Source organism: Akebia trifoliata, chromosome 15, assembly GCF_017979445.1.
Source record: "Akebia trifoliata isolate Shusen 1 chromosome 15, ASM1797944v1, whole genome shotgun sequence".
NCBI classification, from domain to species: domain Eukaryota; kingdom Viridiplantae; phylum Streptophyta; class Magnoliopsida; order Ranunculales; family Lardizabalaceae; genus Akebia; species Akebia trifoliata.
Genome location: NC_141389.1, coordinates 16,912,245 through 16,984,333, shown reverse-complemented (window position 1 = coordinate 16,984,333; position 72,089 = coordinate 16,912,245). Strand labels below are relative to the sequence as shown.

The window sequence follows — 72,089 nt, the reverse complement described above, 5'->3', positions numbered from 1 at the left end:
GATGACTCAAAAAAGACAATTATGAATATATCAACATATAGCCTTGCCATTTCTCAAGTAAACCTTTTCCAAGTATTCATGGTCTCTAAAGAGTATAACATTTGTTGTTAAAGACCTTGAAAAACTTGATACTAGAAGGAAAACTGTTCCATAGTTCATTGGTTGTTAATCAGCCCTGCTCTAAGATATACAAATGGATAAGGTATCAAGCAGTGTTTGTAACCTTGGCTCCCAAATTTTACTATGAAGCATAGCAAGCCATTTCCTGCAGAACAGAGTTGATCCTCTCAACAACTTCATAATGCTAAAGGATCTTTAGAGCTGAAAATTTATGTTGCATCTTGCAATTATCACATAATATAGTAAGTTAAGTATTCTCAAACTCTTTACCATGATCACTTCAGATCTGTCCAATAATGGACTCTAATTTTTGTTTGAAATTACTTAATGATGTTCTTGAAACCATCAAATGTATCAATTTTTTTTCAAGAATGCAACCTAACAAAATTTGGAATGGTCATCTACCACTAGAAAAAATTGTCTTCCACCTCTTAGAATTTGAACTATTGTAGGATCTATAAGATCCATGTGAAATAATGCTAGAGGATTTGAGGCAGCTAGAACATTTATCTTTTTGTGGGTACTACAAACTTGTTTATCAATATGACACTTCCCTCACAAATTTTTCTAATTTTATTGCCTAGCATAGGAAACCTCTAACTAATATTTTTGAAACATGTCGAGACAGGTTCTTGTAGTGAACATGGTCAATATGGTGGTTTTTTCGATATCTTTGATAACATAACAGTCATCGAATGTGCAAAGACCTATCATAATTAATTTCCTATCAATATGTGAGATCTCATACACCTAACGGTTGACACTCACCAATTGTTCTCTGTCGTACATTTGAGATATGCTGAGGAGGTTATATTTCAACACATCCACAAAGAGGACAATTTCAACCTTGGGCATCCCTGATCCACTAACTATGTCACACCCAATAATCCTAGTGATACAACTATCAAAGATGATAGAGCCTCAATTAAACTCTACCAAGTAATTGAACTGGGTTTGGGCACTGGTATTGTGTTTGGAGTGACCGCTATCCAATTTCCATTGTGTGAAATTTCTTACCTTAAGAAAGGTGTAAATCACGAGATACTAGTTATCCCTAGATTTAATTTTTCAGTTCAAAATTGATTTTCAGGATAAGATATTATTTTTAGGAGGAGAAGGGATTTAACTATAAAGCTCAGAATTCTCTTTCCTTAGTGAGTTTTAAGTAGGGGACCTACTTTCCTTTGGTGACCATGATCTTGAATAAGTCCCTCACAAAATTGTCCACTTTAGGAGGTAAAGAATTCCTCACTTCCTTGGACTTGGATGGCTCTTCTTACTCCACAGATGATTCAACTTTCTGTAAAGGAGTTATCCTAACCCATGCAACTTTTACTCTACCACTGAAGATATACCAATAGAAATTAGGGTGTTTCTAGAGTAAATGGTCTTGAGTTCAAATTTAATGTGACCGATTTTTTCACAAAAGTTGCAGGTGATTTCTTTCTTGTAGTGTTTCTTTAAGAAGAACAATCTTATATTCAAGATCAAAAATCGAAATCTGAATTATATATATCCAAGATTAAAATCAAAATCAAAATCTAAATTTCATATTTAATATTGAAAATTGAAAATATGAATTACATATATTCAAAATCAAAATCTGAATTTCATATATTCAAGATCAAAATTGAAATCTAAATTACATATCCAATATTGAAAATTGAAAATCTGAATTACATATATTCAAGATCAAAATCGAAATTTGAATTTCATATGTTTATGATCAAAACCGAAATCCAAATTACATATCCAATATTGAAAACCAAAAATCTGAATTAAATATTCAAAATTGGAAAATCAAAAATCTAAATCATTGTTCAAGATTGAAAAATTGAAAATCAGAAATATATATACATGGTTGAAAATCGAAAATCAGAAATATATATTCATGATTGAAAAATCAAAAATCAGAAATATATATTCATAATTGAAAATTGAAAATCAAAAATATATATTCAATATTGAAATCAAAAATCTGAATTGTTGTTCAAAATTGAAAATTTGAATTACATATTTAGTATTGAAAATCGAAAATCTTAATTGTATATTCAATACAATCAAAAGAGAAAAATGAAAAAAATAATAATAATTATGACAACTATCATGCATGAATAGTTTTTTAATCCATGATATAAAGAATCAAGAAACCTAATGCTCTGATACCACATGTTAGATTGTTAACATAAAAAATCTTCAACATAACCATTAATCTATTATTCTCAGTAGGATCTAGAATCATGCATATATCTTAAGAACTTATTCATATTGCTAAGAATCAAAGTTAGAGTACTTACCTTGCGCTATAATCAAAATCGTTAATCCAAGATTTGTTGGTGATGTGTATAGACACCCCATTTTTGCACTCGCCTGATTAATCAACTCGTCAACCCGATCACAATGATTCTCAATAATGGATGTGTAATCCATTGCTTTATTTTGTTACCAGATGTGTTTCAGAAATTCGGATGAGGTATCTCGAACTGATAAAACTGTAGAAACCACGCTACGCTAGGAAAATACGACTCCAGAAACATATAAATCATCATCTTGCAGACCCAAAAAGAAGTTTCATGATAAAAATTACTAAAAAATGACAAAATTACCAAAAGACCCCTAACATCAAAACAACCCTAGAACCTATGTTACGCTTAGGAAAACTCGTTCGAACACATAAAATAACAAATCGGAACTAAATAAATTATTTCACCAATTTTCACAAAATTTGACAAAATTACGAAAATGCCCCTCATAAAGTTCACGATCATTTCACACAAAAAATTTCATAAATGACATAAACCAATAGTTCAATTGAATTTCTTACGAAAAATCGATTCTAAAATATCCTAGAACATTAAAAACTGACTTAAAACGTGAAAAGTCCTCTCTAGGGGCAAAACGGTAATTTTTCAATTTTCATAATTAAAAATTTTAAAATTAATAAATAAAATATTAAATAATTAAAGTGAAACATTAATGAAATTAATTTAAAATTTTAAATTAAAAAAATCGATTAATCGGACTTTCAAGTAAAATTGTTGAGGGTTCGTGAGATATTTCTTTAAGGACCCCTCCATTTGGGGGTCCAAAGAATTAAAGATATAATAGAGGGGGGTTCTCCAAAAATTTAAAGTCAATCAAGCAAGACTAAAGTTAAGGTATTAAAGTCAATCAAGTGAGACTAAAATCAAAATTAAAGTCAATTAAGCAAGACTGAAGTCAGGATATTAAAAGTCAATCAATTAAGACTAAAGTCAAAATATTAAAAGTCAATCAAAAAAGACCAAAAGTCAAAAATTATAATAGAATTCTAATTAAATAATAATTCTATTTAATAGAGTTCTAACTAAAACACAACTCCACCTAAAATAATTCTAATTAAAACACAATTCTACCTAAAACAAGTCTAACTAAAACACAACTAATTAAGAGAACTCTAATTAAACACTAACTCTATCCAAATCAACCCTTAAAAAATTCTATAAATAGAGGTGCTCACACCCTATTTTCAGATAAAATCATAAATCCTAAGAGAAGTAGGTCCAAAAGCCCCCATAGCCTCCCATAAACCTTAGTTTTGGAGTCCCAACTCCTTACATAACGTCCCTTCTTCGATTTTAGCCTAAAAAATACCTAAATGCCCTCCAAAAACGCTTCAAAATCCATTAACAAACTCGAAGAATTCAGATCCAAGAAAGAAGAGATACCTTGCCTCGGAGATCGAAAATCAAATCCGGAGACAGAACGGAGCAAGAAGTACGGTACAAGGAGCAATTTTTGTCGGATCTGAGGGAACAAAGTCTTTGCTATCGGAAAGGTATAACTTTTTATTTATATTTATTTATTTTATTATCTAGTTTTTTTTAGCAATGTAACTTATTTGGGAAAATTAGTAGAGATCGATTTTGGCCGGGCGGGGTTGGTGCCTAACACCTTCCAACCCCGTAACATGATCCCCGAATTCAGTTTTTTCTGTTCTAGATTAGTCCTTTATCTGTTTAGAGTCATTGATTGGTTCCTAGACCGTAATAACTAGGTGGCGACTCCCAAACCACAAGGGTCAAAAGTGGATCCGTGCACCAAACGGATCTAGGGCGCTTTCAGTGGCGACTCCACTGGGGACATTAAGGATCAGACTTGAAAAACCTCAAGTGTGGGAACATTGCCAATAACTTAATTTTTATTTTATTTGATTCTATTTAATTTTTAGTTAGTTTTTATTTATTGTTCGTTTATGTGTTTTTTTATATATTTGTGAGTCCAATCATTAATTTCGGTTCACTGTTGAGTACGTTAATCTGGCATATATTATTTTTTTATAATTCAATCGAGAGTCACTTAGGGTGACTTTAAATAATAATACCAAATTTCAACGGATAAGTTTGTTGAGGATGGAATGATGATCATTGAGGATGGAATAATGAAACGAAAGGGATTTTGTTTTTGGTTATTCTTCTTTTTGGGGTATGTCGATCCATTTTTGGCTAACGAAAGATTTTTTTTAAAGAAACATGGTGGATACGTTGTTTGATAACATTTTTTAAAGAGAGAAATTTTTTCGTCTTTATCAGTTGTTTTTTTTTTACTTACTACTTAGGTTTTTTTTTAGTAGACAAGACATGCTGTTCATTGACATCATATAGAATTTCAAAAAAAAAAAAAAAAATTTTGAACTTCTGCCGGCAGGAGCTTTTGGTGGTGTGTCCCCAGTACAATCAACTAATGATTTCGATGGGGTGCTGTTAGTAGAAAAGCCTTTTTTACTTAATTCTTTTTCACCCCTTTTAAGATAGTTTTTTTAAAAAGGAATCCATCATCTTCTTACCCAGTTGGTTCTATCGGCTGCAACAGAGAAATCGACTCCTCAAGGGTTTCAAACCCGTATTTTTTGGTTTGCGAAACTCGAACGATCTAAAGCTTGGACGTTTGAGCTTGCTTTCGATCTCATGCCATATTCTAAACGATTTTCAGCTACATTCGTTGTGTTTTCAACAGATACCAATTTGACTCGCTTGAGTCTTTGGCCTGTTCTCTCGATTCTGTGGAACCTTCCACTCTAATTGGTTTTAAGGCTTTAATGTTTGGAGAAATTTTTTCTGATCTCATCCAATTTATAGACGCGAGATTTCGAATGATCGAACCTAACCAATCTTGAAGGTTTCCTGGTGAAATCGATGTTTTTTTTGGCTGTTTTAGAAATGCAGAGTTTTGCCGATTCGATCGGTAAGGAGTCTTAAGGAATGGCCGGATCTTGCAAGTTCAAAACATAAAAAGAACCTGCCACTACTTTAAACTAGTGGATACGTTGTTCTCATCGATACCTTCTTTGTGAGGAAACTCACCACAAGAGACCTTGTAAACGTCCCAAGTCTCTCCTTCTTCTCCCAACATTCCCATAAACACACCCACATACCCTCCATACTTCTTCTTCACGTACTCTGAATCTTCTGCGCAGAGTAGAACGCCAAATCTCTTCGCACTCATTGACAAATTCTTCTCTCTTCCTCTCTCTCTCTCTCCCTCTCTCTCTCTCTCTTGAGATTGAGATTTTGTGAGAGAGACCGCTCTGCTCTACCCTACTCTAGTGCTTAATGCTTCTGTCTATTCCTTCTCTATCTTCATTTCAAGGGGAACAATTGGACATTTTTGGATAAATTACACTTTCACCCCTATGGTTTACTGCAATTCCATATCATTCCCCTGACGATTTGACAATCGCACTTACCTCCCCCTGTAATGATTTAATGACTCCACTTACCCCTCCTTCCATCTATTTGCTATTAGCCAAATAATTAAGAAATTAATTTTACTTTACTTTTTAATACAAATTTCCTTGACTTTTTAAGACCAATATGACTTCTTAAGACTAGTTGTCATAATCGGACTCCCCCCATGTAGTATACTCAAAATTCTCTTTTGATGTGGCATGGACTACGATCATACATTTATTTACCTCGGGATAGACATCTACAAATCCCCTTAGATACGTGTAGTTGTGTATCTCTAAGGGGAAAATATCTATGATCTAGCACATGCCAGATCTTGACATGGCAAATATTGGTGGTTTTGTTTAATTTTTTTTTTTTTTTTTATATATAGTTTTTTTTTAAGAGAAAAATGTGTTCTTTTAATTTTTTTTAAATGATTTTTATTGCTTGATGAAAGTTGATTTGTTTTCTAAAAATGTTTCATTGTTTTTTTTTTTTTTCTCTTTCAATTTGTTTAAAGATCATCGTAACCTCTCATCCCAACGATTCTCACTTCATTCTTAATTCAATATCCTCAGAAATATCAATTTGGCTAGGGTCACCCCAAAATAACCCTTGATTGGAATGTATAAAAAAAATGTATATCAGGATTAGATTGCATGTTTGATTTAAAAATCGAACCTGATTTCATGATTGCTTATCTAGCGTGCCATAATATTGATTGATAGATATGTTTGACATGACTGTTTTAATCTTAATTGCGATATAATGTGTTTTGTATACCTTGATTAATATTCATGTGGTATTAATTTTATGATGGTTTGTTTCGGTCCATGGGCCCATTTTGTTTGAAAAAAGCCCCGGGCACACCCCACCCTGTTTTGCACATACCACATGCACGTTTACTGTTTTACCCACTTACACGTCTCATATAGCCAACGTGGCACTAGTGCGTGGCACGGTCTCTTCGGAGATGCGACGTCATTCATGAAAACCACAACTCCAGTCACGTACCTTAGGGTATATCAAACTGGGGTATTGATACCGTCTGATCAGGTGATTCTGAAAAGTATATTGATGCACCCAGGCTAGAACGACCTGAGCCTTTAACCTATTATAAGCCACACAGTCACATGTTCTGATTGCTAACGTAGTATTAGTACGTGGTCGGTCCCCTCGTGGGATGCCAAACCATTTATGAAAACTACAACTCTTAACTCGTACCCATAGGTATAAAAGATAATTTAAGTATATCAATTGCACTTCTTGGTCAAAACCAGTGCCTAAACAAGATCTTGCCCCACTGTACCCTACTGTATGAGGGGGATAGACTACGTCTATTCTAGACGAGAGGTATTTAAGTGGGCCCTTGTTCAGCATTGTGCGCCACCTCTCAACTGGAGATCAAACTGGCTGTTTTTGGCTTTAGAGAAGTGAATTGAGGTTTTAGATTATCGCCTATACGGTATATCAAACCAAGTCACCACGTATCGAAAGGTATATAGATGTGCTTGGACAAGGGTGGCCAGATAAAAATGCATTGCATGTAGTAAGCTTAGAGTCTAGAAACCTTCCCTGTAGGTCACGACTCGAACTTATCGTAGGTGTTCCCGGGTTGCTCTATTTAATCCAACCAAAAGGTAAGTGGGTGGACCGGTCCACACCACTCCAATCAAACCCGTAATATCGGTCCAACCTAATAAACTTAATTGGTGAGACATGCTGGTCAATATCAAGTTAAACCAATTAGGTCAATTGGTAAATGGATCTTATGGATCAGTATATGGATCGATTGAACTAATTGGCTTAAAATATTGGATGGAGTGATGCAAGTAAAATATTCAGATCCATTGGGTCGAACCGGCTCAAACTTAAATGGGTACATAGTCTCAATCACCTTGCATCGGCTAGTTTGATTCAATAAACTGAATATTACATACTTAACAAGATCAGTAAATCATATTTCTTGATCGAAATATTTCATTGATTAGAGATTTTGAATCTAGGGGTTAACTTAACCCATGCTATCAAGAAAAACCTCTATTTATTAAAAGTCTAGGGTCCGTAACTAGTAATCCATCTTTGAGGGGGTTTTCAGGATTATCATTGCACCCAAACTCAAGCGTCCACCTCTTAGTTGGAGTCGTAAGTCCAGTCGGTTAGAACGAACGTTGGTACCAAGTCAACAGGCAGAAATGGCTTCAGAATCTGAGCTCACAGAAATCCGTAAGATTTTGGTAGCCTTTGCCAATGATATCAACAGTATAAAGGGCAAAGTTGAAGTCTTATAACAGACCTCGGAATCAACAGGCAATCCCCTAGATGACCCAAAAGGAAAGAAAGTAGAAGAGAAACGTCCATATGAAGTCTTCGAACCCGATGGAGACGAAAAGTATGTTGATGAGAATTCAGTGTTAGCCAACAGAATGTCTCAACTGAAGTTAGCTCTGAAGAATATAAAGGGTATCGATGAAATCGCAGTAGGCATTGAAGTCCTAAACAGCATCCCTAGAATTTATTTGTCAGAGAAGTTTGTAATACCCGAAATGGACAAGTTCAGTGGGGTAGGTTGTGCAAAAATGCATCTTAAGGTGTATGTTACTAACATGCGCATTATGGGACTTAGTGATGAACAGATGACATTGCTATTTCAGATAACTCTATCCGGGTCAGCTTTGCGATGGTTGATGTCTCAAGACCCAACTATAGTAGGTACATGGGAGAACATGTCAAAAGCTTTCTGGCATCAGTATAAATACAATACCGAGATTGAGACTTCAAGAAGGGATTTGGAGGCAACTAAACAGAAGAATGGGGAAACATTTACTGACTTCATCGGTCGTTGGAGGGCCAAGGCTGCACAAATATGGGATAGACCTTCAGAGAAAGAACAAGTGGCTATTATTTTAAAAAACCTCTCGCAAGGGTATGCCCGACATCTAGTCTCCCAATACCTTCCTACATTCGAGTCTCTATTGCAAGCTAGTAGCCAATTGGAAGATGCTTTCGCTTCCAGAATCCTTTCTAATGCTTCTGAGAATAAGTTTAAAAAGCCTTTCACCAATTCCAAGCCTAGTGCTGATCACACCTATGTAGCCAATACGTCTACTCCACCCGTCCAATCTACTATCCTGCCTAATAACCAACTTAATCCTAATCAACCTTGACTACGTAGAAAATTCACCAATCTTGGTATGCCTTTGAGCATTGTCTTTCAAAAATTATTAACTAAAGGGCTCATTGCACCTCTCCAACCCCGACCTTTACCAAATCCACTCCCCACTTATCACAATCCCTACCTATTTTGTGAGTTTCACCAAAATTCCAGTCATCTTACTGATCGTTGTGTCGCTCTTCGTCATATAGTTCAAGACCTCATTGATGCCAAAAAAGTTATTGTCCCTGCCCCTGAGCAGCCAAATGTTACTACCAACCCTCTACCCATTTACCAACCTCCTTAGACTTTGAACATGGTATCCAATACTCAATTCTCATTTGACCCAATCATTCTCATCTGATCAGTCAATCATAAACATCCTAGCCCTCCTCTTACCAAAGTAAAGGTCCCTAATGAGGTTTTCACCACCAAATGCAGTCTTGGCCAAGAGAGAAGAAGTAAGTCTGAATAATGCAAAGAATCTGAAGAAAAAGACTCAGTCTGACCGCTTGGAAATAGTTTCTCGAGTTCTCAATCTGTAATCAAGCCTGTTTGGGTAATTGTCTTTAGTTGTTTATGAGTCTTGAGTTCGGTTCTTTCTATCAATCCAATAGTCAAGTTTGTCTTTTTATTTCTTATTTTGTTCTAGTCAAGTTAGTTTGTCGAGTCTGCAATGGTGTCAGTCACCCTATCTAAATTTAATTGAATAAAGAAAATTTTTGAATACCTTGAGCGCATTAACGAATAAACTATTAATCTGGCTTCAAGGATAGCTTTCTTTCTTGAACAAGAAGATAAGGTTTAGGCTCAACTTTTAATCAAGAAAACAAAGGTCTTTGACCTCGGAACAGAAACTAATTCCTAAAGACATTTGAGTAGAAACCATCCTATCTCTAGAGGAACACGAAGAGATAATGAATTTACTCAGAAATTTCAAAAGACTTGTTTACGTGGTCTGATGAGGATATGTTAGGTGCAAGCTTGGGTGTTGTTCGACATGTAATAGATACTTGCTCGATGAACTGAAAACACCAACCAGATCAAAGAAGATGTTACAAAACGTTTCAATATTGTCCTCATGCAGCTATCATAAGTCAATACAGGGTACCTTTGGGATTGATATCTGATAACAGGCCACACTTCAAAGTCAAGGATTACTTTGTCTTCAAAGTTCAAGATCCGACATCATCTCCCCACCGTCCTCAGATTAATGGAGTGGTCGAAGCAAATAGCTAATAAGAGTCTCAAAATAATCATCGTGAAAATGTGTTGATCGCACCGGGAATGGTCAGAGAAGCTGTCATTCACACTGGGGGCATATTGTACTTCAATACAGTCTTCCACTGGAGTCATTCCCTATTCTCTAGTGTATGATATGGAAGTAGTCTCACCAGTTGAAATGGAGATCCGGTATATCAAGGACTTGATGAAAAGAAAATTGTTAGAAACAAACTGAGTCCGACATCAGTACAAAGAACTGAACCTGACTAAAGAGAATAACCTAAAAGCTTTGTACCACGTGTAGGCTTATCAAAGAAGGGTTGCCCGCGCGTTTGACAAAAAGATCAAGGCCCGTCACTTATAAGTCGGAGATTTGGTACTCAAAGAGAATCAGACACTTATTTTTGACCTCAGAGGAAAGTTCAAACCTAATTGGGGAGATCTGTTTATCATAAAAATTATTACCTGGAAAAGCTGTCAGACTTCAAGACCATAATGAAATAGAACTATCAGAGTCAACCAACTTTGACCAGATCAAACGGTACTACATTTAAGGAGGCCATCTTTGGTCGAATCAATTTTTTTTACTACCTAGTTCAATATCTCATTTCTCAGTCTTTTGCAACCTTTTCAAAAAAAAAAATATATATATATATATATATACCTTTTTTCTTTCTCAGCCCAATCACCTAACCCAGGGGAGGGAAAAATTCGAACTACGTTTTAGTCTGATCTCAAAATTCTGGGGTACGTAGGCAACCTGAGAAATTACTTCAGGCCCGACCACATCAAAATAATAAAAAAAAATAGATTCCTTGACAAAAAAAATCTAAAAAGAAAAAGAAATATTGTCAGAGTGGGGAAGACCATTCAAGAAAAAATAAAATAATTTAAAAGGAAAATGCCACACAAGGGGCATTTGGGTTTTTGAGCCTCAAGATTCCCTTCTTTTTATACCTAGTCCTAAGCCTACCCATAAAAGTCCTCCTAAGTACTGTGCAAAAAAGTTAAGGAAGGTAGTAAATCTGATCAGATAGTAACTCCAGAAGTTTAGAATATAAAAAAAGTAGTAAGCCTGCTAAGTTGAAAACCCGAAAAGGACGACTTAGGCAAAAATTAAGGCAAGCTCGCGAGGTTAAAAATTTGAAAGGATGACCTTGACAAAAATCAAAGCAAGGAAAAAAGAAAAAATTGTAAGCTCGCTAGATCGAAAACCTAAAAAGGCGATCTAGGCAAAAGTTAGAGCATGCTCGCTAGATTGAAAACCTGAATAGGCAATCTGGGCAAAACTTAGAGCTATCAAAAAATAAAAGAAAATCTCCGTTGAGTTGAGAAGTTGAAAATGTAGCCCGAACCGAAATATTAGAAGTCTGAATGATCAAGTTTCAATACCCAGTTTGAACCAAATATAGACTCAGTGGATACAAGTATCTTGTCTATAATTGATCTGAAGAGTTTCATGTCCTTAAGTGAACCTACGGGGAGAAAGAACAAATTCTATGATGAATTTCAGAAAGAAATATTTTGTTCCAATTTCTTTGAGCCTGACTCAAAATCTTCAATATAAAAAGTCAAAATTAAAAGTTAAACATTTATTGCGCTTGCGGTAATCAAGGATTTCAAACTTTCATAACAAGGGCACTTCCTTTTTCTAAAGAGTACAGTTTCCCCCCTTACACTAAGGGCATGTATTTTCAAATTATGTTCAATTATCCCCAGTGCAATGTTCTTTGTCAAACTAGGGGCATTTTTGTTCTGATGCCTGGTCAATTCCAACCCCAAAGCATAAGGTTAACTTTGAATTAAAGGTTACCCTCATGATAGCAATTTTGAAAACTCCTCAGATTCAAAGAGAGTTAAAATGTTTACTGGACCTTCATAAAATTCAACTTTTTATTAAAAAAAAATCAAATGCGAGGTTAATCTCCCATTTGTTCCCTCAAAGCTTAGTTCATTATTCTTGCACCCTGGACAGGTAGAATAAAATTTCCAAAAAAAAAATTAGTTCATTACTCTTTCATCCTGGGTAGGTAGAGTAGAACTTCCCAAAAAAAATTAGTTCATTACTCTTTCACTCCGAGTAGGTAGAGTAGAACTTTTTTAAAAAAAAATAGTTTATTACTCTTTCACCCTAGGCAGGTAGAGTAGGACTCCCAAAACAATTAGTTCATTACTCTTTCACTCCGAGTAGGTAGAGTAGAACTTCCCAAAATAATTAGTTCATTACTCTTTCACCCTGGGCAGGTAGAGTAGGACTCTCAAAAAGCTTAGTTCATTACTCTTTCACTCCGAGTAGGTATAGTAGAACTTCCAAAAAAAAATTAGTTCATTACTCTTTCACTCCGAGTAGGTAGAGTAGAACTTCCAAAAAAAAATTAGTTTATTACTCTTTCACCCTGGGCAGGTAGAATAGGACTCCCAAAACAATTAGTTCATTACTCTTTCACTCCGAGTAGGTAGAATAGAACTTCCCAAAATAATTAGTTCATTACTCTTTCACCCTGGGCAGGTAGAGTAGGACTCTCAAAAAGCTTAGTTCATTACTCTTTCACTCCGAGTAAGTAGAGTAGAACTTCCCAAAATAATTAGTTCATTGCTCTTTCACCCTGGGCAGGTAGAGTAGGACTCTCAAAAAGCTTAGTTCATTACTTTTTCACTCCAAGTAGGTAGAGTAGAACTTTCCAAAAAAAAAAATTAGTTCATTACTCTTTCACCTTGGGCAGGTAGAGTAGGACTCCCAAAAAAATTAGTTCATTACTCTTTCACTCCGAGTAGGTAGAATAGAACTTCTCAAAAAAAATTAGTTCATTACTCTTTTACCCTGGGTAGGTAGAGTAGGACTTTCAAAAAATTAGTTTATTACTCGTTCACTTAGGGTAGGTAGAGGAAGACATTCAAAATTTGCTTAGATTATGCTCACTTTGCTCAAATTATGCTCAGTTTATGCTCAGATTATGCTTAGTTTTTTTTCTCAATTTTTACTCAGTTTCACACAGTGCACACACTTGTACATTTGCACTTATCAGTCAAGGAGAATTTTTGAAAATTCAAGGATTTGACACTATCAGTGAGAGCTCACGCTCAAGGACCTGACAACCTTTTAATTCGGGGAGAGCTTTACCCTCAAAGATCCGAACACCCCGACGAATTGCTAAATCAGGTTGCAAAATGAACTATCACTAGCTTTGGCATTCAGATATTGCACTATCTACCAAAATAGATTTGCTATCTAGTTTGCTTCAACCCTCTGCCAAAGAGGGGCATCTGTAGATACCCCTTTTTGCACTTGTCTGATTAATCAACTCGTCAATCCGATCACAATGATTCCCAATGATGGATGTGTATTCCATTACTTTATTTTGTTACCAGATGTGTTTCAGAAATCCAGATGAGGTATCTCGAACTGATAAAACTGTAGAAACCACGCTACGCTAGAAAAATACGACTCCAGAAACATAGAAATCATCATCTTGCAGACTCAAAAAGAAGCTTCACGATAAAAATCACTAAAAATGATCAAATTATCAAAATACCCCTAACATCAAAACAACCCTAGAGCCTACGCTACGCTTAGGAAAACTCTTTCGAACACATAAATAACAAATCGGAACTAAATAAATCATTTCACCAATTTTCACAAATTGTGACAAAATTACGAAAATGCCCCTCATAAAGTTCACTATCATTTCACACAAAAAAATTCATAAATGACACAAACCAATAGTTCCATTGAATTCCTTACGAAAAAATCGATTCTAAAACATCCTAGAACATTAAAAATCGACTTAAAACGTGAAAAGTCCTCTCCGGGGGCAAAACAGTAATTTCACAATTTTAATAATTAAAAATTTCAAAATTAATAAATAAAATATTAAATAATTAAAGTAAACATTAATGAAATTAATTTAAAATTTTGAATTAAAAAAATCGATCAATCAGACTTTCAAGTAAAATTGTTGAGGGTTCGTGAGATATTTTTTTAAAGACCCCTCCATTTGGGGGTCCAAAGAATTAAAGATATAATAGAGGGGGGGTTCTCCAAAAATTTAAAGTCAATCAAGCAAGACTAAATTCAAGGTATTAAAGTCAATCAAGTGAGACTAAAGTCAAAATTAAAGTCAATTAAGCAAGACTGAAGTCAAGATATTAAAAGTCAATTAATTAAGACTAAAGTCAAAATATTAAAAGTCAATCAAAAAAGACCAAAAGTCAAAAATCATAATAGAATTCTAATTAAATAATAACTCTATTTAATAGAGTTCTAACTAAAACACAACTCCTCCTAAAATAATTCTAATTAAAACACAATTCTACCTAAAACAAGTCTAACTAAAACATAACTCTAATTAAACACTAACTCTATCCAAATCAACCCTTAAAAAATTCTATAAATAGAGGTGCTCACACCGTATTTTCAGATAAAATCATAAATCCTAAGAAAAGTAGGTTCAAAAGCCCCCTAACCTCCCATAAACCTTAGTTTTGGAGTCCCAACTCCTTACTTAACATCCCTTCTTCGATTTTAGCCTAAAAAACACCTAAGTACCCTCCAAAAACGCTTCAAAATCTATTAACAAACTCGAAGAATTCAGATCCAAGAAAGAAGAAATACCTTGCCTCGGAGATCGAACATCAAATCCGGAGACAGAACGGAGCAAGAAGTACGGTACAATGAGCAATTTTTGTCTGATCTGAGGGAACAAAGTCTTTGCTATTGGAAAAGTATAACTTTTTATTTATTTTTATTTATTTTATTATCTAGGTTTTTTTTAGCAATGTAACTTATTTGAAAAAATTAGTAAAGACCGGTTTTGGTCGGGCGGGGTTGGTGCCTAACACCTTCCAACCCCGTAACATGATCCCCGAATTCAGATTTTTCTGTTCTAGATTAGTCATTTATCTGTTTAGAGTCATTGATCAATTCCTAGACCGTAATAACTAGGTGGCGACTCCCCAACCTCAAGGGTCAAAAGCGGATTTGCTCACCCCACGGATCGAGGGCACTTTCAATGTGTCTTTCGCAATCCGCGTATTTGACAAACGAAGTACGCAAACCCCAATTCGTAAGTCCTTGAATTCTAGACTCACCTTCTCTCGCCTCTTTAGTAGGATCAGCTAGGGTTCTAGTGATTTATGGAGGTCATTATCTTTAAAACTTTATATGTTTGTGCGCCTCTCACTATCATTCTATTATGAGGTGCCAATTCTCTTTTATAGATGGAGACAAAGGGCCTAGAGTTCCTCTCTTAGTAAGATTCCTATTCATCAAGGTTTCTTACTAAACTTATAAGAGTAGTTTCTAATTCCAATGATATTGGAAATCCATTTCAATATTGATATCTTTAATTATAGAATCCTTGTGCAAGTAAACTACTAAAATCGCGAGGTCAATGAACCACATGATATTGAGTTCTAATACCCAAAACCTCACATTTTAAAGCCTTCCAGGACCTTATTCAGCACAAGTTTTAGCAGACCTCGATCATAGAAATTCAAGTTCAGCTACCCCCACAGCGCACTTACCCTCGACTTTGTACTCAACCCAATCACAACTTTGGATTTTTCTGAAGGGACCTCGTTAATTGGATTGGGTCTTAAAGGTTAGTCAAATATTTTTATTATTTTCAAATTTTTTTCGTCTAGTCAATTCGACACATAATTTTTTTTTCAATTCAGATAATCAACTCACTTTTTCAAAACATCTTATTTCAAAGTTTTTAAAGAATATTTTTTTATGGGTTAACTCAATTTTTACCTAATTTTAATACCTATCGAGTTAACTCATTGATTTTGGTATTTTTTTTCGAGTTATATCATACATTTTTTTGAACTATGTTCAGTTAGATCCCAAACGAAACTAATGTATGTATACAACCTAAGAAGTCACTTTAGGCCTGACCACAAAACAGAAAAAAAAAAAAAATTCTTCTCATTCCTTAGTTTGTAATTTTTTTTTGTTATTACAAGTTGTCTCGGTGACTTTTTGTATAATTTGACTTTTAACTTTACCTTGACCTTTGACCATAATCTTATAGTTAATTTTAGGTCTAATTTTGACCCCTAGTTTAACTTTAATCTTCACTTGTTGACCGTAGGATAGTTTTTTATCGTAGAAAAGATCGATCATCTCAATCGAGTTCAGTACCTAACACTTTCAAAACCTGTAATTTGACAATTTACCTATTGTCTTTATCGTAGACTGACTCAAATTCCATTTGGAGTCATTTTATGGTTCCTAAACCTAAACTAGGTGGTGACTCCCAAAAATCATATCCACAATCTCACGGATATGAGGGCGTTTTTAGACAAATTCTTCCCTTTTATAGTTTTTAATTTCAAAACCTAGAGATTCTTATCTTTTTTTATTTCTCTTTTCTTTCTATTTATCTTTTCTTTTTAATTAGCCGAACTAGGGGTAGGGTGTATTGAAGTTTCCATTTTTATGAAAGATCACGTGTTTATGAGGGGGCAATCCTACGCTTCTCACATTATGTGTAATCTCCTTAGAACTTTGATTGGTTCAATTTAGTCATTTCTCATCCATTGATCTTAAGGCTCGATGGTTTTAACTTGATTGGTTATTTAATTGGTTGATTCAATTGGTTAAAGTTTCTATGATTGGTTTAGTTACGATTGGCTTGATTGGTTAGAAATTTTGATTGATTGGGGATTGGATAGGAATTTAAAGATGAATTTTGTTCAACTTGATTAGAATTGATGGGGTTGGTTGGTTGATGATTTTTAAGTTTGATTGAACGTTAACTTTAATTCATTAAATGATTTTTAAGTCGACTATAATTGATTGATTAGTTTGATTGGAGGATTCAATTTGTTCATGATTCGATTAGTTCATAATGGATTTGAGTGGTTTGATGATTTGACGAATAATTGGATGAAAATTCTTACGATGGATTGATTTTTAAATTGATTAAAAGGTAATTGATTTTTAATTTGTGATTGGATTGATTGGCTTGAACTTTGCATCAATTTGTTCGATTGATATAATATTTTTAAGTTTTAATTAAGATTTGATTTTTTCGAATTTGAGGTTTTGATTTTGTGATTTTATGTGAACATATTTGTTATTTTATGTGAAGATGAGTTTCATTTCAAATAGATGAAAATCATTATTTTATGTGACAGAAAATGTCATTCAAAGTAAATGGTCGTCATTTTCTATACTAAATTTTGTCATTTTATTTTTATCATTTTATGTGATTAAAAGTGTCATTCCATGTAAATAAAAATTGTCATTTTATGTAAAGTTTCATCGCTTTAAGCGTAAGGTTTTCTAGATTTTACTTAGTTTTGTTACAAAATTTTATTTTTCTATCGAAGTGAAGTTTTTAAGCATAGGTTGAATGTCAGGGGAATTTTCGTAATTCTGTAATTTATTTAAATTTCAACATGAAATTTTTTTGGTCCCAATGTTATTATTTTTAAGTCCCAAGGTCCCATTTTCCTTACATTAGATCTAAGTTATTGAAAGGCGTGGCAATCATAATCATAAGATCTTGCTAAATCGAGTGTAGGGTATGATGATCTTAAGCATGCGTAATTTCTATGTTGAGCCTGCCAAGAAAGAGAGATATGAAATCACGAAAACTGGGAAGGGATTTGAGGGAATAAGAAGAAAGCTTCCCATAAGCTTTCGACTTCTTCGTAAATTCTACGCTCATCATTAGGAATCCACTCCAACCGAGTGACGAATTGTAGAATCAGACAGACGCAAAATGGGGTGTCTGTAGATACGAAGTATTATACCACCATTTTGCCCAAGGTAGCCAATTAACCCACTGAGAAGGTTGCTTGCTAGTAGAACACTGAAGATAAGTCTACAATATACGATCCATAACCTATGTTTGCCCATCAGTCTGAGGGTGGTAAGCTGAATTTCGACATTATGTTGTGCCTTGAAATTCAAAATAAGTCTCCCCGAACTTTTTACTGAAACTGGGTCTCTATCACTCACAATCGAGCATGTCATACCTTGGAGATAGGCAATATCCTGAATAAAAACTTGAGCAACCATAGAAGTTGAATACGAATAAGAAATTGTACTAAAGTGAGCATACTTAGAGAGTCAATCAACCACTACCATGAAAGAAGTCTTTTTAGCTGATTGAGGAAGGCCATTAATAAAATCCATAAAGATATCCTTCCAAATGCCATCGGGAATGGGCAACGGTTGAAGAAGACCTAAAGGAGCCAACATTTTTGCCTTGTTACATTGGTACACGTTACATTCAGCCATAAAAGTCTTAGTAGCCTTCTTGAGACCCTTCTAATAAAAATTGCAGGAAATTCCTTTGTAAGTATGCAAAACTCAGGAATGACCACCAATAGATGACCCATGAAATTCAGACAAAATTCGTGAACACCATAATGAAGAAGATGGGACGACAATCCTTCCTCGATAATGTAAAACCCTGCCTGCAAGAGTATAATGTGGGTTTGGAATGGAAGAATGATAAAGTCAAGCAATGATTGCGGCTATGCTAGGATTGTCGCGACACTCTTTTCCAATATCATTAATGCAATCGAAAATAGGAAAAGAAATAACAAAGTGTTCAACATCTTCCGCCTGTCTGGATAAGGCATCCGCTATCAATCCCTTTGCAATATAAAATCATATAATTGTATCCAAGGGCTTGGTTACCCATTTTTGTTGATCAAAAGGAGAAATTATTTAGTCTAAAAAATATTTAAGGCTACAATGATCAATGATAATCTTGAAATGTCGTCCTAAGAGATAAGTCCTACATTTGTTAACTGTGAAAACAATGGCCAACATTTCTTTGTCATATACTGAAAGATTAAGATTCTTACTAGATAAACATTTTCTCACAAAGGTCAATGGTCTTCCCTTTTACATAAGAACAACGCCAATCTCTTTGTCCCAAGCATCACATTCCAAGGTAAATTTTTTTGTGAAGTTTTGAAGAGAAAGTACAGGGGTAGAAATCATAGCTAGTTTCAAGTTCTCGAAGGCAAGGTCCAAAAAAAAAGTATCCTTTTTAAGCATGTTCATTAATGGAAACACAAAACGACCATAACCTTTAACGAATTTACGATAATACCCTATCAACCCAAGGAATCCTAGTAAAACTTTAATATTTTTTGGTTTTGGTCACTCAACCATACAACTGATTTTGTTTGGGTCGGCCTTTACTCCATTAGTTGAAATGATGTAGCCCAAATAACTAATAGAACTTTGAGTAGAGGAACACTTTGAGAGTTTCAAAAAAAGCTTGCGTTAACAAAGGCATCCGAAAATAGTAGCAAGATGAGTTACATGGTCAGCCATAGAGGAGCTGTAGATGAGAATATTAGCAAAAAATACGATCACAAATTAACGAATATAAGGAAGAAAGATGTCATTCATAAGACTTTAGAAGGTTGGCAATGCATTCGATAGCCCAAACGGCATGACTAAAAATTCGTAGTGACCTCATGTGTTTGAAAAGTTGTTTTGGAGATGTCTAGGTCATGAACTCGAATTTGATAATATCCTGAACAAATATCCAACTTAAAGAATACTGATGCCCCTTGTAGTTCATCTAAAAACTCATCAATGACAGGTATAGGATTCCGATCTTTCACAGTAATTTTATTAAAGCAAAGTAATCTACACTTATCATCCAATAACCATCCTTTTTGCTAACCAGTAAAACTGAAAAAGAATATGGACTCGTACTTGAACGAATAATTCTCAAATCCTTCATTTTCTTAAGTAAACGTTCAATTTCAGACTTTTGAACTTAAGGATATCAGTATGGCCTGATAGTAGTTGGGGGAGCACTTGGAAGTAAGGAAATATGATGATCATACTTCTGGGGGGTGGGAGTCCCTTTTGTTTGCTAAAGATATCCGAAAATTTAGTGAGAAGGTGCTAAATTTCTAGAGGAACCGAAGAATATGTAGAGTGGGAAGGCGAGGTTGACATTTGGAACAAGAATCTAGTATTGGATTGAAAGAGAAGACAGTGTAATTCGGATTGTTGATCTATTGAGGAGATGGTAGCTTGGTAACCTGATAAGGTGAAAGTATGACCACGATAGTTCAATTGCATAACCGAAGAGTTGAAGTCCCAAGTTATGGGTCCCACTGTGCGAAGTCATGCAACTCTCAAAACTATCACACCCTCTAATAGGCAATAAGAAGCAAACGACCTCAAAAGTGTTACCTCGAATATTAAGGACGACTCATTTACATAGTTGTAGACACCCCATTTTTGCACTCGCCTGATTAATCAACTCGTCAACCCGATAGCAATGATTCCCAATGATGGATGTTATTTCCATTGCTTTACTTTGTTACCAGATATATTTCAGAAATTCGGATGAGGTATCTCAAACTATAAAACATTAGAAACCACGCTACGCTAGGAAAATACGATCCCAAAAACATAGAAATCATCATCTTACAAACAAAAAGAAACTTCACGATAAAAATCACTAAAAATTGACCAAATTATCAAAATACCCCTAGTATTAAAACAACCCTAGAGCCTACATTATGCTTAGGAAAACTCTTTTGGACACATAAAATAACAAATCAGAACTAAATAAATTATTTCACCAATTTTCATAGAATTCAACAAAATTATGAAAATGCCCCTCATAAAGTTCACAATCATTTCACACAAAAAATTTCATAAATGACACAAACTAATATTTTCATTGAATTTCTTACGAAAAATCGATTCTAAAACATCTTAGAACATTAAAAACCGACTTAAAACGTGAAAAATCATTTCCGGGGGCAAAATGATAATTTCACAATTTTCATAATTAAAAATTTTGAAATTAATAAATAAAATATTAAATAATTAAAGTGAAACATTAATAAAATTAATTTAAAATTTTGAACTAAAAAAATCGATCAATCGAACTCTTATGAAAAATTGTTGAGGGTTCGTGAGATATGTCTTTAAGGACCCCTCCATTTGGGGGTCCAAAGAATTAAAGATATAATAGAGGAGGGTTCTCCAAAAAATTAAAGTCAATCAAGCAAGATTAAAGTCAAGGTATTAAAGTCAATCAAGCAAGATTGAAGTCAAAATTAAAGTCAATTAAGCAAGACTGAAGTCAAGATATTAAAAGTCAATCAATTAAGACTAAAGTCAAAATATTAAAAGTCAATCAAATAAGACCAAAAGTCAAAATCATAATAGAGTTCTAATTAAATAATAACTCAATCTCATAGGGTCTAACTAAAACACAACTCTAATTAAAAGAACTCTAATTAAACACTAACTCTATCAAAATCAACCCCTAAAAAAAATCTATAAATAGAGGTCCCCACACCCTATTTTCGTATCAATTATAAATCCTAAGAGAAATAGGTCTAAAAGCCCTCCTAGCCTCCCATAAACCATAGTTTTGGAGTCCCAACTCCTTACCTAACATCCCTTCTTCATTTTTAGCCTAAAAAACACCTAAAAGCCCTTCAAAAATATCCCAAAATCCATCAACAAACTTGAAAAATTCAGATCCAAGAAAGAAGAGATACCTTGTCTTGGAGATCGAAAATCAAATCCGGAGACAGAATGAAGTAAGAAGTACAGTACAAGGAGTAATTTTTTGTCGGATCTGAGGAAACAAAGTCTTTGCTATCGGCAAGGTATAACTTCTTATTTTTTATTTTATTATCTAGGTTTTTTTTAGCAATGTAACTTATTTGGAAAATTAGTAGAGACTGGCTTTGATCGGGCGGGGTTGGTGCCTAACACCTTCCAATCCAGTAACATGATCCCCGAATTCAATTTTTTCTGTTTTAGATTAGTCCTTTATCTGTTTATAGTCATTGATCGGTTCCTAGACCGTAATAACTAGGTGGCGACTCCCAAATCTCAAGGGTCAAAAGTGGATCCGCGCACCCCGCGGATCGAGGGCGCTTTCAATAGTCGATTGCACTAGAAGGTTCCCCCTTTGGCATGTTAGAAAAATAGAACTTGAAAAAGTTGCTCTGAGGCACGTAGTAATCTATGTTGTCTTATAGACAACAGACACCCCCACTCCGATTGAACACGAAGATGCAGATGGGTTACTGGCGAACTTGTCTTTAGGATACAACAGAGCCCAGTTCTAACACAACTGTATATTTCCTCAAAATTTTTACTATTTTGAAAAAAATCTGTCACACAGAATCTCGGATACACGAATGCCTCTTTTTGTAGAAAATTTTGAATTATTTATTATAACAGAATTTATCTCCATAAATAGATAACAATTATAAAAGTTACACCCATTCGTAAATGATTTTTGAATCTCAATAGGTATGAAACTCATTGGAACTACTAGGCACCTATTTGGATCAAGGAATCTGTTAAGCACCTTTAGGCCCCTTCGACACTTTCCGGATCGGCCTTGGTGCTTATCCAAAATTGGACGACACCTATTAAATATTTAATTTTTTTCTCTCACTCTCACTCTCTCTCTCTCTCTCTTTTTTCTTTCTTTCTTTCTTATATTATATTATATTATATTATATATATGTATAATAAAAAAAATTATTAAATTTCCATATAGCTAGAAGCCATTAGGAGCTCTCAAGGAGAGAGTCTTTGGAATGAAAAAAGAGTTGAGAATAGGTTCTTATTTATAGGTTTAAAAATCCCTCCAAAACATTTAAAAAATAATGTAGGATTTACATAATATTTGAAAAAGGAGCCAAAAAGAACATTTACAAATTTCAATCCATGTGAAAAGATATCAACCAATAGAAATGTTCTTTTTTAAAAATACTTACTTTTCTTTAACAAAAAAGTACACAAATCATAAAGTAACTTTTAAATATCATTTTAAAATAAACTAAATTAATTTTATTTGAATTAATTTTAAGCAAATAAATATTAATCATTTATTAACATTTATTTTAACAATCCCCCACTTGATTCAAAAAATAATTAATTAATAGAGACAAACTAGATGTGTATCAGAATGGTCATAATAAGTATAATCATAGGTATCTAACGGTTTGAACCTTTGGCTTATATATATAATTCAAAGTTTATAAGATATTTAAGTAGCTTATAGCTTTGAACTTAGATTCTATGTAATAAACCGAAATTATATATACACTTATTATAATCTAACTCATTAGTAACAAAGAATAGCGCTTTGCAGTCAAGCGCTTAAATCTTGATTTTCATGAGTATTTCAGAGAGATGACCAATTCTCTGTTTAAAGTAGTTAAATTTTTATACTCATATAGGTGAATTTGTTATGAGTGTTCTTGTAACTTTTTTAACACCCAAGCTTAAAATAGCTTACAAATTCATTAAGAGTTTAACTCATCCTTTTCGCATTATAAGATATGTGCACTGAATAACATCATAGGGATAGTCAATATAAATATTGTGTGCACTTACAAAGATAGTAAAGTAGCTTCTTATCTTTTTGAACTTAAAAAATGGGATCTCCAAATCTACTAAGTTGAGGTTCCACTACTCTGTCTTCATGGATATAGGTCTTAGGCCCATCCCCCTCTATGTTCTCAAAACTACCTCTCTAGGTAGTACTTTAGTTAACGGATCCGTGAGCATTTCTGAAGTTGGTACGTACTCGAGCACGATCACCCCATCTGTCAACATCTGTTGAACAATGTTATATCTAAGGCCTATATGCCTTGATTTACCCTTAAATTTTATGTTTCTTGAAATTGCTAATACAACTTTATTATTACAATAAATAGTAATTGCATAATCCCGAATAGGAGTTAATGGAATAAATTTAATAAAACTTCGAAGTCATTCTGCTTCTTTTACCGCAGCCGATAATGCTATGTATTCTGATTCCATACTTGATGTAGAAATACAAGTTTATTTCTTTGACCCCCACGATATAGCTCCTCCTGCTAAAATATAAATCCAACCACTTGTAGATTTTGAATCATGAGAATCAGAGTTCCATGTAACATCTGAGAACCCTTCTACTAGTTCAGGTTTACTATTATATTGTAAACAATAATTTTGAGTACCTTTTAAATATTTCAGAACCCTTCTAATTGCTTCCCAATGTTTAAGTTCTAGGTTACTTGTAAATCTACTCAATACCCCCACTATAAAAGTTATATCGGGTCTTGTACATTCCATTAAATACATAAGGCTACCAACTATTTTAGAATATTCTAATTGAGATTCCGTTCTACCCATATTCTTAATAATTTCTTACTTGGATCACAAGGAGTAGGAGAAGGTGAACAGTCAAACATATTATATGTTTTTAATATTTTTTCAATATAATGTACTTGAGATAAACTAATGGTTTTATTTTCTTTTATGATTTTTATTCAAAGAATAAAGTCTACCTCTCCAATGTCTTTCATATCAAAAGATGATTTAAGATAATTTTTAGTTTCTACAATTATATCAATATCTGTACCAAAAATTAACATATCATCTACATACAATGACACAATCACATAACTTTGATTTATAACCTTACTATAAATACATCTATCATACTCATTTGATTTAAAATCAAATTCTTTTATTTTCTTATCAAATTTATCATGCCACTGTTTTGGTGATTGTTTAAGACCATATAAAGATTTATTTAATTTACAAATCAAATTACTTTTATTTGATTCTACATAACCTTCTGGTTGTTCTAGGTAAATTTCTTCATCTAAATCACTATTTAAAAATGTAATTTTTACATCCATTTGATGTATATATAAGTTATGAATAGATACTAATGTTAAAACAACTCTAATAGAGTTTAATTGAGCAATGGGAGAAAATGTATCAAAATAGTCTATTCCTTCTTTTTGCCTAAACAATTTGACTACTAATCTTGCTTTAAAATTTCTATACTACCATCTGGTTTTAGGTTTTTTTTTTAAAATCCACTTATGTCCTATAGTCTTACAACTTGGAGGTAAAGATACTAAATCCTAAGTTTTATTAGATTTAATAGATTCTATTTCATCATTTATAGCCTCTTTCCAAAACACACTATCTAAAGATGTTATGGCTTCTTTGTAAGTTTTAGGATCTGCTTCTAAAACATAGGTGTAAAAATCTGGACCAAAATTATAATGTGGATCCTTTCTTGGTCTCTTACTTTTCCTAAGTTCTGATTTTTCATTTTCTTGTCTTTTTCCTAACACTTGTTCAGAATGGGTTTCATATTTTAAATCAGACACATTATCTTTATGTTGAAGTTTTTTAAAAAATTGTACTTCTACAGATTCGATAATAACATTATCATCTAAGTTTAAAACTTGATAAACTTTACTATTTGGAGCATATCCTATGAAAGCATACTTATATGTTCTAAAGCCTAATTTTTTAATCTTGTCATCTGGTTTTTTAACATAGGTTAAACAACCCCAAACTCGTAAATATTTTAAATTCGATTTTCTGTGTTTTCATAGTTCATGTGGTGTTTTGTTAACTTTATAATACGGTACTCTATTTAAAATATAACATGCAGAATACAAAGCTTCACCCCATAAATTCATAGGTAAATCAGAATTTATTAGCATAGAATTTATCATTTCTATTAATGTCATATTTTTGCGTTCCGCTACATCGTTTTGTTGAGGTGTTCTAGGGGTAAAAGTTTCATATATAATTATAAAATTTTCACAATAAATAATAAAATCATTATCAAAATATTCTTCTATCACTTCTTAAAATTTTAATTTTCTTTTCTAATTGATTTTCTACTTCTGCTTTATATAATTTAAAAGCTTCAAAAGCATCATTTTTATTTCTTAACAAATATATATAACAGTATCTATTAAAGTCATGAATAAAAGTGATAAAATATCTTTTATTACCTCTAGTTAGTATCCCATTTAATTCACATAAATCTGAATATATTAATTCTAAGATAGTAAAAGTTCTCTCTACACTACGATATGACTTCTTTACTATTTTAGACTGAATACATATATGACATTTATCATCATTTTCTTTATTAAACTTAGGTACTAAGTTTAAATTCATCATATTTTTTATAGCTTGAGAATTTAAATGTCTTAATCTAGCATGCCACAAATCAAAAGATTCAAAAACATAAGCAAAAGTATTTTCATTGATTACATTCAACTTAATCATATTGCTTACAACATACCCTTTACCAATAAACATATCATCTTTAGTCAAGATCAATTTTTTAAAATGAAATACTAACTTGAACCCATTTTTGTCTAACATACAAGCAGAAATTAAATTCTTCCTAATTTCTGAAGCATACAGAACATCCTTTAACAAGAGAATCTTTTTAGAAGTGAGTTTGCGTTCCACAGTACCAGACCCCGCAATCTTGATAGTAGAAGAATTTTCCCTGTAAAGTTGTCCTTCATCTTGAACTTTGTATGATTTGAAAGCAGATCTATCAAATGACACTTGTCGTGTTGCACCTAAGTCGATCCACCAATGTCCTTTCGTTTCAACTATATTTACTTCAGACACAATGACAACCACTACATCTCCTACCATGTTAGATTCGATTTTAGGTTTTTTACCTTAACGTTTTCTACAATCTCTTGCAAAATGTCCTTTTTTTCCCACACACATAACAGTCGCCTTCATTCTTTTTGAACTGACCATGACCATTTTTTCTGATAAATTTCTTGAATGATTTTCTATTGGTAAAAGGCTTGTTGTATTTTTTCTTTTCTTGAATTACAGACTCAACTATATAAGCTTTAATAGATTCAAAACGATCATCCTTTTTATTTCTGATCTTATTTTCTTCTTCTATTTTTAAACCTTCGAAAATCTCATCTAGAGTTTGTAAATTTTTATTATGAGACAGGATTTTTCTATAGTCTTTCCAACTGTGTGGTAATTTGGAGATTATTACACCCACTTGGAAACTTTCGGGAAGTTTAATATTTTCTTCCTCCATCTCAGTAATAATAAATTGCAACTCTTGAACTTGTTCAAGAATAGGTTTATTTTCTGTCATTTTAAAATCAAAGTATTTAGAAACTAAAAAAGTTTTTGTACCTGCATCTTTGGTTAAATACTTCTTTTCTAGTGAGCCCCATAATTCTTTATCAGTTGTGTACTTGCAAAACAAGTTGAACAATCTGTCAGTCATTGCATTGAGTACATGATCTCGACAATCCAGACCATCATCTTGCCATTTTCTTTCAGCATCGATTTGTTCAGAAGTTGCATCCATTGAAATAGTTGGACATGCTGTTGTAAGAACATACGCGACCTTAAATTGACGGAGTATAAAGAACACCTTCTGTTGCCATTATTTGAAATTCGACCCATCAAAACGATTAAGTTTTACAAGGTCTTAATTTATAAACTTGATGCTTTATGCCATTAGAGCAATAGTCTGTTGTCTATAAATTGTTAGAAAAATAGAACTTGAAAAACTTTCTCTAAGGCACGTAGTAATCTACGTTGTCTTATAGACAACAGACAGCCCCACTCCGATTGAACACGAAGATACAAATGGGTTACTGGCGAACTTGTCTTCAGGATATAACAGAGCCCGGTTCTAACACAACTGTATATTTCCTCAAAATTTGCATTATTTTGATAAAATCTGTCACACAGAATCTCGGATACACGAATGCCTCTTTTTGTAGAAAATTTTGAATTATTTATTATAACAGAATTGATCTCCATAAATAGATAACAATTATAAAAGTCACACCCATTCGTAAATGATTTTTGAATCTCAATAGGTATGAAACCCATTGGAACTACTAGGCACCTATTCGGATCAAGGAATCCGTTAAACACCCTTAAGCCCCTTCGACACCTTTCGGATCAGCCTTGGTGCTTATCCAAAAATGGACTGTCCCTATTAAATATTTAATTTCTCTCTCTCTTCTCTCTCTCTCTCTCTCTCTCTCTCTCTCTCTTTCTTTTCTTTCTTTCTTTCTTATTTTATATTTTTTATATATATATATATATATATATATATATATATATATATAATATATATATATATATATAGGGGGTGGTTCGTGGGACGTCTTGGAAAACATATGTAAAAACAATGGGTTGAAGCCGTCGGATTTGGCGCATTTTAACAGACAGATCCCCTTTTAGAAAGATCTCTTGCGTTCAAGCTAGATCCCATTTTTTTACTTTTAAACTTTTCAATTATTTGCAAATAACCCTCTCTAGTCTCTTCCCTCTCTATGGGGCTTAATCCTGACATTCAATTGTTTGATGTTAACTGCAACCAAGAAGACATGATATGGGTAGAAGTCCAGGTTATAACGAACCAATCCCAAATAATGGTGAAGAGGAGAAATTGTGAGAGAGAAGACAAGAAACTCACCGATACAATAAACCATCTTTCTATCTCTCTCTCTCTAACCCATATTTACTAACCCAAAGCCCAAAGATCTTAGCTTGTTTGTTACTAGATATGTAATATTGTCTCGCTCTAATCTGCTACTCTAACTATTTGGGTTGCTAAAAATTTAAGGTTCTCTTCTGTATGAGATTATTGTTCAATAATGAAAGTTTCAATCATTATTATGAAGGTATGAGTTTGTTGATAATGAAAATGGTGGAAGGAACTATTATCGCTGTTCTGTTACTATTTGTTTTTTTGTCTCAAAAAATTAAATCTGTAGAGATAAAACAATGGGAGATGAGAAATCGTGAGAAAGAAGAGAGGGGTTTCATATCTATACTATACAGAGAAAGACTGGTGAGAGATAAAAGGATGGGTTTCAGTTTTGATAGAAGAGTCTGTGTGTTAGTTCTCTGAGAGAGAAGAGAGAGGGTTTTAGTTTTAATAAAATAAATGATGGAGGGAGGCATTTGAAAATACTTCAAAATTTTAAAACAAACAATGTTTCCCAGCTGGCCCGCATGTTCTGCTATAAAATGATATCCAACCGTTGAAAATTCCAAATCCAACAGTTGAGTTGCATCGGTTTCCCAGCCGTTTTCCAAGACGTCCCACGAACCGCCCCCATATATATATATATATATATATATATATGGGGTGACGTTCCTACGACCCCCATTACGATCCCCATTGCGACCCCCGATGTCAGTCGTTCGATTTGCACTCGATCTACGGTCCAGATCAACCATTTGATTGTAAAATAACGAAAATTCGTTATTTGCAAATGCCTCCTCGTAAAAAAAAACCAAAAACAGTTCTGATTTCTTCCAAAGCTCTCTTCCTCTTCGTCTTCTTCGTCCTCTTTAAACTCACATCTGCGACAACCCCCATCGCCGTCTTCCTCATCTCTCTATCAAAAATAGTTTTAATTTCTTCCAAAGCTCTCTTCTTCTTCGTCTTCTTCGTCCTCTTCAAACTCACATTTGTGACAACCCCATCGTCGTCTTCCTCATCTCTCTCTCTCTCTCTCTCTCTCTCTCTCTCTAAGTCATTACGAAGAAACAAATAGCTCGGCCGAACCCCAGCTCGACAGAAACCCAACTCGTCATCCCTCCCTCTGCTGGAAACGAAGACAGAACCTCGGCTTTGTCCTCATCTTTCTCCCTCCCTCTCTCTCTCTCTCTCCAATAGAAACCCTAAGGTAAACCCTTAAATTTTTTTTTATTCATATTTTTATTTCACTTGTTTTTTTTATGTATCGATTATAACGAATCATTGACAAATTTGTTTTGAAAGCTACTTTGTTTCACTGATATTGAGTTATGGTATATTATACGTATGGGTTTGTCTAGAATCAAAATATCCAAGTATCCACGAAATCAAAAACCCTTAATTACTTTTTATTTTAAATTTCTTCGGTTATTCTGAGTTTTATATATGTTTAACTGAAAATTTTACAATCCTTATGTGTTTAATTCGACGAAATGGGTTCGAATGGAAATTCCTATGTGTTTTTTTTATTTTTTTTATTTTTTAATGATTGTTCATGTTTGGATCGGACACCAATTCAACTAAGAAATTCTTGAACAAATAGTGTTGTTTTTAGCCATTGTTTTGCTTTGGTTGTTTCCCAATCTTTGTTTTCCATTATTTATTATGTGGTCATGTTCATCCTATTAGGATAGCTTTTTTTCTTCTAAGATATCTGTCAATGATGCATAAAACATGCACGTATTATCAGATTAACTATGATGATATGTTATTGTCACTACCACTGAGGCATATTGAAAGCGCCCTCGATCCGCGGGGTGCGCGGATCTGCTTTTGACCCTTGAGGTTTGGGAGTCGCCACCTAGTTATTACGGTCTAGGAACTGATCAATGACTTTAAACAGATAAAGGACTAATCTAGAATCGAAAAAGCTGAATTCGGGGATCATGTTACGGGGTTGGAAGGTGTTAGGCACCAACCCCTCCCAGCCAAAGCCGGTCTCTACTAACTTTCCAAATAAATTACATTGCTAAAAACCTAGATAATAATAAATAAATAAATAAAAAGTTATACATTTTCGATAGCAAAGACTTTGTTCCCTCAGATCCGACAGAAATTGCTCCTTGTACTGTACTCCTTGCTTCGTTTTGTCTCCAGATTTTATTTCTGATCTCCGAGGCAAGGTATCTCTACTTTCTTAGATCTGAACTTTTCAAGTTTGTTGTGGATTTTAGGATGTTTTTGGAAGGCTTTTAGGTGTTTCTTAGGCTAAAATCGAATGAGGGATGTTAGGTAAGGAATTTGGGCTCCAAAATTAGGGTTTATGGGAGGCTAGGGGGGCTTTTAGACCTACTTCTCTTAGGGTTTATGATTTGATACGAAAATAGGGTGTGAGCACGTCTATTTATAGATTTTTTTAGGGGTTGATTTTGATAGAGTTAGTGTTTAATTAGAGTTCTTTTAATTAGAGTTGTGTTTTAGTTAAACTTGTTTTAGGTAGAGTTGTGTTTTAATTAGAATTGTTTTAGGTAGAATTATTTTTTAGTTCGAACTCTATTAGATAGAGTTATTATTTAATTATAACTCTATTAGGGTTTTTGACTTTTGGTCTTATTTGATTGACTTTTAATATTTTGACTTTAGTCTTAATTGATTGACTTTTAATATTTTGACTTCAGTCTTTTTTAATTGACTTTAATTTTGACTTTAGTCTCACTTGATCGACTTTAATACCTTGACCTCAGTCTTTCTTGATTTACTTTAAATTTTTGGAGAACCCTCCTCCATTATTTCTTTAATTCTTTGGACCCCCAAATGGAGGGGTCCTTAAAAAAATATCTCACGAACCCTCAACAATTTTACTTGAAAGTCCGATTGATCGATTTTTTAATTCAAAATTTTAAATTAATTTCATCAATGTTTCACTTTAATTATATAATATTTTATTTATTAATTTCGAAATTTTTTATTATGAAAATTGTGAAATTACCGTTTTGCCCCCGAAGAGGATTTTTCACGTTTTAAGTCGGATTTTAATGTTCTAGAATGTTTTAGAATCGATTTTTCGTAAGGAATTCAATGGAAATATTAGTTTGTGTCATTTACGAAATTTTTTGTGTGAAATGGTCATGAACTTTATGAGGGGCATTTTCGTAATTTTGTCAAATTCTGTTAAAATTGGTGAAATGATTATTTGATTTCGATTTGTTGTTTTACGTGTTTGAAAGAGTTTTCCTAATCGTAACGTAGGCTTTAGGGTTGTTTTGAGATTAGGTGTATTTTGGTAATTTGGTCAATTTTTAGTGATTTTTATCGTGAAGCTTCTTTTTGGTCTGCAAGATGATGATTTCTATGTTTCTGGGGTCATATTTTCCTAGCGTAGCGTGGTTTCTAGGGTTTTATCAGTTCGAGATACCTCATCCGAATTTCTGAAACACATCTGGTAACAAAATAAAGCAATGGAATACACATCCATCATTGGGAATCATTGCGATCGGATTAACGAGTTGATTAATCAGGCGAGTGCAAAAATGGGGTGTTTACACATATCTGCAATGAAATGGAGATTCACCCCTTAAAAAAATAAGTCATCATTGAGAATAAGTGAAAATTGAGGTACCAATAGAACAAACCCTTGTTTTTTAATTTTTTTGCACTTTTATTATATATAGGGTCCCGTTCAGCAATAAACATTTTGGCAAAACATTTTTCAAAACATGGGTTAGAGGTTTTGGAATGGGCTGATTTTTGGTGAGGATGATCTTCTCACCGTAGAGATCATCCTCACGAAAAATCAGCCCATTCCAAAAGTTCTAACCCCAGTTGAAAAATCGTGGACCGTCCATTTTTTGTAAACCATTTTTTATGGGGTTAGAAGTTTTGGAATGGGCTGATTTTTGGTGATGATGATCTCCTCACTGTAGAGATCATCCTCACCAAAAATCAGCCCATTCCAAAACCTCTAGCCCATGCTTTGAAAAATGTTTTGCCAAAATGTTTGTTGTTGAACATTTCCCATATATATATATATATATATATAATAAAAAAGAATTATTAAATTTTTATATAGCTAGAAGTCATTAGGAGCTCTCAAGGAGAGAGTCTTTGGAATGAAGAAAGAGTTGAGAATATGTTCTTATTTATAGGTTTAAAAATCCCTCCAAAATATTTAAAAAGCAATGTGGGATTTACAAAATATTTGAAAAAGAAGTCAAAAAGAACTTTTACAAATTTCAATCCATGTGAAAAGATATCAACTTATAGAATTTTTTTTTTTTTTTAACTACTTACTTTTCTTTAACAAAAAAATACACCGATCATAACGTAACTTTTAAATATCATTTTAAAATAAATTAAATTAATTTTATTTGAATTAATTTTAAATAAATAAATATTAATTATTTATTAATATTTATTTTAACATGGCAATGGTAATAGAGATTGGAGCAAACTTATCAATGATACAGGGACATTGACGAGCGAAAGAAGGATGTAGAAAGTTGGGGATTGACCCAGAATATAGTAATCAGTTGTTTCTTTAGTAGTCCAGTAAGAAATATCGCTCATGGGTTGTTAATGGTAGACGTAACAATAACATATAAAAGAAATTTCAAGGTCCGGATCAACGTATTCGTCTTTTGGTGTCATGTCCTCGATAGTGTTTTATTAAAGGATACCAATTGGCCACGTTTGCAAATGTGATTTGGAGAGAACTTTTCATCACGTTGCTCAGCCCATGTTAGTCGGTATGGTGGGTTGGGAAGTGGGAAACACATTCATAGTCGATCCTAACGACTGCGGCTTGAAAGTAGTGGAGCGATCAACAAACTCCTCAAGTAGATGTAATATCCTCCTCTCGGTGCACGGCAAGCTCGAATGCTAAAGTGCCACGTAGACACTAAACCTAAGTTTTGAAGATCTCTTAGATCCCGTTAAAAATGGGTAATTCCAAAAATCAACTTTAAAAAGAAAAAAAAAAAAAAAAATGGTTTTAAGACCCCTTCTCATTGTACATTAAACAATTCCCCCCACACCCCTTCCAACAAAAAAAATAAAAAATAAAAAATAGCCACTAGAGATTGAATTTAGTTTGGAGCATCTAGGCACAAGGATATTCTTATTAATATAAATTTAATATTTAGATTAATTAAAATATTAATTAATCTCTCTCTTTCTTCATCATCAATTTTTGATCTACTTATTCTCATCTAAATGGCATATAAATAATTTTTTATTTTTTATTAGCTTACTTTTTAAATTGTTAAAGGAATATTTTTTTTAATCCACTATTTTGTATTTAATTTGATTTTTTCCATGCTTTCAAGTGGATTAGCCTTATTATTTATTGAAAATACTTTTTATTTTAAAAAATGTGAAGAAAAAAAAATTAAATAATTTTTTGCATATTAGGGAACCAAACCAACCGATGAATATGAGGTAAATCTCATATGATTGTTTTCTTATGTGCTTTTCTAGTTCCAATTGTGGACAAGGTTTCACCTATAAGCTATTCTCTCTCAAATATTACTCCCAAAGGAGAATAGCAAAAGCCACTTTATTAACTAAACTTCTTCTAATTCAAAGAAAAGAAAATTATTATGCCGCTGTTCAATTATTGTATGTTATCAGGATGGATTATAGGGGTATTTGGTGATCTAATATTCATCAAAGAGGCCATTTACAAAATATAGGAAGTTGGGAGGTAAAGAACGCCAATGGCGATGGTAGGAAAACAAGTAACTGAGGGGGTGAACATGATCAACCTGTATCAATGGAGAGAGAGAGAGAGAGAGAGAGGGGTGGGAGGTTCACAACATTATTTAAAAGCAGCTTTAGAGGACTGCAGACACCCACCTATTCAAAAAATTCACCAAATAAGAGACCAACCAATTAAATCGTTGAATTGACAATAATCATCTTCAACGCTATCAAAATCTCATTAAACATTCTTGTGATATTTTCCTAAAAAATCGACTTCAGCCTCTAGGGTAAAATTTTTACCCTTCAATCTCTTTTAACATTTTATTTTCTTCAACCTTCAAATCTCGAGGATAAGATGGGATTTTTGGGAGGTTGAAAATGTAGGATTTTGCAAAGAAACGAAAAATATCATTTTTATATTCCTCAAACTTTTCCCAAAACTTTCTGGATTTTTAATGCGCCCAATGGATGACATAACACAACAATATTAAACAATGTTTTATACCGAAAAGGAGAATTTTACATACTAGATTACAAAACATGAATGAGACTTTAAAAGTATATAAAAGGAAAAAAAGAAAAAAATATTCTATGAATTTTATTTTTTTAAGGAATCAATGGCTTCCACCGCTATTGCACAAGCTAACTAAGTCCATCAATGTGGCATATAATGTTTCCAAGGACAAATGCCCTAAAAATCTCAGATTTTCAGACTCACCAACGGAAAAATCCATATGAAGCTTGCCCTCATCCATCAATCCATCAGCCATCAGCAACCACCATGAGATGCATCCATGGGTATCTTTGGGGGGGTCAACGTGTGCCACTAGACACAATCTGTCACCTTGCTCCAGTTCCAAAGACAAGCATAGAAAGTCTCGACTCGCTTTCATACCCACTGCAAGGGCTTCCTCATGAAGCCAACGAACAACCTGGCTAGCAACCTGTGTCACAAGAGCTTAGCTACTTAATCTGGAAAAATTATGATCCTATAACTAATAATTTAAAACATGTCTAAGATCTCAGAATGATGCAATTGTTCTTTTAAAAAAATTCCATTACAATAAAAAAGAACACAAGTCAATAGGGAACATTAGTATAGAACTCCAATATCGCTTCCGGTTAATTGATCAATATGCATGGCTTGCAATCTATGAGGAGACTGGTTCTCAAAAAATGATGAGCCATAACTACATTTCCTAAGGTGACTTCTTCACTTGTATGTAGAAACCACTTATTTAATTTCTCTGATCTGTTTTGCATAAATCTTAGTAGCAAAAACATTCAAGATTGTGCACCCATTATTTTGAGATTAAATGACGCAACAAAAAAAATAGTTATAAGTAGTGTGGGTTCATTCCTCTTGAGCATTCTCTGTTAAAATCTTGTCTGACTTGATCGTTGGAGTGTCTTCCATGAAAACCACCACGAACTCAAGAATCAAATCACCACCATTGGAAAGAAGGATAAAGGAGAAGGGAATGAATCATCAAAAGAACCCAAAAGTTCAAGAAACCTGAAAGAATGAAAAGAAAAAAAAAAAAAAGGCTAATACCCATCTAACCTTGTAAGACCAGAAAAACTCTTTTGAGGAAAGTGTAGGGGGGAATAAATATAGGAAGCCAAGGTAACCAAAAGTTTATTAATCACTCTATATAGTCTCTCACAGATGCCTAAGGAGTGCATGGTGTGGTCCAAAATGATTTTGAGTGAAGTGTGTTGAGAGAGGATGAAAAATAGGTGGGGTCTCAATAGATATGATGGCAACTTTGAATAAGTTAAGGTTCTCTTGACTAAAAAAAAATCTTAACAGAAAATCCAAGAGCTTGCGAAGATTTTATCATTTTAGACTGATTTATTTCACAGTATCCATTTACTGACCTCCCTGATCTACTTTTTTTTTGGATCAGTAAAGATGGAAATATATTAAAAAGAAGAAAAGAGGAGGCCGAGAAAGCCGTCCTACAGTAAGAAAATAAACAAGAAAACAAAACTACAAAGCTAAGCAGCACATAATAAATCCCATCTAGAAAAAAAAATCCTAAAAGAAAGAAGCTCAAAATTCATCAAAAGATATGCTCCTGAAGAAAATCATCCCCAAAATTTCCAAAATGACTACTTGCAATTGATATTTCGATGTCTCTAATATTCTGCTCTCTCCAGATGCCCCAACAAACTACGAAGGGGTTTAAAGACCACAAAACTTGAAACTTATAGTGCTCTAACAGATGACCGAACTCTGGAAAAGAGCTATGACAGAGGACCAAAAACACCAAGATGTGTTGAACAAAGATAGAAAATGAGCCCAAAATTCTCTTACAAAAAAAAAAAAAAACATGGATTGGAAAATGATTAACCAATTCCCCATTTGATTTAAACAAAAAGTAGAAATTAACCAAAGTAACTACTATGGCCATGACAATGTCCATGGTAAGAATTATTCCAAGTGCAACAGTCCAAATGAAGAAGGAAATTTTGGATGGAACCCTTGAACCTCAAATGGCAACATCAGGACAAAGAGGAAGTTTTGAGGGGGAACCAAAGCATTATAGAAAGATATAACAGAGAATTCTTGATCCTTGCTAACATCCCTGTTGTTCCATAAGAAGTCTTGAATCAGTTTTTCAATTTGCAATTCAACACTTTGAGGATTTCTAAGATCCAACCCTTTTCCTAATGCATTCTATGACTGGCTCCCAAATTGCCTTGCTCCTATAAGCAACACCAAAAGGAAAGCCAAAATATGATGCCAGGAATGTATCCTCCTGGCACCCAAGGTTAGCACAAGCAAAAAAACATTTATAGTCAAACCAATGACAAACTCTTGCTTTGCAAAGGTTTGTCGCTAGGCCCGATGTCACCTCAAAACACACAAGCAACCCTCTCAAGAATCTTACCCGATACATAGAATCATCCAAGAATACAAGTATATCATCCTTGAACTGAGGATGGAAAATCATAGGACCCTCCCAATGCACTTTAAACCCGGATATTGCTCCTGTGTAGTCGGAATCTAGTGTACGGTTACGATGAATCCAACCGCATTGATCCGAAGTCGTTCCTAGCACCTCCCTCCTCGTGGCGGCGTGGTACTTGCCAAAATCACTCCGATACTCGAGTTAGAGAAGCCGAAGCAAACGTCCTTAGTACTGGTCTGTCATTAATCTCCCCAGAAGGATCTCCTTCAATAGTGCTTACTGTGCTATTTATCCTCCCTGACTGCCCCTAGGGTTTCCTCCTCTATAGGCTGTAATCATGGGATTTCCACTAACTCTGCGGAGTTGTTTACCTAATCAGGATCTTCTGGATCGATTATACTTACCTACAGAGATCTCTTCCGTGATCTTCGAGATTGACGTGCACGCAATAGTTTTACAGTTTTCCTAAGACCTGGCCTGCCCTGCTTGGCAGGCCTGATTTGGCTTATTGCTATGTTGTCCTGCCAACCAGACTAGGGAGGTCTCTGCTCTGACTTGCCCTACCTGCAGGGTTGCGCTCCGTATACTGTTTTGCGTCTGGTACCACTAAGTCGATTCGGACACGTGTACGACTTAGATTTAACATGCAATTATTTCCCTCTACAATTACCCCCTTTCAAAGGAGGCGTAGGGTCTCTTCGTCTCCTCGAGACAATTCCGCTTTCTGATTGGCTACCTCGCCTTTCATAATTGCTTCTGCTATTTTCGATTCTACTCATTCAATGCGACGTCGCTACGAATCTACTCTGACGGCGTAGATGGATTGCTCTTCATCAGTACCCGTCCACGTGGCTTAATGCTTTCTGCACTACCCCCAATCTCGCGATGCTTTAACTGGGCTCAAGTTATCCTTTCAGGCGTACGTGCTCCTTCGCCCTTTTCTATAAATAGAGAACTTAATGCATTTTTCGCTCATTACCATGCTAAAACTCTGCAAACTTGTCTCTGTGCTTTTCCGCGAAGACCTTCTCTACTTCTCTTTCTACTTCGTTGCTTCAATTACCTCTTTTACACTGAGGTAATATTTTCTTTCTTGTTCAATTTCTTTTTCATACTTAACTTTTCCATGGCCCAACTTCGACAAAGTTTGTATATTCCTGCCTTTGTACACATTCGGCTTGACGGAGACTCTAATGCCCTATGCCACCAAGGAGAAATCCTTGTTTTTGCCAGCCAAATTAAGGTTGCCTTAGTTTCCCTCTCTCTGCCTTCCTTAGAGAGGTATTAAGTAAAAGATAAATCGGACCCCTGGCCAAATGTCCAAGAACTTCTACTGTCTGGTGGACGTTGCGGAAAAGATGGGCATTACCTCCAAAAACTTCCTTTCCCGGTATAACCTGAAAGCATCCCTCAACGGCCGGGATACTATTCGTTCTATCCTCCAAGACTGCAACGGTGGCTCTGATTCCCTTTTCCTAGTTCTAATAAAGGGTGGCATAAAGACCCCTTCTACATTTCTAAGGACTGGAAATTCGCCCGACACTCCTCACGAGGGATTCAGAGTCCCTCGGACCTTCCAGGGTAATGTTGTCTGGCTGTGTTCTATTTTTCACCATGTTCAGAATTTGCTCTGCTTTCTTTAACGGCTTCTTTACTTCTTTCACAGATTCTTCTGCTCTAATAGCCACTAAGATCAGGAGAGAACAACGCAGAACATTCAAAGATCGGAGGCCAGTGCCAATGGATCTCCAAACCAGGGTAGCAGAGAAGGTGGTAGTGGAAAATCTCCTAGGTGACATTCCGCGGCCACCTGCATGACATGCTCCCTCTGGCTAGGTTGGGCGAACCGTGGAATGTCTTGATCCACTCCCTCTTGCCTTTACTCCCCTTCGGCCTCCTCCACGACGATGGGATCCTAGTGATCCGGCTCCTTCTTTGGGCGGGCATGGTTTGAAACGTTTGATCCACTCTTCCCCTTTTGGGATTCTACTAGGGTCCTCTGACATGATTGACAACAATCTCTCAGAGTTTCCACTCTCCAATTCCTTTGCCACCAGAGCTGCTCCTCCCACTGTCCCAGCCAACAGGCGGAGAAAGAAGAGAAGTCAGACTTCTCGTGGTTCCAACCTTTCCGGAGAGGCTGGTCAGCTGGTTGTGATGCCTAGGGAGCCTGTTGTCCTTGCTTCTGTCTCTGCTTTTGTTTCTGCTGTAGGTGCTACTGATGCTACTACTAGTGCTGCAACTATTTCTGTGGAGCTTCCTGCGGAGACTCAGATGCAGGTAGGGTAGAGTTTTGCCACGCCCAAGGAGGACAACCCTACTCCTGATCTCCAGTCGCGGAAGAGGCGCCGGCTCAAGAAGAGTTTGAGAAGTCCTTCCCCTCCAGAGGAGTCTGACCACGAGGCCCTTCACTTCGCAAGACTCCTTTGGAGGTAGCTGCTTTTGCCTAGATGGGTCGCGGGGCCTTCCTCCAGGACGAGAATGAGAACATTTTTCGGCCCCCTTGCCATGTCTACAATAAAGGTTGCGGGGTAAAATACCTAGTAACCGTCGTCTCCCTACCTTCCCAGTTTATATCTCCAATGGACTGGGATGTTGTTGATCGGGCTCTAACGCTGACCTGGGTTTTGGTCGCTTTACCCACGGTCTTTACCAAGTAACTTCTGTTCTCTCTGATCTGCTATCTATTTCATAACTTCTGTGCTCTAACATTTTTCTCCTGCTTCGTAAGCTCACGTCTATGGAACTCTGGCCTTCCTAAAGTGGCGTGAGACTAAGAACCAGGCAACTATCCTGGCCCGAGATCAGGGAAAGAAAATAACTGTGTTCCAAGCTGAGCTGGCCTCTTCCAGCCAATGTTCCCAAGAGGCTAGAGAGGAGATGGAGGCTAATCTGGCCCAATTTTCCAAGGCCAGCTTAGCCTTGGAGGCCTCTAATAGGAAGCTGACAGATCTTCAGGGTGTTCTGCAACTGGAGCTGGCCGGCTACAGAGATAGTGTAACGGAGAGACGAAGAGCTAGTGGAACTCCAAGGGAAAGTGCAACAACAAGAGCTTGAACTGAGTTCTCAGAGAACAAGTGTTGATTCAGCTAGGGCTGCTCAGGCTAAGGAGGACGAAGCTAAAACCAGGAAGCTTCTAGGGCAACTGCAAGCCCAGTATTCTCGACTTGTAGAGGAGGCTTCTACAAAAGCCTACCACGAAAGCTTCGAGGCTGCTCAATTTCAGTATGAAGAAGAGGAGGAAGGAGACGATGACGAAGACATGGACGATGCTCCTTTGGTGTCTCTTGTCAGGAATGTTTCCTGGACCGGACGCCTTGGGCGTATTCCCTCCTTCAACTAGATGAGAAAGGAAACCGCATTGTTATCCTTGATCGGACTCCTGGCGATCTCCTGGAGGCTGGTGTTACCTTAGAATTGAATCCTGCTTCAACCGCGAATTCTTCAACTTAGGCAACAGTCCACCCCCTACTCTCCCTTCTAGTCAACCATCCATTCTTGGTGAAGATCAAAGTGAAGTTGTTGATCCTTCAAGTACTATTGTTGAAGCCGATCCTCCAACTGCTATCCCTCAGACTTCTCCCTCGGCTCACCAGTCTTCCCTCACTGATCAATGACTTGTTCTCAGTTGTTAAGCTACCGTTCTTTGTACTATCCCAACTTCGGGATCTATCCTTTGTATTTCTCCCTTTACTATTAGTGAAAAAACTACATTTGCACATTTGCTGTCACATTTGCAATCTTTTCTTACCCTTTTTCTTACCACTCTTATGTTACACACACACTGCTTATGTGCTGCACACATGTTCTGCTAATTGACTTTCTAATTTAACTCACTTCTATACTATGCCCTTCCTGTTTTCGCTGCTGCTTTGCTCATGCTGGTTAAACGGCCCATTATACTACTGTTTTGCTTTTACAATCAGCTCGTTCTAACGCTCAGACTGCCACTGGTTAAACTGCCCACTACATATTACTTGCGCATACACTGTTATTCTGCTTTTGCAACCGGCTAATTCTACGTTAACAATCGGCTCATTACTCTTTTGCACTTCCACCTTTTCCCCCCCAAGTTCTACCTAAAGTAAATTTTACTTTAGGTGGAACATATACTGGGCTAACTCTGCAAGTGGTTGTGCGAGTCACTGTCCTTGAAGAAGGCTTTAACTTTGCTTGAATTCACGGCTATATCATTTGGCTAACTTTTCGACTAGTAAACTCATGATAGAGTAGGACCACGACCAGCTTCTAACTCTACCAGCGAGGGCAGAAAAGACTCACGTAGGTCCAGAGCTCGGCTAGATCCACACAGTGTTTTTGTTACTCATATCAGAGTTGGGCCCCGAGCTTCTTGCTCTGCCAATTAAGGTAGAAAAGAGCCATGTAGGCCCGGATCCTGGCTGGATCCCACTTAATACTCTTAAAACTCGTGACAGAATAGGACCCCGAACAGCATCTTACCCTACCAACGTAGGTAAAGAAGACCCACATAGGCCCAGATCCCAGTTGGATCCACACAGTGCTTTTGTTACTCGTGTTAGAGTTGGGTCCCGGCCAGCTTCTTGTTTTGCCAATGAAGGCAGAAAAAGCCTATGTAGGCCCGGATCATGGTTGGATCCCTATTTTCAATTGTTCCCTACACAGAGATTTAGAACATCTAAGGCAACATATTTATTGATAATACATTTTTAAATTACAAGCATTCCACGGTCTAGGCAGCTCCTGACCGGACATTATGACTAAGTAATAGGCTCCCTTTTGGCCCACTTTTGTCACTCTATATGGCCCTTCCCAGTTTGTGCCCAACTTGCTGCTATTTTGCTCTTCAGTATTCTAGAATACACGTCGTAACACTAAGTCTCCTTCTCGAAACTGTCTGGGACGGATCTTCTTGTTTAAGTAATCTTGCAATCTTTTGTAATAATGCTCCAACCTGATTAGCACTGCATCTCGTTTTTCGTCCAACAGGTTTAGTTCTGCGACTAACTATTGGTCATTTCTGCTAGTCTACACTATTCTGGACCTTATTGTAGGGAAATTGTTCTCTGTAGGGATGGCCACTTCCACTCCATAGGCCATAACGAACGGAGACATCCTTGTAGAGGTTTTGGCAGTTGTTTTGTAAGCCCATAAGACTTCGTGCATGACCGCTGTCCATCTACCTTTTGCCTCCCCTAACTTTTTCTTCAAAGTGTCTATTAACACCTTATTCGTAACCTCGGCTTGGCTATTATCCCGAGGGTACTGCGGTGTGGAAAACAATTGCTTTATCCCATGCTCACTACAGAATTCTCTAATCTATTCTCCAGTAAACTGTCTTCCATTATCGGAAACTATGGTGTGTAGCAAGCCAAACCTGCAAATGATGTTCTCCCAGAGGAACTTCTGGACTTCTTGTTGTCAGATTTTGGCCAAAGGGAACGCTTCTGCCCATTTCGTGAAACAGTCCGTTGCTACCAGTAAGAAAGTCAGATTGCCTGGCGCCCTGGGCAATGGGCCTACTAAGTCGATCCCCTATTGTGCGAAGGGCCATGGACTAACAAATGAGTTGAGTTGTACTGCTGGCTGCCGGATTATCTTCCCATGCCTTTGGCAACTATCACAGTGTTTGACGTGCAGTGCGGCATCCTTCTGCAGATAGGGCCAAAAATAGCCCTGTGAGAGAACCTTATGCTCTAGAGATCGTGCCCCTAAATGATTCCCACAGTCTCCCTCATGTATTTCGCTTAACACCTTTTTTGCTTCTCCTAGGAGTAGACAATACAAGAGTAGTCCTCCCACAAACTTCCTATATAGAACCCTATCCAGGATAGTGTATCTCCCTGCTTGGTTCCTACCTCGCCTGGCCTCCTTCAAATAGCTAGGTAGCTCCCCATGCTGAAGGAAGGCCAAGATTGGACTCATCCACCCTTAATCCCTCACAACTGCTACCATACTGGCCAATCCGGGCTTATTTATCGCTAGACACTCCTGATAACCTAACGGCAACCCACTCCTGTCCTATCCGGCTAGCATTGAGGCGATGTAAGCTAGAGCATCTGCATGCCTATTATCTGTTAGGGGTATATGCTCTACTTTTATTCTTCCCACGCGATGCATAGCGGATCTAATCTTCTCTAGGAAGAGCTACATCCTGGGATCTCGAGCTTCGAATGTCCCATTGATGTAATTTACCACTAACTGAGTCACTGTAGATTGTGGCTTCGAACACCCCCAGTCCAGCTAAAGATTCGAGGCCGAGCAGCATCGCCTCGTCCCCCGCTTAATTGTTTGACGCTCTGCACCCCAATCTCACCACCTTTTCTATTCTCGTCCCATCTGAGGTAACTAACACTACACCGATGCCCAATCCTTCGAAGTTAGACGACCCATCCACATAGGCCCTCCATCCTGGCCATCCTACAGCTCTTGCTCACCATCCGCCTGTTTCAACTCTTCTACCAGTAGATATACTTTCCCTTTTACTGGGAAGTCTGCCAAGAAATCAGCTACCGCTTGGCCCTTTAATGAGATCCTAGGTTTGAATTTAAGCCCAAACTCTACTAACTGTACTGCCTATTTAGCCATTTTGCCCGAGCCTTCTACCCTTCCCAATACAGATTTCAAGGGAAACTTGGTGATAACTTGCACTCAATGTGCCTGGAAGTACGGTCGTAGGCGCAACACCGTATAGACTAAGGCTAACCCCATTTTCTCGACTCTGGAGTAGCACATTTCTACATCCGTGAAAGTCTTACTCAGGAAGTAAATGGGCTGCTCTGTTGTTGTCCCAGTCCTAACCAAGACGGAGCTGGAACGCATGGTCTGACGTGGCCAAATACAATCCCAACTCATCCCCTACTTCTGGCCTCGAGAGTATGGGCGATTTGCCGAGGTATCTCTTTAGTTCCGAAAAAGCTAGCTCACACTTGTCCGTCCATTCAAATCTAAAGTTCTTTTGTAGCAGCTGGTACAAGGGTCTGCACTTATCAGAAGATCTAGCAATAAAACAGTTTAGTGCCACTACTCTCCCCGCCAATTTTTGGATTTGCTTCTAAGTCCTTGGGGAAGGCATTTCCAATAGTGCTCAAATCTGATTTGGATTGGCTTGAATCCCTCCCTTCGTGACCAAGTAACCCAGGAACTTCCTTAAAGTCAGTGTGAAGGTGCACTTCTCCGGGTTGAGCTTCATACCCACTTCTCTTACTCAGGCAAAGACTTCTTCCAGATCACTAACGTCGTCCTCCCTTCTCTTACTTTTGACCAGCAAGTCATCTATGTACACCTCTACTGCTCTGCCCAACAAGTCTCTGAAGAGCTCTGTAACCAACCTCTGATACGTGGCTCCCGCATTTTTTAGGCCAAAGGGCATTACTTTATAACAGTAAAGCCCCTTCTCGGTTATGAATGCTGTCTTCTCCTGATCTTTTAGGCCGAGTTGAATTTGATTGTACCCAGAGTAACCATCCATGAAGGACAGTCACTCGTGACTAGAAGACGCATCTACTAACTGGTCTATCCGTGGCATCGGGAAACTATCTTTGGGACAAGCCTTGTTTAAGTTCGTGAAGTCTATGCAGACTCTAACCTTCCCATTTTTCTTAAGGACTGCCACAATATTCGCTATCCACTCCGGGAACTGCACTTCCCTTATAAACCCAGCCTTGATCAACCTACTCACTTCTTCATTCACTGCCTCCCTGAATCGCGGCACTAACCTCCTTGGTTTTTGCTTGACTGGCCTGAAGGTTGGCTCCACATTTAGGTGGTAATAAATCAACTCCGGACTGATCCCTGGCATCTCCTCGATGGACCAGGCAAAGACAGCTCTATTCCTCCTTAAACATTCAACTAACTCCTTCAACTCATTGCCAACAATGTCTCAATAAGACTTAAAGAATGCCATTGCCAACCCATCAAGATCCAGACCTTTTTCACCATTCATAGTCACAATGGTTTGGAGAACCTCATCAACCTCCAACGGTCTCCACAACCATAAGCATTGATCCTCAGAGATTCTATCAAATTTCAAATTGACCAACTTGAGCCGATCCAAATAGACATAAAAATTTGAGCTTCTTGTAATAATCATTCACTTTGTTCCTAATGTTCTCCCCTTCCTATTCCACACCATTAATCATGATCCTTGAGATGTGATTCATCCTCCTCCACCTATTAGCAATCTTATAAAAGAAGTTTGGGTTATTATCAACTTCCTTAAGCCAAGACACTCTTAATTTTTGTATCCAGCTTATCTCCTCCATCGCTACCCTCTTGAATTCCGCTCTAAGAGTTGATTTTTCCACAAAGTCGAGAGGGCCTAAATTTTCACCCTCTTTATTCAAGTCGAACTTTTTCAATTTCTTGAAGATACTTCTCTTCGAATCAATTCGTCAAATTCATTCCAACCTTCAGCTTTCCTTTAAGATCCTTCAACTTCTTCCTAAAACAGATTCCCAATCTTCTAGAAAAAGATGAAGACCTACACCAATCATCCCCCTTCTCATGGAAAGCCTTATGGGGACAGCCACATGTTCTCAAATTTGAAAGGAGATGTTCTATTTGGTTCAATGCCCCTTCAAATAAAGATGGGATAATGATCAATGCAGGATTAGGCACGACGATCTTGGTTGCCAAGTAAAATGATCTTCCCACTCCCCAAAAACTAAAAAACTATTCACTCCAACTCATTTAAAGAAATGACTACCCCTCACCCTCACCCTCACCCTAACACTAACCCGTCCCTCACCCCCACCACTAAAAAAGGAGAAGAAAAGAATGTAACTGTACTCCTGCCTCTTCAAATAAATTTTGAAAAGTACCTGTTTCCAGGGTTTCTTTATTTTTGCCATTTTAGGGGTAATGACATTTTTTTCCACTATAATTGCAACTGTTTAAAGTCAACAGTAAGAATTACTAGGATGATCAACGATCAATGAATACATTAGGGTGAGACTTAAATTTTGAATTGCAGGGATATGGGTAGGGGTGTCAAAGTTTGATGTGGGCATAAGTGCCATATTCGACTAATCCCCAAAAATAGGATTCATGAAAAACATTATATTTTGAATAATTTACGACTAAGTCTTCTCTCTCTAAAATAATAAGGATAGTAACATACAATGTCACAGGATATAAAAAGTATTGTCTTTTGAACAAGATTATACATATGTAATTAATGATATATTTGCTACAAAGAAAATTTCAATTGAAAAGGGCAGAACTCATAATCCATGCTATTAAGTAATATCTTCCAATCAGGAAAGAAAAAATGTCGAAAATGTGTAGTACAGTCTGTGGGCACCCTCTTAGAAGAGTCCATTCAAAGTAACATGTTCTCTAATCATTCTAACTAGCGCATTTTAAATCAAGATTTACTAAAGCAGTTTGTTATGTACCTTAATAATATAGGGATGGGAGTAATGTATTTTTAGTGTATTTGTTGTATGGGATCATTACTAGTGTTTATGTGGGAAATGGGAAGGAGTTATCTCTACGTGGGTAGACTAGTTGCATAGTTAGGTTACTTGAGTGGGTAGGTTAGTGAGGGAGTTATCCTCTTTTGTAGTAAATGGCAGTTATATTAAGAAAGAGGACTCTATGTATTTTATTTTATTTTTGATACATGAGTATCCATGCTTAGTCCGACTAATCCCACGGAAACGCCCGTCACCACTTCCAGATGTACCTTGTGTACTTGGCCTTTTAAAGCACCAGGGTGGTGGCCAACAAGGGGTGAAGTGATTCGAACTCAGGACCTGCTTCCTGAGGCATGGTCCTGGCCATCTCACCAACCCTTTGTTGGTTAAGACTCTATGTATTTAATCTCCACGATTTTATGGAATATTAGACAGAAAAATATTATTATTAAGTCCTAATTGGATTTGGAAACTGACCATCTCGAATTGGTTTTGGAGGAGGTCCGATCTCGCTCGAACAAGATCATTTTCAATATTTTATTCCTTTTTTTATTATTTTGTAATCTAATCAAATTAGGTACGCAACACAATTTCAATTTCAAGTATCATAAGAATGGATATACCTGCTGCAGAAGTATAACTGGCAGATCTGCCAAGTCACAGTCATAACTGTTCATGGAGCAAATGTCCTCAGAATTGCCTTTGAACAGGCCAACTACATTAGGTGCACCCTCTCCTTCTACATTGATACAGTCATCATTCACCACCACCTTGGTCTGGAACTGTGATCTGATCCCACTCTTCCTGCTGTGGATATTTGATGGCTTGGTTTGACAGCCAGCATGAAGAATGGACTGGGGAACTATCATTGAGAGTGACCACGAAGACGTGCGTGAATGCCAAGTAGGATGAGATAACAAATGGAGAAACGGAACACTGGTCGTCTGCGTGAGTGGAAGATAAATCAATATAAGGATAATCAAGAATCTCCCTCTTCCATTCTAATCAACGTATAATAATGATAAATTAATTAATTAATATAAAAAAATCTGCTATTGGCACCCTGACTTTTACTTATTACACCCCAATTTCTTAAATTGTTTATCTCACCCCAATTAAAGATTAATACACTCTTCAAACATTACAAATGTTTGACTCAAATTATAATCCCAACATTACAAAACATTATAACACTTGTTTTGACAAGTTCAGTAGTTGCTTTACAATTATGATTAGGCTCATATAAAATCCTAAATCCAAAAAATTGAAATCTAGCAGAGAGAGAGAGAGATTCTATTGGCACCCCTACTTTTACTTATTCTCAACCATTCACTTATCTTTTTTTTATTTTAAATTGGAGTGTAACAAGCAAAAGTGGAGTGCCAGTAGCAGCTCTCTAAAAAATCAGATTGATACCATATTTTCCAGCTGTGCCAGAACTTTGCTTGCAAAGATTCTATGAGCCAAAGTCATAGAGAAATGACCCAAAATATCAAACCCATCCACAGAAGGCTGACCAGATATTTGAGTTCTACTGGTAGAGGGGCGTCTATCCTTCGCTCTTACAAACACATTTTCATGGAAAATCTGCTGTAGATAAATTTCACAACTGATTGGATTTGGATATCCGAACAACTTTTTAACGGTATCGGGCTTCTCTTCTGCTACCCTGGCACTCTCAAATGTTTCTGAAGGTACAACTGCAGTTTCCATGTTCCAGTTTCTGGGGGAATGAACTGTTTGAGTTGTATCTTGCCCGGAGGGCACAAGTGATAAAAATACGGAGGCATCTTGACCAATGCCCAATTGAAGATAGTTTTCTTGCATCCCAGTCACATTATTTCCAAGAGATTGATTGAATGCTTCACGATTCACCAAATCAAACACCTGTAATTAAAAAAAGACCCCAACTGATAAAAAATACAGTAGGGAGGGGCCATGGCTAGGGCTTAAAGGGGTCAGGTTCAAGCCAGATTTGAGTATCTCCATATCCATATTCGAATTTTTATTCAAATCCTATCAGCTAAAACCGTATCCAAACCATTTTGCTTTCATTAAATCTGGATCCAACCCAATCGAATTACTTTGATTTGGGTTGGTTGGGTCTGATAATTTTGGACTGTTCAACATTGTTTCGTCATATTTCTTTTCTAATTATTATATTATTCTATTTTACTATTATAAGTTTCTTATTTTATAAGAATTCATGTTATATTAAAGTAATAGAAAGAAGATATTTGGAAAAACATAAAAATACAATTTTCAAAGCAATATATCATTTGGATCTAGGTGGTATAGGGATGGATCCGTATCCGACTCGGGTCAAGGGATATCAACCCATATTCGTCCCATTATTCTATTCTAGTCTACTCCAAGGATCCAAACCCACTAAATTTGGAGTCATATCACTCGGATTTCGGATAAAAAAATCTGACCAATTTTATGCCCTAGCCATGGCATAGAACGGAGGCAAATAAAGAAACTTACCTGCTCATCAAAGATTGCTCGATGAACTTCACGAAGGGCTGAATGTGCTTTTTGGACACATTCGTTGACATCTTCATCTCTTGCAGCTTCTCTCAGAGGCTCTTCACCTGAGGCATTGATTTTAATTTTACAAAATGTTTCAGGCTTACAACCTGAATGCCCACCAAGAAAACCAAAATGAATAGAGCGGCATGACTTTGGAGGCAAGTGTACAGCCAGCATGCCTGCTGAATTATGATCAACACGAACTGTAGATATAGAAGGTGGACGAAATAGAGCCGCTGAATCAGACAACGAGTTATCAAACAGATCGATCATGAAGCCTTCACTTCCAGGGGCAGTAATTGCTAAACGTTGTCGTTTGACTTTCCAATTTTGCTGCAATCTATGCATTTGTCAAAAAAAGGATTGACAGAGGAAGTAATTAAGAAACCAAAAAGGATCGACAGAGGAAGATCATTCTAATTACAAATGTAAAAAAAATAAAATAAAATCTCAGAATAAATAGATATACATCAAAGCAACAATTAATGGATAAGAACATTTAAAATAAAGGGAGAATTTTCAAAAAATTTATGTTTTTGTGAGTCCCACGCACATTTTCAAGCAACAAAGATCATCTTCCACTTTAATAAGACACAAGACAGACCAACCTGATCAAGGCACCATAAAATCTTGCTTCCCGAGCAACCTGCTGTTCCAAAGCTTTGGCAGACTGCTTAAAATATTTCCCGAGATGCTGTCGATCAAACATAAAATGCATAAAAGACTGGTAAGAGATTGCAAAGGTGATAAAGTGTCTCAACATGCGATAATCAAAATTTCAATTATCTTGATGGTGGAACAGCAAATCTTATAACACTCTCTGATATATGTAAAGGTACACCGGCTTGTGGGGCCCAGATGAATATGGATAACCAACAAAATAATTAGTAGTTCTTGTTAAAATATTATCAATAAGTTCCGACATGTAATGCCCAGAAATTTTATTGCGTATCTCGAGGAATACATTTTATGAAATTTGCTGATTATTAATCATAATTGTGATGGGATAGTTTTTTTTAGTCAATCATGTATTGTTAGCCAGTTTAGAACTATCAAGAAACATAGTTTTGTGTGAACTTGATTTGATGGTTTAAATAGTTGATCCAAAAGGATATTTTAAAAGAATATTTACGAATATAAAGAGTAAATTCATATTCATTTCTATTAAACCTATTGAGAGAAGTTGAATTTTAATTTAGGTGTTTATCTCGTTAGGAAGTTAAAATGAATAAAAAGATGGACTAGTTGAATAAAGATTTAGGATGTCAATGTCTAAAGCTAAGAATTGAATCCAATGAGGTAGGGAACTTCCAATTTCTTAATTGTAGTCATAGATTTGTTTGAAAAAAAGTTGTCTTTGTTTCGAAGTAATAATTATTTCAAAATTTATGTTCAATGTAAGTATTTTGGCAAAATCTATGCATGTTAGCTTAGAATTTGGATCTATTTATGTTTTATGTTATAGGAGATTCTATTCGCTGACATCGACATACAACAAAAAGTTTTAATTTTAAAAGGTGTTCTTTAAAATTTCTTTTGAAAGAAATTTTATTGTGACATCAAGAATGGTTTTATTAATTTTGTAAAATAATATAAAGGTTTGGACTAGTGGAAAAAAAAATTCAAAAAAGATCCTGGTTGTATGTTGTTGGTATTATTGTACTTATTGATGTGTATGGTATATGAATACCTAGGTACATTAGATTACCTTGCGTGATCGCAAAGTGGATGTTGTGACGATATGGTATTTCACAGAGAGACCGCGTATTCATACTCATACAAAGTGTTACTTTTCAGTTTAATTTATGTTTTGAAAAAAAAATAATATAGTTTCATAATTCCAAAAAAATTGTTTAATGTTTTTAAAACAAAAAGAATAATTATACTTACATAAATTTTAGTAATCTATTAAAGGGTTAGGGAAAACCTATAAAAAATAGTTGGTCATAACTACTCTAGGAAATAGATTGAGATGTTTGATTTCCCTAGTATGGGATGCTTTGAAGATCAGCACCTCTCGATATCCGGGAAATTCCCTTCTAACTTTAATAGAGAACAAGGTGTAAAGGTAGTGTCTATACAAAACTCAAGTTATTTGAGGTTTGTACAAACGCCCAATGGGTATAGACAAAGATGGCTAGCCAATGATCATTAGCAATCTAGAGTAATCGAACGGATTTGACCCACGTTATGGGGGCATGTTTCACTATTGTTCTGGTCAAACGGTCAACCTGAGCCGGATAAACAGCTACCCCCAATTGGTTTGCCTTGCTGGCCACAAAATCAGGAACTAACGGTGAGGTTGCACACCGGTGAAGTGTTGGAACATATACATATATTGACTGAGATATTCACATCAATCGTGATCCTCAACCTCTATTCTCGCACACTATCATTGATTGTATATTATGTGGATGCCGAGATGATTTAAGGATGTTTACAATTACAGTATTTTAGTTAAATTATTTACATATAATTATTTCAATATGTTAATTCGATTGTTTTAGTAATTGATATTATTTGAAATAAAACCTGCTTATTTTTAAAACTGTTTAGTGTGATTAATCTGCATATTAGGACTATGATTTTAAAATATATGTTTCCTGCTGGGTCAATTTCAAGAAGTTTCAATGATCAATGATCAACTTTATGATTGTTGCAGTTTAGAAATTAGTAGGTTTGTGTGTTGTGAGCGTCAGTAGATAGTAAGTCAGTTTATGTTGAGAGAACAAGTTAGTATATTCATGGTAATAGGTGCTACTATTTCTTTCTACTATGTATAAATAAATGAAGTTGTGAGAAAGGATTATTGTTTTTGTTTATGTAGTGGAATGTATTTAGTTATGCTTCCACTACAATATATGATATCATTGTCTGAAATTGTTGAATTATGTGTTTATAACTATATGGGAAATATCTCACCTAGAGATTCTAAAACTTACTCATGGGGATTCGTGTTGGGATTTTGGGATATGACACAACATCACTAACCATATAAAAAATTTGACCTAAATTTAATTTAACAGTCCAAATTTTCTCAATTCCAACTTTACTTTTTATGAGGTTATTAATGCCCAAATAAATTGGTCCTTTTCAAGGATGCTCTCTCTTATGAGGGACTTATTGTCCTGTTGGACAATCCAACATGATATTCATGTGGGCCTTACAAGTGAGAGTTCAATATAAAAAGAAGCAATGCGTCAAAACATATATATACATTATTAAGCGGAAAAAAAAAAAAGGAGTACCCGGAAGCTCTGTAGCTTAGTTGCTGCAGATACAGAAAGGTCTGATAGAACTTCATTAGGTAACTGCTTTGGCCTAGTCATACCGGCCACTGTTACTGCATCATTAGCTTCTACCTATACAAAAACAAATAAAAAGAAACTGTAACCAAATTAACAGTGGCCCTCATGCTATATAGACTTTTTGTAAATTTTGCAATTCCTTTTACACCAACTAAAATTTTCTAGATCTTAGAAAAATTCAAAGATCCCAACCTGATGAATTTTCACACCTAGAGAAATTCTAACCTTAAAAACTACAATCTTCAAAGAATTATGAACCCAAATACCTAGAATATCCATGATCAATGAAGACTCATACATTTAATTAAAAAAAATCTGATATGGTCACAACCTTAATTTTATATTTTAGTAGCTTCTTCCTTAGTTTTAGTCTTTATCTTCTACCTATTTTCATAATTTATAATAGTAATAGGATTGTTCATAGTCACATTTTGGAGTTAAGTTCAATTAAAATAGGGTATTAACTGTTTCTTACAATTCTTGGTCATATTTCTTATAAATAGCAAGGTTGTAGCCAAAGATTGAGATGTTTGATGATTAATTTTAATTAAAATAGGGTATTAGCTTTTTCTTACAATTCTTGGTCATATTTCTCATTAATAGCAGGGTTGTAGCCAAAGATTGAGATGTTTGATGATTAATTTTAATTAAAATAGGGTATTGGCTGTTTCTTACAATTCTTGGTAATAATTCCTATAAATAGCAGGGTTGTAGCCAAAGATTGACATCTTTGATGATTAATTTTAATTAAAATAGGGTATTAGCTTTTTCTTACAATTCTTGGTCATATTTCTTGTAAATAGCAGGGTTGTAGCCAAAGATTGACATGTTTGATGATTAATGAAATTGGTTCAGTGAGCTTTGGAGACCCAACCATCTAGAACCAGTCATATTCTTCCCTTAATCCCCTTTTTATTTTTATTATTATTTTTATTATTATTATTATTATTATTATTAATAGGATCTATTGGGAGCATATCATTTGGTATCAATTCAGCTTCTTTCATGAGTACAATGGTTGAAGCGGATGTAGCCATGTGGATTTTCTTGGTCCCCGTGGTAACCCAGTTCATATTACTGCTTTATAATTTCACCCACCATTCATCAAATTAAGGGGTGTATTCGGTCACTCAAAATGTTGATTCATTATCAAAAGGAATTTACATAAGAAAGTGACTCCTGATTTGGTATAAATCAAGGATTCAGGTTAGGCGGTTCAGATAAAGAGGAGGAAAGGTGCTAGCCCCCTCCCCCTTTTTTCCCATCTTTCAATGGTAAACTTAGACCATTGACATTTTTGAGTAGGTTGCAAATCACAGAAATTTGGCTGATTCAAGTACCTTCTATCATGTCCAGGATTATGAATGAGATTAGCCCAAATGAGATGGACAATCTTTGTTCATGATCCACTATTTAAAAAAAATAAAAAGAAGTTGGTTAAATTCTATTTTGAAGTCCATTGCTCAGGCAAAAATCCTTAAAGAATGATAAGCAAACTTAGACCTTAATAATAGAATGACAGCAGTCCATTGACAGCAGTGGGGAAATCTAATTCGAACCCCTGCTTGGAAAATTCAGGTTGGGCTGAAATTTTTGTAGGGGATATTAGACTTCCCCGGCAACCATTAGAAGTTGGAATCACCCCAAAAAGAATTTTCTAAGCAGAGGTATGAGGTCTGCAACCTCCTGCAGAAGACTATTCCGTCTCACAAGAACAGGTTGCCTTATCTTACTTCAAAATCTTGCCTACCGACATCTGATTGCTCTGGAATTCTAGGAGTTAGAAGAGTTTCAAATGGTTACATGGAATCCGAATCATGTGAAAATTCCTGTGGGCAAGGGAGATATATTCCTTATAGGATTGTGGTCCAGCCAACAACAAATGACGTTTTCATCTTCCTTGATTGTACACATTATATGTGTGTGCAAAAGGTGTAGAAATAGATAAAAATGTATCAAAATGACAATATGATTCTTTCCCTCACTTGGACACTAATATTTTGGCCAAAAAAAACTGGGGGATGACCTCATATAGGAGGTTCTCTAATGCAGGACCGTGAATGTGAGACTAGACTCAATTAATGTAAGCAATGTAAACATAAATCATGAGCACATTCATTCATAAATATGCAAGAGAATTCAAGCGAAAATATAAAAACAGCCCTAAAGTTTGTCACAATCCCACAATAATGGCAATTCAAGTACTAACAATAGGTTCCAATGGAAGACAAGTCTTTTTCTAACCTAGGGTTTCCGTTAAATGCTCAAAATAGATTTGTAAGTTCAATTTCAATGCAAAATAGATTTGGTAGAGGTGAATCCACCTCCTACAATTGCTACAAGAAGAATTGAAGAGGAATAAAGGTCAAGTCTCAATGACAGCTTGCCAATGATAGGTATACTAATCATGGTGAATGGACATAAATGCCCTTACAAGGAAAAGAATCGAAAACTAGGAAAATAAACTAAATTCCTAATACTCCCCCTCAAGTTGGTAGAAATATATCAACAAAGCCCAGCTTAACAATATGAGAGTCATTCACAGAAGGACCAATAGACTTCATAAGCATGTCGACAAAACCCGAGAAGGGAGTCCGTATATATAACCTCAAATCAAATTGTCATTGAGAAAGGCATTCTTCACATCTAGTTAGTGAAAAGGCTGTGAGTGACATGCAGCCAAAGAAATGAGGTGAACAGGAGAAAGTTTAGCTAAAGAAGCAAATGTAGCACCAAAATCCTTTTTGGGAATTTGCATAAATCCTTTAGCAACTAGGCAGGCCTTGTATCGATCAACAGTGCCATCCGCGAGATGCTTCATTTACACGCACCAGTCCGCTCCTTAGAGGGAAGGGAAACAAGCTCCCAAGTGATGTAGGATGATGAGGGGAGATAAGACAACGATGGGGGTTTTAAAGAATTTGGTTTAGGATTTTGGGTAAAGATTACGTATTACCAACTATGATTCCTCTGCAATGCATTCATCTTAAGAGTCATAGCTGCAATCCACGCATAAAACCTTTGAAATAGACCAAGGGACTCGAATAGAAGTAGTGACAGCAAGGTAGGCCTGATAAGAAAGAAAGAGTCCCTGATAGGAAACAAACTAGTTAATAGAATGATCAGTAATACACCCCCACTTACCTTCATGCAATATAATAGTTAAGTGAGAGTCAGAAATAGAAGGGATAGGAGCAAGGGTATAAGAGAATATACCTGAGTCCAGGGAGGAGATTGGCAAGGTTGGAGAGGGGCGAAGGCGACGAGAGTAAACTTGAAGCATTGGCGAAGATAGAGAGGATATTGGAGAAGGATCCTCCAAAGGAAAAAAGTCCTCCAAAGAAAATGTGGCATAAAAATAAGGAATAGTAAAAAAAAATGACATCAAGAGAAGAAACGAGATATAACACTGATGCCCTTTTAACATAGAGGAGTAACCCAACAAAACACACCGAATGACTTTGCCATCTAATTTCATACGATAAGGGGTCCTGTCCTAAACATAACAAGTATACCCAAAGGCTCTGAGTGTAATGGGAAAGAGAGTGCTATCTGGACGAAGAACATGACGAGGCACCTGCCCCCTAAGGTGCGACTTGGAACACGATTACAAAGGAAAACCACAATGAAGACTACCATATTCCAATATAACTTAAGAACATGCATTCTTTGAAGAAGGCAACAGACAATATTCATCAAGTGACAATTCTTACATTCTGTCATCCCGTTCTATTAAGGAGTATAGGGACAAGTCAACTAGTGAAGCATACCGAACTCATGAAGATGATAACGAATCCCATCAGAAATATATTCCCCTCCATTATCATACCGAAGAGATTTTACAGTGATGTTGTACTAAGTCTAAATCATTTTAAGAAATTCAACAAAAATAAGAAGCACCTCACAGCGAGAACGCGTCAAATAGACCCAAATACAAAGAGAATAGTCATCTATGAATGTAACATAATATCGATGACCAGTAAAAACAACAATAGGGGAAGGTCCTCACACATCAGAATGAACTATATCAAACATTGTATTAAGCTGATGCATACGAGAAATATATGAAGTACGTGTGTTTAGAAAACTCGCACACATAGCATTGAAACTTGTGTCCACTACAAGAAATTTTTAAAGTAAGAAATAAAGAACATAAGTGCTGAAAATAAACATGTCCTAAGCGAGCATGCCACAAATCTAAGACTGAGAGAAAAAACTATGACTCTCAGAAGATGGAAGCACAAAAACCGGAGTAACAGTATGCAGAAATCCAAACAGGTACAACCCATCCCACTCATACCCTTTACTAAAAATCATCCTCGAAGTTAGGTCCTAAAAAATACAACGAGTAGGAAAAAGGTAACTAAACATTTGAAAGATTTGGTAATACTACTCACAGACAAAAGGTTAAGAGATAGATGAGGAACATGAAACTCAAAATCAATGAAAACACCAGAAGATAAAGAGATGGTACCGTTACTGTGGATAAGTGTAAGAGACTCATCAACAAGGCGAACCTCCTTGTGAGTAGCAGAAAAAATAGAAGTAAAATGGCTAGACTTACCAATTATGTGATCAGAGGCACCAGAATCAATAACCCAGGTTAGAGGAGTAGGACCCGATTGAGTGACATGAAATGCAGAGGATATACCTGAAGGTGTGGTAACTGAGAGACCACAATCGAAGATGGTCGAGTATAAGCATGGATCAAGTCACGTACAATAATGGCAATCTGGGACTGAAGCTGTTGTAGATCAATAGTACCAGAGGGAACAAGGGGATCAGTGGTAGGAACTAGTGAGAAATCCACAGCGACAGCACAAGGAGCAGAATGTCCTAAAGGGGAAATAGCTGTAGATCACATCAAAAGGGGATAGAGCTGAAAGCATCAGGCCTTCTCATGGCCAGTCTTCCTACTCCCTCGACCACGACCACAACCATGACTCCCAGATCCAGAATTACGAGTCAGAAAAACCTGAAAATTGGTTATTAGAGTCATCTGATCTGTCATTTGAGCAAAAAGAATACCCAGAGTCTGATTTTAAGATGGGGCTACACGACGACGACGCTCATCACTATCGATAGTCGCAGGTCTCAAATAAGGAGGAAAAAAGAAAGATGTTAAGAATCTACGTCTGCAATGCCTCAAACTCGGGATGTAAGCTCATGAGAAACTGATATATCTGATGTCGAGCAATCTTCTTAACCATATACCCAACAGCTTCAACAGATAGCTTAGCCATAGACTCATAATGGGAAAGCTCCTTCCATCGAGACTGAAGAAACTCAAAATAATCAACTACACTCTGGTCCCCTGAGTATTCTTGGCAATGTCTCGGTAGAACTCATAAATCCGCAAATCATTCCTAGCATGGGCATATGCCTAAGTAAGAACTAACCACAAAGATGAAACAATCTTGTGGTACATAAACATAGTATAGATATGATACTACATGGAATTAAACAACCATCCAAGGATGGTACAGTTGTCGATCTCCCATTGTTCAAATTTAGGATCAATAGTAGGTGGCTCATTAACCATGCCCAAAAGCTATCCAGATTTGCCTCTACTTCCCAAATAGAGTCTAAGGAACCAAGACCAAGACTAAAAATTTCGCCCATCCAATAGGCAACTAGTAATACGCTAGGCTGAGGAATTGTGCCCAAAAGTAATAGTTTATTCCTTGTTCTCTTGGTTAGATGTCATATCTCACATAAAAAGAAGGCAAGTGGATAAAAGACAATAGAGAAATAATCAAATGTAGGAAGACTACAATTTGATAAAAAGAATAATGTAGGATCAAATCAACAAACACTTGGGGTGCGATAAGCAATAAAGAGAGCAGAATTCTCAAAGAAAAAGAAGAGAAGGCTTTGGCTTGAAGGGAGGTCTCTCACAATTCCAAACACAATCTGCAATCTCCAAAGGGTCTAAGAAAAAGCAGCCCCATCCCAAAAAACACAGCACTATTGCATAATAACACTATCTCAAAGAAAAATTAATCGCAACACAGTAACCTAGCATTACTGTCATATAGCCAACAGAGCAGCCTAAATCACAACACAGCAGCACTGCCTTGTAGCCAACACAGCAGCAAAACAACAGCTTAACTAGCAATAAACTTGCCACCACAGCAGCCTAAATGGAAACCCAACAGCCAACACAACAGCAACACAGCAGATGTAGCCCTATCGCAGGAGCAATACAGTGATGTAGACCTATCGCAGCAGCCAAAACAACAACATCAACACAGTGCTATGGGACAAATACAGCCACAGCAGCTCTATCACAGGAGCAATATGGCAGCACCAACCCTATCGCGGCATGCGATTGGGAGATTCGAACCAAAAGGAAAGGGAAAAAGAAACCCCAGAAGGGGATACCCTCTAACAAAGGTTGCTCCTAGGTCATCTGATCTTCAAAGATCCAAAGGGTTGATGAGAGGAGAAGAAAATGAGGGAAGGGTGGCTGGCGGTGAGGTTTCAAGGGTGCAAAACTGAGGAGAAAGAAGCCAAAGAGGACTGTCGATGGGTCCTCTAGCGCTCTAATACCAAGAAGAATTGAAGAAGACTAAAGGTCAAGTCTCAATGAGACTTGCCAATGATACATATACTAATCATGGTGAATAGACATAAATGCCCTTACGAGGAGAAGAATAGAAAACTAGGAAAATAAACTAACCCAAAGACAATTCCCAATACTACATTGGGTTGAAGTGGTAAAAAAAGGAAGGGAGGTTATGCATAAACTTGAGGAAGATAGGGCAACTGATGCATTGAAAGATTATGGCCAGATAACAACAAAGAAGTTGGGAGAGAAGCTTGTGAGAAACCATCCTCGAAATAAAATAAGGAGTTGAAAAAAACGAACACTTGGTGGAGTAGCGAGGGCTTTCTGAAGTGAAGATAGGCGATCGTCTGTGAAACAAATTTAGAAGATTTCGATTGGGAAGGATTGTTTTGTGTCTGTAAGAGTGCCTTAAATTATAAAGGAGTTTTCAATAGATCGAAGCAAAGTTGGGGACCCAAACATAAATTCATGTTGAAAAATAGTGTGGAAGTAGCGAGTATTAGGGACCTTCGGGGGATGGAAATTGGTAAGTCATCTGTTACTTTAAGATCTTGGTTCGCTCATGTTAATAAATTGGATACGAGGTGGATGCAAATTGGAACATAGATCTGAATTTTCAATTTACCCTCACGGGGGCAATTTACAAGTTAATTTTTCACTCTTTAATCTTTGTACTCACCCATGTCGGCACTAGTAAATCAACCTTACACACACAGTCCCAAAGGCCACAACCTTCTTCTTTTATTTCTACACAGATTTTGGGAGTTAAAAATTCACACCCATTGTCTTCCTATAGCAATGGAGGCTGTCTTGTGTAGGTTACAACAACGCCCTACCAAAACTACCATGATGTCATTAAATGACAAATATATAACAATTACAAAACTGGCTTACATTAGCCAACAACTGTCCTCATCCAAGGAGGTGACACATGGATTAACTAACAATGTCTTCAGCCCATAGCATGACATTTGTCCATCCTAAGAGAATTTTCCCAACCTTTTGCTAAGTGTCCTCTTACCATGAGATCACTGTTGCCACTTGTCTCATAGTCATTTATCCACATATATGCACCACATGTGGTCTATGCATGGGGACATAACTTCCAACTTCTAAGGTAACCCACATAATCGACCAATTACTATAACCGTCATAGCTACTCAACTACACTCCAGCATATTGTTGTGTAGCTCGATACCTTGGCCTCAGCCATGCTCTCGGGTCACCTCGTAGACATCACCATCTCAATTAGGCGCCTAAGCTAATTGCCTGTGCACACCCCTCGCTATTGGTCACATCATTGGATACATATGCACCATGTACCCACACGAGCTATGCCTCGGCCAAGTGCTCGTGTGCCTACTCACACAGAATGTCCCCCTCCTCAAATAGTACACTAAGTCTTTCCCCCATTTCCAAAAGGAAACATCATTTCATGAGACTAATCATACTGGGTTATGGATCGGATTTGGAGCTCCAACCCATGATCCATTTCTTTCCATCTCAATGTAGGTCATCCCAAGCATTCCCTAAGATGCCTTGCCATACTCGCTAGCTCTCGGGAACTCCCACGTGTAGCCCGTTGGCTTAGACCCTCATCATGTGTAACTCACACAACATGTTGCATCGCTCACACGGCCTGCTACCTTGTTCACATGGCATGTTGTTCTACCCACATGGCTTGTTGCCTTGCCCACAAGCTTACTGATACATGTCATTAAGCCTCTGGCTTTCAACTCTCCCGTGTTCAGTATTGAAGAAGCTAACAGCAAGACATCCTAAGGAGTGTTTAGGAAGAAATTGATCATAAGTCGGAACTCCAAATTCGACCCATAACCCAATATAATCCGTCCCATGAAATGATGTTTCCTTCTGGAGATAAGAGAAAGACTTAGCGTACTCCTTGAGAAAAGGGACACTCCGTGTGAGTAGGCACACGGGCACTCGACTGAGGCATAGCTCATGTGGGTACATGGTGCATATGTATCCATAGACATGACGGACAGTGAGGGACGTGCTTAGGCGATCAGCCTAGGCGCCCAAGTAAGATGAAGATATCCACGAGGTGACCCGAGAACATAGCTGAAACCAAAGTATTGAGCTGCACAACAATATGCTCGAGTATAGCTAAGTAGCTATTACGGTTATAGTAGTTGGTCGGTTATGTAGGTTACCTTAACAGTTAGAAGTTATGTCCCATGCACAAACCACATGTGGTGCATACATGTGGATAGATAGCTATGAGACAAGTGGCAGCAGTGATCTCATAGTAAGAAGACACCTAGAAAGACGTTGGAGAAGTTTTCCTAAGATGGACAGATGTCATGCTATGGGTTGAAGACATTGTTAGTTAATCCATGTGTCCTCTTTTTTATGATGTAAGCCAGTTTTGTAATTGTTGTACATGTGTCATTTGATGACATCATGGTAGTTTTTGTAGAGTGTGGTTGTAACCTACACAAAATAGCCTCCATTGTCATGGAAAGACAATGGGTGTGAGTTTGTAACTCCCAAAATCTTTGCAAAAATAAAAAAAGGCTATGGCCTTTGAGACTGTGTAAAACTGAGACTAGGCTGATTTACTAGTGCCAACATGAGTGAGTACAGAGATTAAAGAGTAAAAAAGTTAACCTGTAAATTGTCCCCATGACACTTGCCATACTCGCTAGCTTTGGGGAACTCCCACGTGTGGCCCGTTGGCTTAGGCACTCATCATGTGTAGCCCTTACAGCATGATGTATCGCCCACACGGCTTGCTACCTTACTCATAAGTTTACGAATACGTGCAATTAAGCCTTTGGCATTCAGCTCTCCTGTGTTCAAAATTTAGGGAGCTAACAAACCACCCCTACCAAAAGAACCCGACATCCTCGTCGACAAATCTTCAAGGTAATCGTTCACCTATTTTTTGAACTGCCACAGTGTTACATCCCTTTCCCAAGAAGCTTCACTTTCTGGAAACCCTTGCCATATCACCAAATAATGAGTCCTTCGATTCTTCTTACTTTGACCCTCGGTCCTATGATCTAATATTGTCTCCACAGTTCTGTTAAATTGCTTTCGAATAGTCAAAAGAGCTCTCTTTGATACCTGTCTTGTCTTGTTTACAAGATCAGGATGGTAAGTCTTCAAGAAGCTTACATGGAACGTTGGATGAGTATTCAACCTATCTAACAGAATCAATCGATAGGCAACTTTGCCTACCAACTTCACAACTTCAACCAGGCCATCATACCTAAGAATCAAGCTTTAGTGAACTGTTTTACGCTGTATTTTCTTCCAAATCTGAGGAGTGAGTTTCAGCATAACTCGATTTCCCACTTGGAACTCCACTGTCCATGTATCACGATCTGCCCACTTCTTCATTCATTTGACTGCTTTAGTCAAACTATCTTGTGCTTCCTCCAGCAACCCTTGTTTTGCACGTGCATAGCGATAAGCGGCTGGACAACCACCCTGAAATCGCTGTCTAGCTATCTCATGTGGCGTCATCAGTTGTTGGCCTATTGCTAACTCGAATGGACTCATCTCAGTGGATGAACTTCGATGTAGATTATAGCAGAATTATGTAGTGTCCAACGTTACCCAATTATGTTGGCTTGTTGTCACGTAGTGTCTTAGGTATTCTTTTAACAATGCGTTCACCCTCTCCGTCTAACCATCTGTCTGCGGATGATTGCTAGTAGAAAATTTCAACTCGGACCCCACCAAACTGAAAAGAGTTGTCCAAAATCTGCCAGTAAAGCGAGTATCTCGGGTACTAATGATGTTGTCCAGTACGCCCCAATACTTCACGATGTTCTTGAAGAACAACTCTGCTGCCACATCGCATTACATGTGTGTGGGGCAAGGATGAATGTAGCCTACTTCAAAAAATGATCAACCACCACTAGAACTAATCTGTACCCCTGAACCTTTGGCAAACCAGTGATGAAATCCATGGAAACGCTCTTCCATAGTTTATCTGGAATAGGTCAAGGTTCCAGCAAACCCACAGATTTCTTCTTCTTTGTTTTGTCTTGTTGGCACACCAAACAAGTCTTCACATAAAAAACTCTACTTCTTCCTCCATTTTCAACTAGTAATAGCTCCTACCTAGTAGCGCATGTGTTCTTTCTTGACCCGGGTGACCTGCCCATAAATAATCATGCATCTCTTTCAGTAGTTCCCTTCGCAACCCGCTAGTGCTAAGAACATACAGCCAACCTCCTTTAGCATAAAGAAAGTCACCTTCTGCCAAAACCTTCGGGTGATAATGTCAGATACTTACTGTAACAATCGTATGCAGACAAGATCCATCTTCATTTCCTCATGAACCTTAGGCATGAGGTCGATTTCTATGGCAGTCAGTGCTGCTCCCATCTCTTCTACCACTTTCCTGCTCAATTTGTCTAGTACTAGGTTAAACCGTCCTGGCTTATGTACCAAGATCAAGTCGAATTCTGCCAGAAACTCTTGCCATTGAGCCTGCTTAGGTGAGAGCTTCTTAGCAAAGTAAGAATTCACTAAATTATCGGTCTAAACAACAAACTGTGTCCCCAACAGATAATGTCTCCACTCCCTTCAACAGTGTATGACAGCAGTCATTTCCTTTTCATGTATAGAATATTGTTCCGTTGCATTGAACTTGTGGCTTTCATATGCGATGGGATGTCTCTCCTGTATCAAGAAAACCCCTAATGCGCGATTTGAAGTATTCGTATGAACTTCGAAAGGCAGACTAAAGTTCGGAAGCCGTAGAACCGGTTTAGAAGGTACCGCGTACTTCAACTCAACAAAGGCTTCCTGACATCTCGTTGTCCACAGCCACGTCTGATCTTTCTTGAGAAGGTCAATCAACACCGCAACCTTCTTAGAATAACCAAGAATAAACTTCTAATAATAGTTTGCGAACCGAAGGAATGAGCGCAACTCAACAACCTTTGTTGGGCCTGACAAATTTATGATTGCTTTAACCTTACATTCGTCCATTATAAAAACCTTTGACTCACAACATGGCGAAGAAATGTGATTTCCTTTTGGCAAAACTCACATTTCTCAACTTTTACATACAACTCAAACTCCTTGAGTTTGCTAAAAACAATTCAATGGTGAGTCACATGCTCCTCCAAGGTTTTACCATACACAACTATATCATCTAAGTAAATAACAATAAAACGATCAATATAGTCATGAAAAACATTATTCATTAAATTACAAAAAGTAACAGGGGCATTGGTTAACTCGAAAGGCATTACAAAATATTCAAAATAACCATATCTTGTGACATCGATGTCTTTGCTTCATCGCTCGATGCGATGCGCACTTGGTAATAGCTAGAACGCAAATCTAGCTTAATGAAGCACATAACTCCGATGCAATCGAAAAGATCAGCAATCAATGGTACCGAATATTTATTCTTCACTGTTACCTTGTTTAAAGCCCTATAATCCATGCACATCCTCATGGATCCATCTTGCTTCTTCTAAAACAACACAGGTGCTCCATAGGACACCTTGGAGGGCTGGATGTAATCAACATCCAACAATTCAGTTAACTGTCGCCTTAACTCCTCAAATTCTGATGGAGCCATTTTGTAAAGTAGGGACAAAGCTTTCAACCCCGAAATCAACTCGATTTCATGGTTGATGCTATGTATTGACTATAAATGCTTCGGCAATTCTGATGGCATAAGCCATGCACATCCTCATGGCTTGTGTTCTTTATGATTTCCAACTATAATCGCCCAACTTCTCTGTCTACAACAAACGTATGCGTGGCCCCTGTATCCACCATGGCTTCAATAAGGACTCCATTTACAACAACTTTTATATACATCAAACAGTTACAAAGAGTACGTCCATGCTATAACATATTCAACAACTGCAAAGGGTTCACCCTCGTAGGCTCCCCTTTTGGTTCACCGTCTTCTGCTATAAGGGTAGAACGTTTTTCCCTCTTGAGACAATCTCCAATGTGATGGGGTCCCCCACAAAAGAAACAACCCTTGGTCTAATTCGATCTTGGGGCATGTTCCTCTGTTTTAGACTTGATTTTCACTTCAACCTTCTTCCCACCCTTAGAGTTTTCCTTGGAAAATTTCTTACCTTCGCCCTTACCCTTGGCTTTGTCAGAACCATCGATGCTGGAAGATGCAGTTTGCTTGTAATCAATCAAACTATCTACCGCAGCCATCGCAACGGGTAAGTCCTTCACTCCCAATCTCCTGAGTTCGGTTAGTGCCCAAGCCTGTAGTCCAATCAGGAAAGAGCTTTGTCCTCGTCAAACATGTTTTTTATGTCAAGCATCAAATAGAAGAATTTCTTGACATAATCACGAATTGTGCCCATATGCCAGAGTTTGAAAAGAGCATCCCGGGCCATCCATGCTATATTGCATGGCAGGACTTGTTCCTTCAATTCCTTCTTCAAGACGTCCCACATCTCGATTTTGGGTCTCCTAAGTGCAGTATTTTCATCGGAACAGGTTCTCCATCAGAGTTTCACATCCCATGTTAAATACATGCTTGTGAGAGTAACTCTCTCACCCTCCGGAGTATGAATAACCTTGAAATATTGTTCCATATCCCACAGAAAATTCGCCAACTCTTTCGCGTTACGGGCTCCACCAAAAGATTTCGGTTCAGGGACCTTAGCCTTTTGTGAAGACTCATCATCAACAAGTGTGAGTCTTATGGCTCTTTTCAAGACAACCAATTCGTCGGTGAGGGTTTGAAGGTCTTCTCGGAAGACGGAAGTTAGAGAGGGTACATCGGTACTTAAGTCATCGTACCTGGTTTTCCATGTCTATATAGTATTTTCGAAATTATTTTCCAAGGATTCATGACGTTTTTCCATGCGAGAAGAAGACGACCCTCCTTTATCCCACTAGGAAGTCTATTAGAGAATTCCACTAGAAACAATTTGAGTTGCATAACTCTATCATGTACTGCATCCAACGCGCTACTACCCGCCATCACAACCTTGTGCTTTGATACCAATTGTCACAAGGACAATTTACAAGTTAAATTATTCGCGCTTTAATCTTTGTACTCACTCGTGTCGGCACTAGAAATCAACCTAGTCTCAACCTTACACATAGTCTCAAAGACCACAACCTTCTTTTATTTCTATACAGATTTTAAGAGTTACAAACTCACGCTCATTGTCTTCCCATGACAATGATGGTTGTCTTGTGTAGGTTACAACCACCTTCTACAAAAACTATCATGATGTCATCAAATGACACATGTACAACAATTACAAAACTGGCTTACATCAGCCAACAAGTGTTCTCATCAAATGAGAGAACACATAGACTAATTAATAATGTCTTCAGCCCACAACATAACATCTGTCCATCCTAAGAGAACTTCGACAACCTCTAGCTAGGTGTCCTCTTACTATGAGGGTGGTAGCGCGTTAGATGCGGTACGTGACAGAGTTACTCAACTCGAATCATTATTAACAAAACTCTCTAACAGACTTCCTAGTGAGGATGAAGGAGAGTCGTCTTCTTCTCGCGTAGAAGAACGTCTTGAATCCCTGGAGAAGAATTTCGAAAAGACTACACAAACATGAAAAATCAGGTACGATGACTTGAGTACTGATGTAGCCTCTCTGACTTCTGTCTTCCGAAAATACCTTCAAACTCTTACCGATGAATGGGTTGTCTGGAAGAGAGCCGTATGACTTACACTTGTTGGTGGTGAGTCTTCATAAAAGGCTAACGTCCCTAAACCGAAACCTTTCGGTAGTGCCCATTACGCGAAAGAATTGGAGAATTTTCTATGGAATATGGAATAGTATTTCAAGGTTATTCATACTCCTGAGGTTGAGAGAGTTATCTTCACAAGCATGTATTTGACAGGGGATGCGAAACTCTGGTGGAGAACCCGTTCCGATGAAAATACTGCACTTGGGAGACCCAAAATCAAGGCATGGGACGTCTTGAAGAATGAATTGAAGAAATAATTCATGCCATGCAATGTAGCATGGATGGCCCAAGATGTTCTTCGAAACTCCAGCATATGGGCACAGTTTGCGATTATGTTAAGCAATTCTCTTATTTGATGCTTGACATAAAGAAACATGTCTAACGAAGACAAGCTCTTCAATTTCTTGGCGGGACTGCAAGCTTGGGCACAAGTCGAACTTAGCAGATAGGGAGTGAAAGACTTACCCGCTGCGATGGCTGTGACAGACAGTCTAGTTGATTACAAGCAAATTGCATCTTCTAGTACTGACGGTTCTGACAAAGCCAAAGGTAAGGGCAAAGATAAGAAATTTTTCAGGGAAAACTCTAAGGGTGAGAAAAAGGTTGAAGTAAAAAAATCAAGTCTAAAAAATAGGAACATGCCCCAAGATCGAATCAGATCAAGGGTTGTTTCCTTTATGACGGACCGCATCACGTTAGAGATTATCCCAAGAGGGAAAAGCTTTCTACCATTATAGCAAAAGACGGTGAACCAGAAGGGGAGCCCACGAGGGTGAACCCCTTACAATTGTTGAATGTGTTATAGCACGGACGTACTCCTTATAACAATCTAATGTACATAAAGGCTATTATAAATGGAGTCCATGTTGAAGCCATGGTGAATACGGGGGCCACACATGCGTTTGTCGCAGACAGAGAAATTGTACGATTAAAGTTGAAAATCGCAAAGAACACAAGTCGTATAAAGGTTGTGAACTCTGAGGCCAAGCCTATTCAGGGTATGGCTATGAACATTCCCAATCAAGTACGTGAGTGAACGGGGAGACTAAATCTAATGTTAGTATCATTAGATGATTTCGAGGTCATTTTCATAAATGACTTCTTTATACAGGCAAATGTGGCCTTACTGCCACATCTTGGGGAATCTTTATTGTTGAGGGTCCACGACCTTGTTTTGTTCCCATTGTGGATAGGGGAAATGGTAAAGCCATGGAAGCAAAGCAAGAAACAGGATTGTTGTCGGCCATATAGGTCAAAGATGGGTTACGCAAGGGACAGGAAACTTATCTCGTAACGGCGGTAAAAATCAAAAGTAGTTAAAGTCTACCTATAAAGGAATCAGTAACAGAAGAGTTGAAGGAATTTTCTAACATTATGCCATCAGAATTATCGAAGCATTTACCACCAAGACATAGCATCAACCACGAAATCGAGTTGATTCCGGGTTCGAAACCTCCGTTCCTAGCATCTTACAGAATGACTCCATTAAAACTTGAGGAATTAAGGCGACAATTAACTGAATTGCTGGATGTTGATTACATCCAGCCCTACTAAGCACCTGTGTTGTTTTAAAAGAAACAGGATAGATCCATGAGGATGTGTGTGGATTACAGGGCTTTAAACAAGGTAACAGTGAGGAATAAATATCCTGTACCATTGGTTGTTGATCTTTTCGATCATCTATCTAGAGCTATGTACTTCACTAAGCTAGATTTGTATTCTAACTATTACCAAGTGCGCATCGCATCAGGCGATGAAGCAAAAATAGCGATAGTCAATAAATATAGTTATTTTGAATAACTTGTAATGCCTTTCGGGTTAACCAATGCCCCTGTTACTTTGTGTAATTTAATGAACAATGTTTTTCATGACTATATTAATCGTTTTGTTATCATTTACTTAAATGATATAGTTGTGTATGGTAAAACCTTGGAGGAGCATGTGACTCACCACTGAATGATTTTTAACAAACTCAAGGAGTTTGAATTGTATGTAGAAATTGATAAATGTGAGTTTTGCCAAAACGAAATCACATTTCTTGGTCATGTTGTGAGTCAAGGGTTTGTAAAAATGGACGAATGTAAGGTTAAACCAATCATAGACTAGCCGGCTCAAACAAAGGTTGCTGAATTGCATTCATTCCTTGGGCTCGCAAACTATTACCGGAAGTTTATTCTTGATTATTTGAAGAAGGTTGCGGTGTTGACTGACCTTCTCAAGAAAGATCAGACATGGCTGTGGATAGCGAGATGTTAGGAATCCTTTGCTGAGTTGAAGCACGTAGTAGCTTCTGAACCGATTCTTCATCTTCCAGACTTTAGTCTGCCTTTCAAAGTTTATACGAATGCCTCAGATCACACATTAGGAAGTGTATTGATACAGGAGGGACATCCCATCGCATATGAAAATCGCAAGTTTTTTTTTTTTTTTTGATAAGTTGAAAATCGCAAGTTCAATGCAGCAGAACAACGTTATTATGTACATGAGAAGGAAACATCATTTCATGAAACTGATCATACTAGGTTATGGGTCAGGTTTGGATCTCCGACCCATGATCCATTTCTTCCCATCTCAACATAGGCCATCCAAAGCACTTCCTAGGATACCTTGCCATACTCACTAGCTCTCAGGAACTCCCACGTGTGGCTCGTTGGCTTAGGCCCTCATCACGTGTAGCCCACACAACATGCTGCATCGCCCACACGACTCGCCAACTTGTTCACATGGCATGCTACTCTACCCACACGGCTTGTTGTCTTGCCCACATGCTTAATGATACCTCAAGCTTCAACTCTCCCATGTTTAGCATTAAGGGGCTAACAACCTTTGGGACGATTATGCATACAAATTAATTGGCAACCAACTAGAGGGTTAGCTCATAAGGATATCAAAACAAGGTGGCAAGAAGATCTTTCGTTTGTCAGGCTTCAAGTGAAGTATCCTCCATAGAAGATTCAAACAACATTGGATCTTTTTTCGAAAGGCTCAAATTTAGAGTGGGGTGCTAATTAAAGATTTTTCGAAGGACTCTTAGTTTGTTTTTGTTTGTTGTTTTTTTCAAAACTTAAAGAAAACAAATCCATAAATACCATCTATGTCTCAATCCCGTAACTTTATTTCCCTTAAATTTTCAATCAATGAAAACTCATTAAAAAATCATTATAAAATTATCAAATTGCCCCCAAACATAGATACTAAAACCATAGGCTAATAACACATGAAAATAAGCTCAAATACTCATCCTAGACACTAAAATAGACTTTCCTAAACATAAACTAAATAAAAACATGAAATATAATGACCCAATTAGAAGGGTCTATGAAATGGTACTCGTCCATAAATTTCACGTCCGTACTTCATCCATCCACAACAACTCTGAATGTCTTTTCCTCCTCTAGATCACTCTAAAGGGAATGCTCGTGATGTCCTCATCATTTTCCTTTGATTGGTGCCCTTTAAAGTGGTGTGGAAAAGTATGAGATATACAAAAATTGGACTGTAAATATCAAATATCCCTCACCTTTTCGTCCAAGCTCTAACATTCATGCAACGAGTATAGAAAGGACATCGCGTTACTAAATGGAAAATCAGGTACAACTCATTTTAAACCTCTTTTGGACCATAGCAGAGGGTTGCCTCTTGCTTGCCTCACCTTTCTTTTTATCCAATTTGTATAGTTTGAATAATCCAAAACCTTCTTGACTTGGCATGAAGATGTTCCAACTGATAACACTTGTGCAGACCTTTCAAGGAGCGTTGGTTCAAAAGGAATCAACTGTTGACAATCGCTGACCGCACCTTTCCTTCTCCATGTCCGTTAACATTAGCTTGAATGTAAAATGGACCTCGACAGAGTAAATGATCAACGCGATAAATGCATATGCTTGAATTGCATTTCAGACCATCTTTGTAAGGCTCAATTAGCTATCCTCAAAGGCTTTGAAGAGATAATTCCTTATTCTTTGTACTTTTCGTCTACAAAACTTTTAGTTCATTATTAATAATAGGATTAATCACAGTTATTTCAGCGAGTTAAAATTTTATTATAAAATAGGACTGGTATTATAGTTTATTTATTAAAAAGTTTGATGATTAATGAAATTGTCTCAATGAGCTTCGGAGACCCAACCATCTCAAATTGGTCATATTCTTCCCTCAAAAAAAAAAAAAAAAAACAGGCAAATTCATGAAATTCATAAAAAGCAGTGCAGTAAACGTAAGAATGATTGATGAAAAATGTATCTCACAGTGTTGATGAGATCGATGATAACTGAGAGTTCTTGATGAGCTAGCTTAAGATTCTCCACCAAGTTCTGCCATGGCCACGGCCCCGTCGTCTCCTTCGAGGTTTTCTGCTTCTTCGCATCTTTTTCGACTGCCCAACCGAAGTCTATTCTCCGAAGCAGATCAAGCCGCTTTTGATCATGACCTATGTCACTGCTACCAAGAAGAAAACCGAATTAATGGGTAAAAAAACTTCTTAAAATTACAGAAGAAAAAGGAATAATCGTACGGTGGAAATCTTTCGGTTCCATTTTCTTCAATGGCGTCCAATCGCTTTATTGGGAGCTTATCGAGTGAAATCTCCATGTTTCCGTCCATCTCTCAATCTTCTTCTAAGAGAGAAATCGTTAACAAGTTCTCAGATTGATTCGTCGAAACCCTTGAACCGAAAGAGAAGTGAGGACTAGTGTCGATGGGTCGGTTTCACGTATGGTTTCAAAACTCGGTTTGTCGTCTCAACTCGTCCATGGACGAGACCGAGTTGTCTCGGACGATTCAACTCCTCTCAGACGGGACAATCCATTTAACTCGGTCCACGTGGATCGATTTATATATTTAAATTAAAAAAATTATATTTTTTTACTAAATAAGATAGATTAGAAAATGCTTAGTGATAAAATCAGCTTTTATTTATATAATAAATATTTAAATTCAAAAAAATTAATTATTTTAATCAAATTCTTAACTCTCAACTGACTCGATCAACATTTTCAAAATATCATCCGAGACATCATGTAGAGTACTAATATGAAGTATAAATGTGATTATTTGCTAAGGTAAAACTAGGGTCTAAACCATAATAAATGCCTAGAAAATGTGCTTATAAATCATTGTTTTAAGACATTGATTACACCCCTAAACCTAATTATTATGGTACCTAACGAAAGTATAAGAAGAAAAAAAATGTCACTTTCGTAGGACTATCGACTGCATATAGTGAATGCAACAAGTCCTTAAAACCCTAGGTTAATCCTAGTAGACGAGTTTGACTTGTGAGGTTTTTAGTAATTATAGCCAAAAAATTCAGGTAACTCTGAAGTAAAATAATCCAAGTCAAAACTTATATCTAAAAGTATTGGTAATAATAATTTATTAGTTGTTTGTGTGTAATATTTGGTATAGAGTCTCAATCATCATTTCTCTTCTTAACAAATTTTAGACTTTAATTAACTTTGCTTGTAAATGCAATTTAA

The 72,089-nt window shown here is 36.7% G+C and overlaps 1 protein-coding gene and 1 non-coding gene across 2 annotated transcripts; one reads left to right on the top strand and one right to left on the bottom strand.

Moving 5' to 3' along the window:
• The first annotated feature begins 30,205 nt into the window (after positions 1-30,205).
• On the top strand, positions 30,206-30,281 carry LOC147384447 (small nucleolar RNA snoR122). Its single transcript, XR_015173176.1, has one exon. It is a non-coding gene; the product is annotated as a small nucleolar RNA snoR122 (small nucleolar RNA).
• Positions 30,282-34,659: 4,378 nt separating this feature from the next.
• LOC147384446 (RNA polymerase II transcription mediator) lies at positions 34,660-71,307 on the bottom strand. Its single transcript, XM_086426748.1, has 8 exons — positions 71,126-71,307; positions 70,860-71,049; positions 52,287-52,400; positions 49,647-49,732; positions 48,994-49,378; positions 47,923-48,393; positions 47,130-47,450; positions 34,660-35,134 (listed from the first exon to the last, which is right to left on the bottom strand). Exons 1-8 carry the CDS (start codon positions 71,212-71,214, stop codon positions 34,805-34,807), a joined length of 1,986 nt encoding a protein of 661 aa, XP_086282874.1. The 5' UTR covers positions 71,215-71,307; the 3' UTR covers positions 34,660-34,804.
• Between the last annotated feature and the right edge of the window lie 782 nt (positions 71,308-72,089).

What these genes read in the sequence shown, in the direction of transcription:
- LOC147384446 (XM_086426748.1), bottom strand. Translation starts at nt 71,214, where the DNA reads ATGGACGGAAACATGGAGATTTCACTCGATAAGCTCCCAATAAAGCGA. An exon ending in GGAACCGAAAGATTTCCACC is followed by an intron (nt 71,050 to 71,125) that starts GTACGATTATTC and finishes TCTTGGTAGCAG; the next exon opens with TGACATAGGTCATGATCAAA. An exon ending in CAGTTATACTTCTGCAGCAG is followed by an intron (nt 35,135 to 47,129) that starts GTATATCCATTC and finishes CTTGTGACACAG; the next exon opens with GTTGCTAGCCAGGTTGTTCG.